The sequence below is a fragment of the Eptesicus fuscus genome, chromosome 14 (genome assembly GCF_027574615.1).
Source record: "Eptesicus fuscus isolate TK198812 chromosome 14, DD_ASM_mEF_20220401, whole genome shotgun sequence".
NCBI classification, from domain to species: Eukaryota; Metazoa; Chordata; class Mammalia; order Chiroptera; family Vespertilionidae; genus Eptesicus; species Eptesicus fuscus.
Genome location: NC_072486.1, coordinates 15,579,359 through 15,651,447, shown reverse-complemented (window position 1 = coordinate 15,651,447; position 72,089 = coordinate 15,579,359). Strand labels below are relative to the sequence as shown.

At 39.3% G+C, this 72,089-nt stretch overlaps 2 protein-coding genes and 1 long non-coding RNA gene across 5 annotated transcripts in view; 1 reads left to right on the top strand and 2 right to left on the bottom strand.

Annotated features, from left to right (window-relative positions):
• POLR1F (RNA polymerase I subunit F) overlaps positions 1-2,808 on the bottom strand; it is a 12,653-nt gene extending 9,845 nt beyond the window's left edge. Inside the window, exon 1 of the mRNA XM_028156011.2 lies at positions 2,509-2,808. Coding sequence (XP_028011812.2) covers positions 2,509-2,762 — 254 coding nt within the window. The 5' untranslated portion in view covers positions 2,763-2,808. The remainder of the gene's footprint in view (positions 1-2,508) is intronic.
• Positions 2,809-19,863: 17,055 nt separating this feature from the next.
• On the bottom strand, positions 19,864-65,937 carry TMEM196 (transmembrane protein 196). Of its 3 annotated transcripts, XM_028155979.2 has the most exons (5): positions 65,791-65,937; positions 27,669-27,725; positions 23,938-24,192; positions 22,723-22,796; positions 20,026-20,062 (listed from the first exon to the last, which is right to left on the bottom strand). In XM_028155979.2, exons 1-5 carry the CDS (start codon positions 65,935-65,937, stop codon positions 20,056-20,058), a joined length of 540 nt encoding a protein of 179 aa, XP_028011780.1. In that variant the 3' UTR covers positions 20,026-20,055. The 3 variants fall into 3 exon arrangements, with proteins under 3 accessions (XP_028011788.1, XP_008146536.1, XP_028011780.1); XM_028155987.2 differs by lacking the exon at positions 22,723-22,796 and having other exon boundaries at positions 19,864-20,062; positions 65,773-65,937; XM_008148314.3 differs by lacking the exon at positions 22,723-22,796 and having other exon boundaries at positions 19,864-20,062.
• LOC114234082 (uncharacterized) lies at positions 25,282-30,685 on the top strand. Its single transcript, XR_003620276.2, has 3 exons — positions 25,282-25,383; positions 28,060-28,124; positions 30,481-30,685. It is a non-coding gene; the product is annotated as an uncharacterized LOC114234082 (long non-coding RNA).
• Positions 65,938-72,089: the final 6,152 nt, after the last annotated feature.

Here is a 72,089-nt window from a genome sequence, read left to right as displayed (position 1 = left end):
GTTGCCTCCAGCATGTGCTCTGATTAGGGCAGGAATCGAACCTGCAACCTAGGTAGGTGCACGGACTGAAAATTGACTGGAAATTGAACCCGTAACCCTTTGGTATGAGGGCTAACACTAACCACTGTACACACCAGTCAGGGCAAGATTTTTTTCCTTAATGGCCTCTCAAAGATATAATTTAGAAATTATGTGATTTAGAAAACTACTTTCTCTAACCAAAATTTTCAAAATTGATATGAAATAGCTTTAAAAAAATTCTGTCACTGGGGAAAAAGAGTGCAAAGTCTGTCAAATGGAGGATGCTGTTGAGATAACTTGGACGCTACTGAGAGCCATTCTCAATTCCTTCCTTTTCCTCATTTGCTAAACAAAGAGAAGCAAGTCCTCTTGCCTCTCCAGGATGGCCCCATCTGCAGACAAACAACTACACCTGGTATATGGTTGATTGCTGTAACAACTTCCTGCGGGTTCAACGTTTTGCCCCATTAGTAATGCACAGTTAAACGTGTGGTGCCTGGCTGCACTGAATACACTGGAGTCTGGAGCACATCCCACAAGTACGGTGTGTGCATGGCAGGGTGAGGAGTGGGTGAGGGAGGGTGGGTGGGGAGCTGTCCAGATATATTCAGAGTGCAACCTGCTCTATAAACTGACATGGCAACACTGTCCAATTCACTTAAAGGAATTATCATCCAATCAGTTCCTAGTCTCTCTGGTGGAATGGCTCCTATTGGAGACAGGTGGGTGAGTTTGCCCGCCTGTCAAGTTGAGGCATTAATTGGTTTCAGAAAGTTGTAAAATACATCAAACAGCTGCCTATGTGTCCACATTTTCTGACCACCTTGTATATCCATCCTCTCTGAACTGGTCTTTTGTCTAATGTATCACCTCCCTTAACATCATCTACTACTAACTACCAAATCGTAACCAAATTTGCAGTTTTAAGAAATTTCCCGTGTCGATTTTCTTTATGCCCCAAAGATCAGGGATATGTACTACTCTCTCAACAGTGTGCCAACCTTCAGAGTTAAGAGGATATTGTGCTAATCCTGGTTAAGAAAAAGTAGAAACACACACACACACACACACACAACACACACACACACACACAAAAAACAACTGGCAAAGGCAAGAAAGAAGAGCAAAATGGCCATCCTCTCTGGGTTGTCCCTACCCTGTCTCTGACCCACTGCCCTCCTCCAACTGTACCCATCGTCTTTCCCGACATAAACCTCACTCCAGTTATTTAATACGTACAATTCTCTGGTCAAAGCATCCTATTTCACATCTACCATCCATTTGTTTATGCCACTCTCTTTGCCTGTAACGCTACCATCTCCTCCGCCTCCTCCTAGCAAGTTGTTCTCAAAGGTCCTACGAAGGAATTCACCACTCATTATAAATAGACTTCTGCCAAATTTTAACACTTCATTGCATTTGGCTTGCCTGTATACCTCTAAGAGGGCTTCAAGTTCCTTACAACACAGATCTTGTTTTTTCTTTGTTTTTACACCCCAACTCCCTCCTATACAAAACAGACCCATAGGGTGTGCTGGTGCTTGGAGGAAGCTGTATATTCTATTTGATTCTTAACCTGTGTGAGGTTCAGGGTTCTTTGAGAAAGGGGAGACACGTCTCGATACTTTGATGAAGAAAATCGACATGGAAAATCCCTGCAATTTCCAGAGGCTCACTAAATTCCTTGAAGGGTAGCGAGCAATCGCTAGAGAAGCCGCTCGGCCTGGTTTTGGAACCCTTGCCTTGGAGCCCGAGCAGCCGAGCAGAGTGTTAAGATACAGCTACCCACCCCCTCCCCCTGACCTCTACCCTAGCAACTCAGCGTTTTCAGGCTCCTCTTCAAGGTCTTAATTCAAATGCACCAGCAGGTGTTGTTGTTTTGTGTTCCTCTCAAGAGCAATAGGCGGGACAGTTAGACGAAATAAACTGCTCTTCAAAATAAAACTTAACAGTATTTCTCTCATCCCCGATCAGATCCAAGAGACGAGGGAAAGTGCCGCGGCCAAGACAACGAAACCGCCCTTCGCCCACCGTTTACAAATAAACATCGTACTAAGGCTTCCACTTTCTACAGAATGAGCGAGAATCAACTGACGTGCCACATTCCAAACTTTCACTGTCCATTTAAAAAAAAAACCCACCTACAGACCTGGGCCTAACGGGTCTCCAGACCCCGCTCTCTTCTTAGCCCTACACCCAGCTTCTGGAGCGAGATGCCCCCCCAAACCCCCCCCACCCACCCCCCTCGCCGACACAAGCCACGCCACCTTCTTGCTGGGACAGGGGCCCTGCACGGGTCCCGACCCGGGACGCACCCGCCTTCCCCGACGGCAGGGCGCCTGGGGGCTGAGCGCATGAGGCCGGCGCGCTTCCCCCCCCCCCCCCGCCCCCGAGCGCCCCTTTCTCCCGCGCCATCAGCACCCCCACCCGCGGACCCCTCCCGTGCCCCAGAGAAAGAAGGGGCCGCGAAGGAGAAGGCCAAGCTACCTTTCGGAATAGCGCAGCAGCTCCGCATCCAGCTGCTCCCGGATCCCCGTGCGTTTCCGGTGAAGGTAGCGCGGCGACAGCGCGATGTGCCGGCGGTGCGGGCCCGCCACCAGGCAGGAGTAGCGGCTGCTCAGCAGCGCGCACGCGGCGGCGTAGGTCGGCAGCTCCAGGCAGGGCAGGGCACCCGCGGGCCCCGCCACCGGCCCCTCCGAGGCCGCTTGGGCCCGCGGAGGCTCCGGACAACCGGCGGCCATGCGGCTGGTCAGGTTTCCCACGGCGCGCGCCGCTGACGCACACGTTGCCTCCTACTTCCGGTCGCCGGTTTGACGCAACCCGCCAGCCGCCACGCCCCTGGTAAAGGGCTTTCCTTGAGCTGCAGTACCGAGTGCTGGCCAGCAGGGGGCACCCGCTTTCGCTTCGTTGGACAATTCCTGGAGCTGTGTATTGAGCATGCTAGAAGGCTAACAACCACCAGGATTCTTAAGGGCTGGCAAACGTGTGTTTTTGCTAAGTTTCTCTTTGGATTTAGTATGTAGATTTAATAAGAGTTCACACGTGGGTCATTTCCAATAGCGAGGTGGCTTGGTAGATTTTGCAAGCATATGGAGTACATCTGTAGGCAGCCTCAATGCCTCAAAGGAAACAATCTGTAAAGGAACCCCCTCTCTCCCTCTTCAGTCCCTCATTCTGTAATTGCTAATTCAGGAAATCTTACCGCTGGCTTTCCAAAGGGCTTATCCAGCTGTCCTCCCTGGGGGGCCTCTCTTGTTCTGTTGTGGGCAGCAGAAGGGCACTAGGGGTGAGGCCAGTGAGGTAAGAGGGCATCTGGGTTCAGCAACTTCGATACTTGAGTTCTGGCTAGGAGAGAATTCAGAGCCAAGACCCCAACTATAAGAGAACATGTATTTGGGAAAATCACAGTTAGAAGTAACTGACAGAAGAAATGGACGAGGGAATAAGTTATAGAGGTAAAGGAAGGACCTTGAAGCTTGGGAGTGAGGCAGCGAATGGTAATGCCCTGAATAAGGGGAGAGAAAGGCCCAGGCCGTGGGCCAGGTCCTTTATCCTAAGGGTTTTAAGGGTGGAGATTTTAGGGGAGGTCCCAGGGGAAGAGCCCAATAGAATATTCAGCAGCATTCCAGGTGTGTCCTTTCAGGGTCTAGGTCTCCACTGATTGACTGCTCAGCGCCAGGGCTGCGGGTCATTATTCAATGCAGCTGGTCCTGAGGTCATCTGTGGCTGATTGTGCTGCTTTTCTGGGCCAGCAGCTGACCTACAACTGAGGCCTAGATGTTATCTCTAGGGAGGAAAGGTCAGGGGGGTCCAAACCGATGGACCAGCGATATTCTAGGGCAGTGGTCGGCAAACTCATTAGTCAACAGAGCCAAATATCAACAGTACAACGATTGAAATTTCTTTTGAGAGCCAATATTTTTAAACTTAAACTTCTTCTAACGCCACTTCTTCAAAATAGACTCTCCCAGGCCGTGGTATTTTGTGGAAGAGCCACACTCAAGGGGCCAAAGAGCCGCATGTGGCTCGTGAGCCACAGTTTGCTGACCACGGTTCTAGGGGAAGAAAGGTCACCCTGGGGGCCCGGCCCCACCCTACAATGTCCATTCCTAGGTATCTGGGGCTTTCCACTAACTGCCTACCACAGTCCTCCCAAACATCAAATCTGCCCCAAGGCCTTTGGGGACAAAACCAAAACATGGCTCTCTTGGGACACTTCTCTCCATTCTAGCTCTAAAACTACAGAACTGCATGTGGAAATTTAGCCTCATGGTCAAGAGAGCACTTTGGAGTAGCCAGATTTTCTCTGAAACAGATATGAACATGACTTTCCCTGTTTAAAGCCCCACATAGGTGCCCCATTTTCTTTAGCATAGTACACACTCCTCAAGTGTGTATTATATGGCTCTTCTGTCACGGGGCCATTGTACAATCCACCTCCAGCAGTTTCATTTATCACACTTCATCTGCTAGCCAGCACCCATGCTCCTTCATCCGCTTGCAACGCTCTCTCCTCTCTCTCCCCCCAGTCTTATTCTAATCCTATTTCCTTCAGGGAATATGGACACTTCTCTCATAAGGGGAAATTCTACTCCTGCATCAAATTTTAGCTTAAAATATTATAAATATATATTTTATTTCAGAGAAGAAGGGAGAGGGATAAAGAGATTGAAACATCAATGGTGAGAGAGAATCATCAGTTGGCTCCCTCCTGTATGCCCCCTACTGGGGTTTGAACCCAAACCCAGGCATGTGCCCTCACTGAGAATTGAACTGTGACCTTCTGGTTCATAGGGTCCATGCTCAACCTGGTTCATAGGGTCCATGAGCAACACTGGCTGGGCTAGCTTAAATTTTACATTCTTCTCTGCAGAGTTTACGACCACACCATCCTCTTCTCCCATTAAGAATTGGGTAGCCCTGGCCGGTTTGGCTCGGTGGATAGAGCGTCGGCCTGCGGACTGAAGGGTCCCAGGTTCGATTCTGGTCAAGAGCACATGCCCAGGTGGCGGGCTCGATCCCCAGTGGGGGGCGTGCAGGAGGCAGCCCATCAATGATTCTCTCTCATCATTGATGTTTCTATCTCTCTCTCCCTCTTCCTTCCTCTCTGAAATCAATAAAAAAAATTAAGAATTGGGTAGTTCCCCATCTTTGTAAATTACCACCATCAAGAACTTGTTTTATGTTAATTTTATATTAATTGCCTGTTTGCCAGTTCCTTCACAAGACTCCAAGTTAAGGGACCGTATCTGTGTCCTTCACCACTGCAATCCCTTGTATGACTAAAAAAAGAACAAAAACAAAACACACACCACCAAAAAAAAAAACAAAAAAAAAATCTCTGTAAAGAGGTCACAGTCTAAGTGAGGAAATAGAAACTAAACTAAACATAAACATAGAACACAGATTATACTGTATAAGTGCCAAGAAAATTGTACAGCAATCAGTGGTGTGAGCACTAGCACACTTGTGCCTCCCATAGCTCCTGTAAAAAGGCTCTCACCTCTCTAAACCTGTTTTCACACTTGTAAAACAGGGACAAGGATGCGGGTTCTCAGTTCTTGACTTCTTGCAGGAAAGATCTCACAACATGAGTGCAGGTGATTTTGAGAGTATGTTCATTAAAGTTTAACAAGGGAAGGGCTTAGGTAGATGAGGCAAGACATAGCCACAGCAGCGAGCCTAGGTGGAGCTGCCTTGGCCCTTTAGAAAGTCATAGAGGCAGAAGAAGTGAGCCATCTGGGCTGTGTGGACTCAGGAAACAAGTTACTGAGGCAAAAGAAGGGTCCTTGGAGAAAGAAAACAAAGATCCGCGCCTTAGGAAAGAAGGGGGGAAGGCGAATAGTGGTCCAGAGAGAGAGAGAGAGAGAGAGAGAGAGAGAGAGAGAGAGAGAGAGCTGGAACTGAGTCCATTGCTTTAAGAGTTTTTATCTGTTTTCCAAAGGCAGGAATTTTAGGTGAGGTCTCAGGGAGGATCTCACCAGAATAGTCATCAGCTTTCCAGGTGTGCCTGTGGTAGGCAGACAGGAGCAGAGCAAGGACAATGGGCCAGATCAGGTCACCAGGGTGGAAAGCCCTGGGTGCCTAGCAAACGACAATTGTAGGGCAGAACCTCGCGCTCAGGGTGACGTTTGCTCCCCTAGGATTTTGCTGGACATGAGGTTTGGATCCCCCTGACCTTTCCTCCCTGGAGATAACATCTAGGCCTCAGTTGTATTTCAGCTGCAAAACCAGGCACAGAGGACCTCAGGACCAGCTGCATTGAATAGTGACGCTCTGGTGCCAGCCAATCAATGAGTGGAGACCACCACCCTGAAAGGACACACCTGGAAAACTGCTGAATATTCTATTAGGATCTTCCCCTGGGACCGACCCTAAAATCTCCACCCTTAAAACCCTTAGGACCAAGATGCAGAGAGCTCTCACTCTTGGGAGCATCCCCTCCTTTTTTCCTTCCCCTTCCCCTTCCCTTCCTCCACCTCCTCCTCTCCCCAGGTGTGTTACCACTAGCTTCCTCACTCCCAAGTTCCAAGGGCCCCTCCTTTACCTTTATAACTTGCTTCCTAAGCCTATTTCTTCCAGGAATTACTTCTACCTGTAGGATTTTATAAATAAATGTTCTCTTGTTGTTTGAGGCTTGGTTCTGAATTCTTTCCTAGCCAGAACTCAAGTACCGAGGTTGCTGAACCCAGGTCTAGTGTGACCCCACGGGTCTAACACCCAATGTCCTTTCAGGGTGGTGGCCTCTACTGATTGGTCAGTGCTAGGTCAGGGGTCATTAATCCACGGAGCTGGCGTCGCTTGGTCTGGTTTTGCCACATTTCTGGGCCTGGAGCTGAAACACAACGGAGGCCTAGACATTATCTCTAGTTCAACCAAAACTCTGTGTCTGTGGTCACCAGACCTGAGGCTCTGTTCCTCATATTTTTTGACGCTGATCAGAGCCTCCTTGTCCTGAGGACTTAATGTTTGAAGGAATGGCAGTGCCAGGGAGGAGATGGCAGGTGAGTCAGGGTGCTGATGGGGCCAGTTTGAATGGACCGCTGTCTCACTTTCCCCATTCCACTTGCCAAGGAACTTCCCTAGGTTTTTACTCTCCTGCCTCAGTAATACTTGCCCTGGCTCCTATAGAGAGGATAAGAGGCTCAAATAAGGTAAGTAAAAAGCATTTTCGGTGATATTCTTTAACTCCAAATTCAGCACGAGATGGTAATGGGATGAAACGGCACCCACAGCCCGGTGAGAAACATGTTAAGTTCATAAATGGGAAATGTATAAGCCTTTACCTTGATTTTGTTGCAAGGTCCTGCAAAAACCCTGTTGGAACTTTAAAACCAGAGGAACTTTAAAATCTCCTGATGCCTTGATGGCGCCCAAACCAACTAAATCTAAACCTCTTCTTGAGTCAAGATGCCTCTAGAATGCCTGTGAGTAATTTGAAATAAAACAATTTGTCCAAAAGCAATTAAGCAAAAACAACAATAACAACACAAACAAACAAAAACCCAAGCTGGAAACCAGGATAATTCAGTCAAAACAAAACTTACCTGAAATAGCCCGGTTGGTATGGCTCAGTGATTGAGCTTTGACCTATGAACCGGAAGGTCACGGTAGGATTCCCAGCATGGGGCATGCAGGAGGCAGCAGGTCGATAATTCTCTCTCATCATTAATATTTCTGTCTCTCTCCTCTCCTTTCCTCTCTGAGATCAATTTTTAAAAAAATCTTAGCTGAAATCGATGATCCCAGTAATGATTTTCTGCAAATTTTAAATACGAAGTAGTTTTGTAACCGTTTCTGTGTTCATAAGCAATTTAGAAATTTGCCTGTTTTATTTTGAAAACTGTGTTTTAGTTTTCTTAATTCTGGTCTGATTGCTAGCCACCATCCACACTCAGCATGATTTGGAAATTAAAAGGTAATTCAGCCTGCATGTACATAGTCACCATTATGAACTTACTTTACCAAATTAACCGTTTCTACCTATCACCCAGGGAAGAAGATGGCAGAAGAACCATGAGATCCCTCCTACTAATCTCCCATTTCACATACATACACAAAGTTTATTTGATCAAGGACCTATCGTTGGACGGCACCATTCTCTTTTCTCCTAAAATTTAGTCTAAGTGCCACAGAAAGTCAGGCATTGGCGGTCCTGTCTCAGGAAAAACCTGTGGAGCCAAAGGTAAGTATATATGAGGAAAATCTCCTTTCTCCAAGGTGAGGAGAGAAGGTTCAAAACGACTTTGACCCCATGTCCACTGACCCCTGAGAACATGTTTCTGGAATATTCTGTATAATTATCTTTTAACCATTGACTTCTCCCTCTCTAACATGCACATATTATGTTAGCATGTTTCTATTCCTCACAACCAAAGAATCTCTGGAATAACTAAATGTGCAATGGTTAGTTTGCTGAACTAAATTATTACATGCTCCAATTTTTACAGGTAATGCACACACTCATATAATTAAAAAAGAATCTGGATGTATAAATCCAATGTATTCAACTTCCTAATCTGTAGTGTAGAGGTATGGTGATAGGGAGAAGTTGTGAGGATTAAAGAAATAATGACAGTGCAATACTAAGCGTAATGACTGGCCACCATTAAATGATCAATATAAATGATCATATATAAATAAATGATCAATAGTATATCCCTTTTTGAGTCTGTGATCAGCACTTCAGTTATCATATGCGTGATTCAGCGTAATTAAGACTGTAAAAGCTAACCTTGGAAGCAGGAGCATACGGCCTCCTTGAATAAATAGCAAGGTGGAACCCTGGACTTAGGAGGAAATTTTTGGAAGAGAGTATGAATAAAAACTGCAGAATGCCTTGGCCGCATCTTTGGGAATGATGTTTTGTTTTGGTATTATTAGCATGATTAACTTCAACTCCGCTTTAAGGTACCGTTATTATAAGCAATTGACACATATAAACATTTGATTCAGCTTAAAACACAGATTTCAATATAGTATCCTCTTAAAATATTTTATTGATAAAACTCCCTGTATATATGCACTAGGTATACTGAGATACAAGTGTGCAATTTTACTTTTCAGTAGCAAGACTTAAAGCAGGTTCAACACAAACTGGTTGTTTGAAGTAATTTGTAAAAGAGAGTGCTTCTGGGGGAGACACATGTTTAAAATTTGCCTAATGGGTTTTGGAAATGAAACAAACAAACAGATATCTGAACACAACACATATCAGTATCCACCAGCTATTGGTTGGTGCAGACCCCTTGTAACTCACAAATGTGTCAGCAGATGGCAAACGTGAGCTTTAAATGGGTAAAGTCTCACTTTACCGGAAGTACTGCAGGAAAGGCAAAAACCACGGCAAGTACTTGCTGAGGACTTGTTTTTAACTACAACCCTTCAAAAGAGGACTTGGGATCAACTTTTGACTCTGAAAGCCCTTCTCACTTCCCCATAAGGTTATTGAACTTAGAGATGCACGCCATGCTCACAAACGTAGAAAAGAAGTGTTACATTTTATTAAATAGGCTGTTACTGAAAATACACAGAAATGAAATAATTCACATGTATCTGTCTGTAAGATAAGACCCAACTCCTTTCATACGGTTACGTTTTCTTGGTGGTCCTCAAAGTCAGGTCCCCGACTGGGGACCTGGGTATCGCCAGGAAAGTGGTTAGAAATGCACACTCACAGGCCCCACCCCGGCTTAATGACCCAGCAGCTGGGTTGGGGCCCAGCACTCTGTTCACCAAGCCCTCCAGGCAATTGTACTACCTGCTGAAGTGCGAGAACCAGCACCTACAGAGTCCTGACTGACTCACCAGACAGGGGCTCTGAATTGATCCTTTTTATTCAGATTGATGTAAAGGCAGTGATAATTAACAATGTAGTTGATTATTTCTTTCATATAGTTCAGTGTTCCAACTCAGTAAAATTTGCAAAATAAGAAACATAAAATACTGCACAATTTACACTGAATGGCCAGATTATTATGATCTCTGAACGCATAATAATCTGGCCACTCAGTGTATATCCTATATAATAAAAGGCTAATATGCAAATTGTCCCCTCGACCAGGATTTCAACCAGCAGGCAGGCCGGCCATGTCCCCTCACCCTGGCCAGGCTGGCCGGACCCCACCCATGCATGAATTCATGCACCGGGCCTCTAATATATATATTATATATTATATATATATATATATATATATATATATATATATATGATATTATATTATATATACACACTCACACATACATATATATATATATGATATTATATTATATATACACACTCACACATACATATACATACACTGAGTGGCCAAATTATTATGCGTTCAGAGGTCATAATAATCTGGCCACTCAGTGTATACAGACTCAGAAAGGTAGAATGCCATTACTCAATTTCCATACATTTCTTATGCTGAATGAAGAATTTTACTTTGTATTCCCCTTTGGATTACACAAAAAGGGACCACATTATAGTAAATTTTGCATTAAAACTTAACTAATGAAACAAGTAAAACTAAGAAAAAAATATGATTCTTTCCAAAGAGTATAGAACAATCATCAGGAAGGAAAATAATTCTCTATAAAACATGTGTTATTCTCATTTGTACTTGCACACATGTATGCTCCACTCTCTCTTAGGTGTAGCCAAATCCTCCTGTTCTTCTTCTGTCACTGAAATAAGACCAACGACTGTTTTCAATGAACAGAAAATGCTCAGGCCACATTCCATTTGTAAATAAGAGAAGGTATACAACAACTGTTTACCTATGTGGTAACTTTATCCTAAACACTACTTTTTTTTTGCCTCAATTATCTTATTATTTGAAATTACCTTCTTATTAATTCAGAATTTCTCAAGGAACACACAAACTACCAGTTCCCATCAAAGTGTTTATTCTTCAATCCAGAAGCAACCTTTTCTCTTGTCCATAATGTATAAATACAGTTTTTACACAGTTTTAATAAACAGGTTATTTGTATATCACATTAGGTTCTTACGAGGGTAATAATAAGAGCAAAAAACATAAGTTAATCATTGTATTCTTACTCTCTGAATATGTAATTATGTGTGTCTTCCTCACTTTTGTAGTAACCAGATATGATATTGAAAACTCTGATTATCTACAAAAATACGCGTGTGTGTACATACACAATACATATAAGTTTTAAATCTGAACTTTAAGACATGGACTTTGATAAAACCATACCCATGTTTTAGCTTCACCTGAAGTTGCAAGTATCTGTCTAGATATCTATCAGTCAAGGAGGCAACTACATAGCCCTTTTGGATGAAAGACTTAGTTGAAAAGGATTGGCTTAAGTGATAAAATCAATTTGGATGTTTGGTTGTGTATGTGCACGCGTACACTAGTTGTGAGAATTAATGGCAGCTGGGAAGGGGTAAAGAAGGTATCAGAAGTGGGTGGGCCATTTCTGAGGTTATGATGCATCTTTGTTGTTAATCCTCACCTGAGGATATTTTTCCATTGATTTTTAGCGAGAGTGGAAGGGAGGGGGAGAGCCAGAGAGAGAGAAACAATGATGTGAGAGAGACAAATCAATTGGTTGCCTCCCACACAGGAGCCCCAACCAAGGTCAGGATCGAGCCTGCCACTGAGGTATGTGCTCTTGACTGGAATCAAACGTGGAACCCTTCAGTCCGCAGGCTGACGCTCTATCCACTGAGCAAAACCAGCTAAGGCTATGATGTCATCTTTATGTAATTTATACTGACCTTTTTAAAAAATATATATTTTTATTGATTTCAGAGAGATGAAGGAAGAGGGAGAGAGAGATGTAGACATTAATGATGAGAGAAAATCATTCATCAGCTGCCTGCACCCCCCGCCCCGCCCCACTAGGGATCCAGGCTGCAACCTGGGCATGTGAGCCTGATCAGAATCAAACCCAGGACCCTTCAGTCTACAGGCCAACGCTCTATCCACTGAGCCAAACCAGCTAGGGCCTATACTGTCCTTTTATGAAAACTGGGGTCAGCATTTCTCATCAGGCGCTATTTCTTTCCCAATTAACTCTTACTGCAATGGAGTTTCAACACCCCTCTTTCAAGGTTTTCAAACTCCAGGAATCTGGCCAATAAAATTAACCATGGTGCTTTCAAGGGTGTCCATGAAAATTCTCATTTACTTCCATGTCTTTAGCTCAGTGCAACACAAAAATAGAAAACCATTTTATTTTTTATTTTTGGAATATTACTTTAAAGCTGGAGTTTAATAAGCCACCTGCTGGCTGCAGAGTTTGTGTAGGTGTGAGCTCACAGGTCCTTGACATTAAATGTATTCCGAAGAACATGGTATGGAAAATGTGAGGGTGAAAAGTAGATATGAAATTTAGACACAGTGCATTCGGATATATAATTCATTCTCAAGTCATTAGACAAAATGCAAATTAATGGATCATATTCTAGACTCCCTCGTAAGAGTCCACAGGGTTTTCTTAATACTTCTGTGCTTTGGAAATTATTACAATAATGCATTTATCTTTATCCAGTAGCAAAGAGTGGACCTTCCCAGTCACAAAGAATGCAACAGCCCTGGCTGTGTGGCCCGTTGGTTGGACATAGTTCTGCACACAGAAAGGATGCCGGTTCAATTCAAGTCCAGGCACATGCCCAGGTTGCAGGCTCTATCCCAGGTTTGAGGTGTGCAGGCATCAGCCAGTTGATGTTTCTCTCTCTCATGGATGTTTCTCTCTCTCTCTCCAAATCAGTTTAAATTTTTTTTTAAAAAAAGAATGCAACAGCATGCAGAACTTGACCCGGGAAGACTAGATGAAAGCCACATTTGTCAGTAAAATAAAGATCTGGATCTCCAAGAATCACACTGAAAAGGGTATTCTGGGTGAGGAGGAGCACTAATTAATGAGAGCAACTCTCACTTTCCCTTGACATTTCTCATTGGGATCCCTGCTGACTTGTACCATATCCATTTAGTGTGGTACTGAGAGTGTTAATTCTGCTTGAATAAAACCTCTTCTTTTGATGTCTTTTATGCAGGTAGGAAGACTAAACTAGGCATTTCAGTAAAGAGAGACAGATGTTACAAGAAGTAATCATATCTCCCATACAAAGGAAGAATTTTGTTCATGACACAATTAGTTCTTTCTATAGCTTACTGACCCAATTCCCTTCTGAAGCCCAGGGTAAAATGGTCTTGCCCCAGCTTCTGACAGCTCCTGCCTGTCACCAACGATCTCCTAGATTTTCCAACCTTTTTCTTTTTACACTCGGGGGATAGGAAGCTCAAGTTTCCTCTTTAGTTATCTGAGATCCTTCCTTGGAGTTCCTATTTCTGATTTGAGTTCATGCCCGTTTGCAGGTGACCAGCTTTGCTGAAGCTGATTCTGTCACTGGGTGCTGCTGGCTCGGTGGCCAAGGCCGGACCTCCCTGGCTGATGCAGGTGGAAGGCATCTGTGAAATAGTCCTGAGTGCCTGGAGTGAAGGGAGTCGGTGCAGTGGTCAAAGCTTGGCAACTAGAGAGAGAAAGTCTCAGGTTCAAGTTCCGGAGGCCAGAAACTGAAATCAAGACATCACCATAGAACCAGAAACTTGGATCTGAGGTCAGAAGAAGCAGAACAAGCAAAGGGTTGTGGCTCATACGGGATGGATTTGTGGTTTGTTTCTTTGGACCTAAGTGTATACAAGGTGCATGGTTCGGTTGAATGGCTTTAAAATACATGCCTACAGCCAGACATTATTTCACCTTTTAGGTGAAATATTGATGTCTTCCCACATTTTCCTTATTTCATATTAAATAAGTGATATTAATATCATAAAGGGATATCTACACTTATAGACAATGTATGTTAAAATAGCACCTGATAAATCCTTATGCTTTGTCTGCTGCACCACCATCTTTTTTTACTATTAGATAACAATAGGCTAAAAAAAATAAAATAAAAAGGATAACAATAAGCTAAAATTACCACTATTCACGCTCCCCTCATCTGGAAACTTGACATTCTCTCCAAAAGTTTGCTTTATTAAAGAGAACATAGAGCCTTTATTTTATTCCATTCTTCTCTGAGGTTGATGTAAAAGTATAACTATACTTAGAAGGCAGAAAAGACAGAAAAGCTCAGATCTCAAAAGACTTTGAATTGTAATGAGGGCCGTGGACATCTAGACAGCATAGGGCCTTTAGAGTATGTTTATTCGATAAGGTTGAATGTTACTTCTTTGCTTGGCTGATTTATTATGAAGGACAGAGTGAGGGCTAGTATTGGTTGGTAAAGCTGCCCACAAAGAAAAATGTAGCTTTTTTAAAATCTGGGCAGTGACCTTGGAGGGCCCAAGACATGCATTTCTTCCAGCCCTCCTTACCTCTGAGTAAGGTGGGGACCAATAGATTAATAGCAAGGAACAGTCATGAGTCCTGATTCCTTGTGGTTAAAGAAAGGGTTTTTTTTTGTTTGTTTGTTTTTTTGGGGGGGGGGTGCAAATTTGACAAGATTTTAGCTTTTTCTGTAAAGCTTCAGCCAAATCTAGAGGCAATTTTCAGTAATATTTTGAATTGTTGGGGTAGGGCTTGCAATATATTGTATGGCAAAGAAGCAGAACTTTTGGGTGTTAATGAAGAAAAAAATTTGAAATCAATAGTTTGTAGTTGATGTGAAAGAAATAAATATGGATCCTGGTTCTTAAAGATTTCCAATTAAATAAGGGCTATCTGACTATAATTAGTTGATATAGATAATATTTAACTGTTAAAATACCAAACATTTTTTTTATTAGATCTGGAGTTTGACTTTTCAAAATATATTGCTTGGGAAAGACATTCTTGATAAAAAGACTCATATTCAGTAAGTAATTTTGCTGGCAAAAAGATTTTAAAAAATCCTTCTGTGTAATTTTATGAGGCATCTACATTTCCAAGCAATTTCTGAATTGGTTTCCTCTGCTATCACTAACAGACAACCTGTGATTTATGGATTTGGAATAATTGAATTTCTTGGCTGTCATATACTTTGAGTAAGAAATATTACATATGTTTCCAGAAGAATGATTTAAGGAAGAAAAGATTGAAGAGACGCCAAGTTCTGAAACTGTATTTGGAAACTGTGTTCTTAAACAAATGGTACTTAAGATGCTCTCTCTGACTTTCTGAAACATGTTTGCTAAATAATCTTTGAATAATTTTTGAAAGTAGGTTTGAACATAAGGTTTGTAAGCATGCTACTTTTGAGCTAAAACAAAGAGCAGAGAGCAGCATATTGTTCTCACCTTCCCCGGCGCAACAAATGTAGATTTTTTTTCATTGGCGCTTGGAAATAGGCTGAATAAATTTCTTCAGAAATTGGAGCTACACATCTCTTTTTTTCCTGTCAAACAGAAAATATTTAGTGAAAGCTTGCCATGAATAGAATTAAAAAAAAACAAAACAAAACATGAACCCTCTAATGCAACTTCTCTACTTTATTGTGATTTGGTCTACACGGTACTTTTGTGAGTTCAGTCCATGGGTTGAACTGGTCCATCGACTTCAAATTCCATGGAGTATCTTTTCATACGTTCTACTATAAAAGTCATTGGTTGACAGCAGCACAACCTAAGTAGTGAAGGTTAGGAAGCAGGTCCCCTCTAGTGTTTTTGGCTAGCATTGTCCCATAGGACTTTCTGAGATGATGGAAATATGCTGTATCTGTTGTCCATATGTGGCCATTCAGCCCTAAAAATGTGGCTAGTTCAAATGAGAAACTGAATATTTGCTTTTGTTTCAATTACTTTATATTCAAATAACCACATGAGATAAGATAGGGACTATTGTGTCAGATAACATAGGCCGACCTTAGGACAGTGAGTTTATGACCCTGAGCAGTTCAAGTCTACATTTATGGGTAGCATTCACATTGGCTGCTCTGGGTAATGTTCAGAGGTTTCCCTGGGTGATTCTAAATTAGGGGGCAATGGTTCCCTATCAAAGAGACAGGTAAAAATTTGCTAGGACATTTTTTGGTTGTTACAACTGGAGAATTTTCCTGGCATTAGAGGGTGGGGCCCAGAGGTGATTAATGGCCTGAAATGTATAGGACAGTCTGCCGATGGATTATTGTCCACCTCAAATGCCAGTAGCAACCAATTTGACAAACCCAAATAGATTAGCAGAGTCCTCTAAATACAGACATTCCTTGACTTAATGTTGGAGTTACATCACAATAAACCCATTATACGTTGAAAATACCATGTGAGAAATGCATTTAATATACCTAACCTGCTGATTATCAGAGCCCTTAACCTAACCTAACTTAACTGTCCTCAGAATACTTAGATTATCAGGACATAATCCCACCTTAAATCAAGGAGCAACTGTAATTGCCTTCCTCTTTCTTCTCACCAGAAGCAAGAGACACATTGGGCATTTTGTAAACATGATGGGATGAAAAACACAAAGCATGATATCCAAAAACACTGGCAATTTAGTCTTACACTGTAGAGTATCGGTTGTTTACCTTCAGAATCACGTGGCTGACTGGGAGATGAGGGTCACCGCTGCTGCCCAGAATCTCCAGAGAGTATCTCACTGCAGGAGAAGGGCAAAATTCAAACCTAGAAGTACAGTTTCTACTGAAAGCCTATAGCTTTTGCACCATCGGAAAGTTGAAAAATCCAACGTCCAACCATTGAAAGTCAGGGACCATCTGTATTGTGGTTTCATTTGTGAGCTCTCCTGTGGTCTCAGTCCTATCTATAGGTAATACCGCCTCTTGTGATCCCATCTGGTTTTCTTCTGCCTCCTCAGGGACCTCACTTTCTAATTATGCTCATTTTGTCTTGTGTCAACCACTCCCTCTCTATATCTACCACATTCTAATCTATCCTATCTCAAATAATGTCTTTTCCTAATTCCATATACTCAAGCTGGGACCATCTCTGCCTTCTGTCCTCTGCCAGTCTCAGAAGAGAACTTTTATTCACCTAGCTATCTGGGGAAATTACTCTTTTGTTGTTGTTGTTAATCCTCACCAGAGGCTATTTTTTCCATTGACTTTTTGAGAGAGAGAGGAAGGGAAGGAGGGAGGAAGAGAAAGAAACATGTATGTGAGAGAGACGCATTGATTGGTGCCTCCTGTACACTCGCCCCGATCAGAGTAGGGAACGAACCTGCAGCCCAGGTATGTTCCCTTGACTGAAAATTAAACCCAGGACCCTTCTGTGAGCAGGCTAACGCGTTAGCCACTGAGATAAACCAGCCAGTGGTAGGAAATTAGTTTTTGTATCATGATGAAAAGAAAGCTCACACCATATGTAGTTTCAAAAGACACCATTTTTATTACATAGACATATCAATAGTCATCATACCATGTTCTACTTTTAAACAATTGTATATATTTGTGTGTAGGTGTATACACATACACACACATATATGGTTAAAAAATTTCAAGATGAGTCCACTTTTAATCTTCTCTGCTTATAATAACTGCACCTTTTGTAGCTAGTCTCTACACCACCACACTAGTTTCACTTACTTTTTTCTATTTTAGGATCACATTACTTTTTCCCAAGGGTAGGCTCATACTAAAGCTGTAATACAGTCACTTAAAAATACTCTAGTTCATAGTTCATTGTTTTGTGAAAATTAAATATTCAAGTACTGCAACAATGTCTCCTTAATTCCCCCTGTCTATCTCAAAAAGAATTACTACACATCCCAAATATATCACTCTAAGTAACTGAGCCCTGAAAATGGTGGGTTAAAATAACTTACACTTAAAGATATAGCTCTACTTTGTTAAATACACCGTAGACTATTCAGAAAATTGTGATGATTGTATTTCTTCTTAATTCTATGTCAAAGCAGTGGGATGCCTACTTTTGTCCTTTAAGTGTGATTTCATAAATTATTTCAAAGGCAATAAAAGATCTTACTGATGCATTATAACTGTGTATTGTGCAAACATGTCTATGAAGAAATGTAACCTAAAGTTAGAGTTGGTGATTATTCTTTCAGTGCATCCTTGGATAAATTCAGTAGGACCACATACACACAAAATATCTGCATTGTACAGTTTAGATTTCCAGAAACAAAGATCATGCCTGCTTGTGGCATCCAATGAACAGTGCTAATGTCGATTCAACCATCGGAGGTTGCATTTATGGCAATTTCTATAATCTACTGGATAATGAAGTTATCCAAATGAGTTGGGAGACTTCAAAAACGACACTACACAACCATAGTCCAGTTATTTCTTTTGACTGGATACAGCCAGAAATTTTTAATGAACTTATTTAAATATGGTAGATGATAACTATGTTGCTCTAAAACTAAAAAACCCTCAGATTTCCATTGGGTGGAATTATTATTTTCTTAGCACAATTAATACCCATATTTTGCTTCTAAGTTATAATATGTTCTCATACTAGATATTAAAGGTGTTAATTTACCTAGGGTTCAGTAGGCAAGTCATAGAAAATCAGTTGAAAATTTATTAGCTTTGGGAAAAAAATAAAAGTATGCAATACAGTGAGAGTTACATATTTTAAAATATGAGTTCTTTATCTGCTGCCAGAGGTTATGTTCTTAGAAATATTTTCAAAAACCATGCTATTTTCTTGCCTATACATCTTGTCTCAGGTTGCTATTTTAACATTCCATCATGGAAGTATTGAATCTTGCTATGTAAATGTGAGCCTATCCTTTTATTTTCTTCTACAGAGAAGTCTTTCAGTTCTTTGGATATATGCATTCTTAAAAATGGTTTGTCTGTGTTATTCTGGAATTATAAAGCAAGCAAAACACTAAATTAAATTATAGCAAAGCTAATTATAACTTCATCATTTGGGCATACTTCTCCCATCCTTTTATATAATTTAATTGGACTGCAAAATGTTTAAAATGTAAATACCATTAATAATCAAAAGTAATTTTGTGGAAGTATATAATTTAAAGTTATGTTTATAAATCAATATTAGTAATTGTCATCACATAAATACCATAATAATAATAAAATAGCCAAATGACTAAGTAATTTATCTTTATATTACACTGTTCAGATCACTCAACCCTATAAATCTCAACTGCAATAATTTTTACAACAGACATAATAAAAAGAATGAAAATGAACAAATTAAGTAGAAATTAAAATGTGATTTGGGGGTATAGAAAAGCCTTGAACAATTGCTTTCCCATCTCTGTAGGAATGGAATCTTGATAACACCCCACGATATCACAATTTCTTTTCTACTACCTACTTACATTCATGATGCTATACATATGTGCTGTATATATTTTCAATATTTACAGTATATATACACACATACACACATAGTTTGTTTTATTCTTAGGCTCATTCATGAACATGCAGATCAATCTGCACAGTATGATCAATACATGTTTATTTGCCTTAAATGATATTCATTTACAACTTTTCACTCTTGTGCAAAAATGCAAAAATATCATACAGATTAGTGTTCTCTCTCTAAAAAAATCTTTTTTTATGGTTTACGTTGTTTTGTCATTTACAAATAAATTATGAAATATAGTTCATTCACAAGTTGAAAATAATTACAATGTTTTTACAACAAGGCATTGCTGAGGTTTTGAATCATGGCTTTCTTGAAGCCACTGTCTTTCAAAACAAAGACATCAACAAGTTATTGTTATTTTTGATACTTGCACTTTTTGAATACTTATATGAAATAGGCGATAACAAATCTAACACTCATGCTAGTCAAATAATGTTTGTATAGAAGAGGAATCTTTCAGTTTTATCTTTTCTTCTTTTTTGCCCCCTGAAAAGTCTTTTTTAGAACCATCTGTACTAGAACATTTCTGGAAAGTTTTCCCCTAATAAAAAAAAAAGCTGAAGACACAAGTGAGGCAAAATAGAGAAAGAATAATTTTAGTGGGTGCTCGGGAGAGATAACAGCAAATGCAAGAACTGTTTCAGTTTTATCTCCTAGTCCTTTGGTATTTCCTTGCCTCGTGAAAATCCTAAAAAATGTTCAGTCCTTTAAAACATTAGTTATACTCTTCCATTAAATATCAGGTGTGGTCCTCCATTGCTCATGTTGTCTGTCATTTCCTGTTAGGAAAATAACACGAATTAATTAACATTTCTTTCAGAGTAAGACATTGATTTGGTTAATGGGTTTGCAAAACAGACATTTCAAGCCATTGAAAAACTTGCTGAGTTTTGGGGAAGGTCAAGGATTGATACTGCTGTTGCGTTTGAGGAAATGAAATTTCATGGCTTCTCGGGCACATGAAAATGCTGAAGTGACAGTCTCTGAGACCAAAGTCTTCTGCCCTCACAAACAGTTCATTCTCTCCCCAGTCCCGATTCCCCGTTCGTTCCTTAACTCTCTTTTGGGAAGACCTACCTAGAAAGAAGAAGACGGTTATATGCCCAAGTTTCTCCAGTGCAGGCTCCTTTGCTGAGCATGTCAACCAAGGGCCAACGAGGGGTTACCTTCATTCTACAGAAAAGTGTGTGGCCTTTTTGCTAAGAACTGAAAAAGGCCCCCGAGGGGACTGCTGCTTACTTGTAACTATAAATCACAGTGGAAAGAGTAGTTTTCACAACACTGTTACTCATACAGTTAAAAAAAAAATTCTTAATAGGTTTTTTAAGGGATCAGTTATTAAATTAATAAGGAAAACTACATGGGAAGGCAATAAAACTTAAATATAAAAGATAACCCAACATAATAAGTTCCATTTGCAGTGATAGGAAATATATTAATTTAAGAAAAATTTAGAAGCTTTCCATTTGTGTTTTATTCAACATTAAACTCTTCCCTACACAATGAAAGGTAGCGAGGAGATGTGCGGCCCATTCACATTTATAATGGTTAGTGCACCAGATTATAAATAATGTTTTGGCAAAACTATGTAAAAGTAGATGACAACATCTTCCCTCACCTGAACAAGACTATTTAATAATTCAAATGGAGTTTATTTTCTCAATGATTTCATGCCTATCAGTTTATATTGACTTTCGGTTTGGATGAATGAACAATTACGAAGTAAAGCGTTTGCTGTTATAAACTTTAGAAACTCTTCCAAATATTTATTTGAAAATGAGAAGTCATCCATACCTCATTTTTAGCCTTTATCTCTTTGAAAATTCAATACAGAAGGTAAAAGAGTGAACAGGCTTGCTTTTTTTGGATTGGGTGGTTTTGAAAGTTGCTTAGGAGGAGCAATGAGGGACTTGAAGTTAGGAATCGGTCTGGTGTTTGAGTCTTACTTTTGAAAACTTTGGTCTTTTAGAGGATGGGTAGAGTTTCTTCCAAGAAGATTGTGGGAAAGGAGACACTAGGCACTGGAGACCTTTCCTCTCACCTCAAGACCTGTCTTTGCACGCAACATGCCCCATCCTCTTCCAAGCTCTAGGGGGTTGGTTCCTGGGCAGCCAGTATGTCTCCTCTAGTAAGATGGCAAGAAATTACTAGGGAAAAAAAAGCCTAAAAACTCAAACCCCTTTAGGATAAGGCTCTGATAGGAAGTGGAGAACATCCCTTGAGCCAGCAGCTAGCCTCAGTGGTCTGGTGATGGTTCAGCTAATTGAGGGGCTGGCTCTGTTAGTGATATATGAGGTGGAAGTAGGTCTAAAAATACACTGAGATTATTGAGCTGTGGTTAAGTTAGTAGATAAGAAACCTGATTTGAGGCTTCATTCAAGAACTCAGTGTTGGTGGCAAGATAAGTAGAACTAATCCCTCCAAAACAAAACAATCTTAAACAAAATTTACTCATACACCTTTTTCTGCTTTTCCTACTAGAACAAAAATACAATTTCCTAATGAATTTATAAGAAATAAGTTCCTTAGATTTCTTTTCTCCTCCTAAAATGACTTTGCATTAAAAATATAGCTTCAAAACTATTTTAAAAATTAATCTAATGTATAATCTTTTATTGCAGGATTTTAAAAAATCCAGTTTTCAGAAATATTACCAAAAAAAAAAAAAAAAGAATTTCCTTAACTAAATTCATCCTAATACAGATACAATAAAATTATTGATAAAAAAATAACAGTGAAAATCAGTTTTTAACTGGATGAGTATCTTTAGGTTATTTGCAAGTAGGCACATGCAACTTAACGAGATTATACCCTAACTTTGGGCCTGACCAAATGGGAGTATTTGCAAATGGACGTACTGTCTGCAGTTGGACCACGGTATCTGTGTGACCGTCTGTAGTTTCAATTCTATTGTTTAACCAAACCAAGAATGGTGACTACTTTCAGCAATCCAAATTAAGGGAGCTAAATTTGAAATGCATCACATCAGATAATTTTACCAGAAGAAAGTTTCCCTACAGAATTGTTTCTGTCTTAGTGCCAGACTTATCTGCTCATGCAACGTTGGCATGAGGCAGATGCAGTTTGTCTTTATCAGCTCCATCTATGATTAAAAACAAAACTCTGGTCTGTGAAGGATGAGACTGAGTTGGAATCATGATGTAGCAGAGAATAAAGGAGTCAGGAATCATCCAAGCAGAAAGGTGTTTGGATGCTTAGAGGAGGCTGAATATTTTAAATACTCAACCAAGTTTCAAGCTGCAAAACTCGGACATGTAGGTTATGGCAGGTCCTCAAAGTCGCTCTCATGAAAGCAGGACTTTGAGGAACCACATCCAGCATCAGTCAAGGCTGATCTGCTGACACCATGGCTTCCTGGAAGAGGCAGCACTTTGGGCAGTGACATTACAACATGGTAACTCCCTAGAAATTCGCGTACCTTGTAGGTAACTCTGGTGTCGGGGGCACCACCGGGCAGCTGGGCAAGTCGGTTATTTCAATAGCCCTCAATCTCTAATATAAATATAACAATTATACAGTAAATATTGCACACACATATACACAAAAAACTACATCACACTAGCATATAAAATAGAGCATGATATAGCCACTATCTAAACATATAATAATAATCTACTTTGAACAACTCATTTCTGTAAATGACCAGTCTTACTATTAACTCTTTTTTCAAGGACATGTAAATCTGTTTAAAATTGCTTTCTTGAAACAACTTAAGAGTATTTATTCTGTTTATTGGGATGTATACAAAATAGAAACACATAAAACCACAGAATAAATACTTTTTCTTCAAAACAACATTCTATAGAAATACCCAGCACTAATTCTTGCTATTCTTTCCTCCATTCTGTGGTCATGCAGTTTTATTTCCCTGATCTCAAGTAAAATATGATGTAGCTATTATCTTAGTGAGTTTATGTCACAGATACTTGACTTTTCCTTAATAAATCCAGTAGCAGGAAGTAAATTTTAAAACATATGCAAATATAGTAGAAACACAGACAGCTCACTATATCATTTGTCCTTTTCTGTGGTAAATGTAACTTCCTGTTTGAATGGGTTTCATGAAACAATTATGCAAGGGACACTGTTTAAAATACAGGCAAAGCTACCCAAATATGCATGACGTGTAGACGAGAATTAAGTGAAAGCTTTATGTGAATTGCAATTTCTGCACTGGTAGGCAAGGCTTTTTGTTGCCTTATTAAAAGGCCCTTTTATGCTGGAAAATCTAATTTACATAATCAAATGCATCTCCTTACAAGCACAAGGGTGGGCTAGAAAGGCGAATTCATCCGATTTCTAAAACTGGGGTTATTGAGTTGAGAGTGTACTTAGTGTTTTTCCTCAGCACAATACATAAAAATCCATCTTTATTAGGCATTGGATATTTTATGAACTCTTATTTTAGGAGCTGTGCTTTTGTATAGAGAGGCTACAAAATTATGCTGAAAATAAGTATACCCAGAACTGCAGAGAAAAAAAGTAATAAATTCCTATCCTTAGTCCAATGGGACCTTCATCTCACAAAATCTAATTTCTCACTTTCTCATCTAAAGCAACGCGTTGGTTCACCTAGATTTGCCTGCGGTCTTCATCACATACCGGCCACCAGAGGAAAAGGGACGAGACTCACTTTCTCAGCCATCTCATGGGAGTGGTGCAGGGAATGCTCCCTCTCCGAGAACATCCTCCTCTGTTCATAGCTGGCCAGTCGGCAAGTGAGCCAGGAAGAGAGGGTGCAGCCCCCGATCCCAATGCACGCCAGGGACATGGAGGCCAGGTGCAGCGGGTAGAGGGAAGAGGTCCTCCTTGTCACGGCCCGAAGGAACTGAAAGTTCAGGATGCCCCCGATGAGGCCGCAGATGCAGCAGGCGGAAAAGAGGATCATCTGGTAAGAAGAAAGGAGCGTTAACGTCGAGAAAGGACGGTTGAACTGCAATCAAGATGCTTTTGGTGCTTCCTACAGGACAGGAGCTGTGCTTTCACCAAGATTCTTTGTCATCGGACTGAATGGAGAGGGCATAGACCACAGTGTTCCCAGAATGAAGCGCTGACTATACAGAAGCCAGGGACACATCTTAAGAAAACTCTGAAGTGAGCAGAATTTGTCTCCTAGGTAGATTCAGATTTAACTAATATTGATTTAGTATCTACTATGTGCTACTATGCTAGGAACTTGAACAGATATCTCAATGAACCCATCCAGCAATCCTCTGAGAGAGGCAGGTAACAATCTTACTCAGGGACTGAGCCCATATTTTCTGACTCCAATCCAGTTTCACTATGTGAAACCCCCTCGCCCCCAAAATACCTAAATACCTTTTCATTGAACTGCCATTAGTTCCACAGGCTTCAGATATTTATACTTCTTTAGCTTTGTGATGTGAGGGAATTTAGTTGACTAATTTATAAAATTTTTATTGTGTGTGTATTTATTTCCCCAAAGGAGCTTCAGGGACTCCCCGTGAACTGACCCTTCATCTTGCAAATCTTGTGTTACCATGTGACACCAAGTGAAGCATACACAGTAGGTATTCCCACAATGCACTTGGACTGGCTGCTTTAGAGAAACTCCGTGGCTTTGCTTTTGATCCTCCTATTGGCTTGATGTGGGTCTCTATTAATAGAACCAAAGTGTTTTTTTATTCAAAGTAAATATCACAGGGTCTCTGGTAGAACTAAGTATAATGCCTGCTGTGTAGCAAATGTTTTGTGAATATTTAATAAATTTAATAGAATATTCTAATAGCTTTAATAATTTTATCTAGGGTTTTCATGATACCTTACAGTGTGATGCTAATTTAATTATCTAAACTTATTTCCATCATTCTCCTGGCACAGCATCTGTTCCAGTCACCTCTCTTATCCATCGATATAGCTTGTACATTCCTACCTCAACAATATGTTCATTTCCTGAAAATAACTTTGCTTTTTTCTTTGGACTCTTAGATGGAAGGCCCAAATCCTGTCCTAACTTTCTCAGAACGTTTCCATGATTTTACTGATCTCCTCCTTTGGCATAAATCTTCAGGGCAAACAGCTATACAACTGACCTGAGCATTTAATTCTACAATATCAGGTATTTTGGCTGTTGACAGTTGAATCTAGCAAGCACGTATTGAGCACCTAGCATCTGTTAGGTCTTGAGTGAGGTAGCAGTTGGCATTACAAAAAAGAACAGCTCATAGTTATTCCCCTTGAGTACATTGCAGTCTTGGAGAAGATCCAACATTTCAAAAAGCACATGTGAAGAGAGGTGAATGGGTTGCCCTCAGAATAGGGAGCAGGGGAATTTAGCCCAACCGGTGGTTTCAGACAAGACTTCCTTGACCATATGTCATCTAAGCTAAGTGCATGCAGTTCCCAGTAAAGGGTAAGGCCATGGATGCAAGAACTAGCACAATAAAATAGCATGATAGACAGAAAGAACTACAAGTAGTTCCTTTTATTTCTCTAACTTAATTCAGCACTCCTTATGGTCTGTCTCGTGGTACTTATCACCAAGGCTAAAAATCCAGTGATGGATAAGTAAATATTTTTTATAGCGATTAAATGTAATACTAAGTATCAATTACCAAATAATTGAATCATCCCAAGTGGGAACCTGTAGCTCCCAATTCTGGTAGAATCAACCAGTTATATTCCATTTCAAAGTATATTCAGGAAATGTAGTTTCTTGATAATATATTTTGGTGTTTAGTCATTCTCAGAAAATATGAAAAGATATTAAATGTTAGCTTTTTATTAAGTCATTACTGTTAATTAAGAAAAATGGCCAATTCAATTGACTATTAGAGGAAAATATATTTCTTCTGATGTTTTTCTTAGTAATTCTTTAAAGGCACCAGACTTTATTAACAGGTGCAGATAGAGCATTCTCACCTAGGAATTAAAATGTAAAATCTATACCCAAATGTATGCATATTTGCATATAAATTATTTGGTTAATCTCATCCTGTGCCCTGGCCCCGGTTCCTCTGAGATTCAACAGTCTGTTCCATGGATCTATTTTGTTCGTCAGTATATTTTGTTCAGAGTAGGGAGCAGGGAATTTAGCCCAACCAGGGGTTTCAGACAAGACTTCCTTGACATGAGTGAGATCATGTGACACTTGTCTTTCTCTGACTGGCTTATTTTACTTAGCATAATACCACTCTTCAGGTCCCACATGTCTAAGCAATGGGGCCTTCATCCTTTTTGTCACAATAGATATTTTCACAGAGAAAGATGTGATTAGAAAAGGAGATAAATAAAATAGCTGCACTACTCCCCATTCCCTGCTCTCCTCAGATAATTGGTCTCCGCTTGGAAACTCTTTTTAGGCTCAAAGATCACTTCCTAGGGTCCATGTATATTATTCATTTTGCCAAGCTTTAAAGGTGTATTTTCCTATTGTACTCAATAAAGTAAACCATGCCTTTTCCTTCTTTCCAAACGCTCATAAAATGCCGTGGAAGGCAGCAGGGAAGCCACATTCGAGCACTCAGAGGCTGTCCTCCAGCCAACATCGGAGTTAACTGGGAGCATGTTGCATACCCCGAAGCCCAGGATAGCACCATAAAGCATCTGAAAACACTTACATTTGCATTCACAGTAATAAAAAAATAAAATAAAACATCTTTGTGAATTAACTGTCACTATAACAACACAGCTGTTTCGCTGCTTTGTAAAATTAACTTGACAGTCAAACAAAGCCAGCAATCCGTAGGCCCAGTTCCATATTTAAACAGTTAAATCTCCCATGAACTCAAGTTATGTCTTTTTCAGTTTACTGAAGGATTCATGCGAATGTTTAGGAGTCTATAAATTGGAAAAGTGGATACTGTCATCCACAGAAGTCATAAAAGCTGCATATTCATGGATTTACAGAGTATATCAAAGCCTTTCTTTCTCTCTCTTTCTTGCCTTCTTTCTTGCTTATAATCTGTAATAATCTTTTTTTAATCCTTACCTAAAAATATTTTTCCATTGATCCCTAGATAGAGTGGAAGAGAGTGGGAAAGACAGAGAGAAATATCGATGTGAGAGAAACACCTCGATTGGTTACCTCCTGCATGAGCCCCAACCAGGGCCTGGGCCTGGGGAGGAGCCTGCAACTGAACTACGTGCTCCCAACCGGAATCAAACCCGGGACCCTTCGGTCCACAGGCCGATGCTCTATCCACTGAGCAACTGGTTGGGGCTCTAATAAGCTTGATGGTTTTCTTCTTTGAAGATAAAAAAGCCAAGATTTATTTGTCAGTCTTTTTTCTACCCTAAATGAGTCACATTCAACATATGAAAGTTGACTAGTCACCATTTCCATTTCTGAGTTCTGACATTTCAAATACTTCAATGCACAATGCAAACAAGGCAGAAACTTACGATAAGTCCAGACTTTTTTTTGGCGCACAATATTCCACATATGCCACAAAGAAGAAACTGAAAAGGAAAAGAACAACAATCATTTCACATCCAAAGATAAAAGAATGCCTAGTTTTTAGCTTGTAGTTCACTCATGACATTTGCTCCAGGGAAGCTGGAAAAATTTATGCTCTCATTAAGCTGAAAGGAACATCCTCCATTCCAGAATAGGAAGGGATAAAAGTGTAAGCGCTAATGAAAGTTTGTTTTTGCCAGGTTGATATGGGTAACTGCGGGATCTAAGCAAAACTTGAATCAGTTTTACCACCAGGCAAAATTAGGAAGTAAATGAATGTAGATTTGTTCCTCCTATGTCCATGCATCGTCTTCTTGTCCTTTCCCACTTTCTCAGGGAGAACACTGGTGTGATACAATCATTCCTACTAAGCAATCAGAAACCAATGGGCTATCTTACAGGTAAGGAATCTAGCACTAATGAAAAGATAAGGCATCAGACAGGGACATGTTTTTCTACAGAGACATTCTTTATACCTCTCAGGTAAAATGGCTACCCCCTCCTTCTGCCAGAAATACTGTCCTTGGAGATACGTCAGAAGAACACAGGGGATGATGTTACAATAGTTCCCCCATCCACTGGGGACACATTCCAAGACCCCCATGGATGCCTGAAACCGCAGAGTACCAAACCCTAATATACACTTCATTTTGTCCTATTCATACATACCCATGATAAAGTTTCACTTATAAATCAGGCACCGTAATTTATAACTAATAATAAAAGAAACAATTATAATAATACTAGAGGCCCAGTGCACGAATTAGTGCACTGGTGGGGTCTGGGGCCTGCCCTAATCAGGGCCAATTAGGTCAGGCTGGCCAGGGAGAGAGGCCACGGGCAGTTGGCCAGCTGGCCTCACCCCCTGGTTGAACTCCCAGTTGAGGGGACAATTTGCATATTAGCGTTTTATTATATAGGACTAGTGTCCCGGTGCATGAAATTCGTGCATGGGGGGGGGATGTCTCTTAGCCCAGCCTGCACCCTCTCCAATCTGGGACCCCTCGGGGGATGTCTGGGACTGCTGGCTCCTAACCGCTCACCTGCCTGCCAACCTGCTTGCCCCCAACTACCCCCTCTGCCAGCCTGCTCACCCCCAACTGCCCCTCCCCCGCTGGCCTGATGGCCGCCAACTGCCCCCCTCCTGCTGGCCTGATCGCCCCTAACCGCCTCTGCCTCGGCCCAGCCTCCATGGCTTTGTCCGGAAGGTCTCCTGGAAGGTCTCTCAGTCTAATTAGCATATTACCTTTTTATTAGTATAGATACTGTAAAAATTATGCAAATGAAGTCTCTTTCTCACTCTCAAAATATTTTATTGTACTGTACTCACCTTTTCACTTAAAGGAAGCACTTTATGGCTTCTCTTTGGCATATCCAAATTGCCAGCATCACTACTCTGGTGCTTTGGGGCCATTATTAAGTAAAAGAAGGGTTACTTGAACCCAAGCCTTTGATATCACAACAGTTAATGTTATTTCATCACATTACTCAGAATAAGGTGTAGATTAAACTTATAATCTTTTTATTTTTGGAATTTTCCATTTAATATTTTCAGACAACAGTTTTCTACAGGTAACTGAAAGAGCAAAAAGCAAAACCATGGGTAAGGGGGAAATATTATATTGATGGCATCTAATTTCTTGTAAGAAAATACATGGGTCACCTATTTGCTTTGCAAAATTAACTGCATCAATTTACCTATCAATGATAGTTGTCAAAAAACAGTAAATTGTTCAAGTTATATAGAAACAGGGCCATTTAAATGCACATTTATACATAATTCTGGTTGAGAGAAACCCATGTAATAAAAAAATCATTCATTAATAAATAGTAAGCTTACTAAGGGCTTTCAAATTAGCAAAGAAAACTTTGAGTTGTTTTAAGACAGCTTATTGAATTTTTTCCCCACATATCATTTACCCACCTCAGATGAAATAATTTTCACTGGACTTTATTTCTACAGAAATACACTCATTGGTAAATAGAAACAGGCTTACTTTTTCCTCCTCAAGATAATGAACTGAATCTCAAAATGAGCTTTAATACATTGATAACCTTTAAAGATTTTTATATGATTTTATCAAAACCAGTCAATTTTTTTAAAAAAAGAAGCATTATGCTAAGCGAAATAAGCCAGTCAGAGAAAGATAAATATCACATGATCTCACTCATTTGTGGAATATAATGAACAACATAAACTGATAAACAAAAACAGATCCAGAGACAGAGAAGCATTAATCAGACTGTCAAACCTCAGAGGGAAGGTAGAGGAGGGTGGGGGGTAAGGGTGAGAGATCAACCAAAGGACTTGTATGCATGCATATAAGCCTAACCAATGGACACAGACACCAGGGGGGTGAGGGCATGAGTGGGGGGGGCAATGGGAGGATAAGGACACATATGTAATACCTTAATCAATAAAGGGGGGAAAAAAGGTGTAGAAAAAATAATAGGAAAACACAGACAAATGTTAAATGTTGACTGATATGGGAGAAATCTTTCTCTGGTTCAAAAGTGCATTTTCCTTGTGTCTGGATTAAAAGTTTGGTGATTTGCTTTGCTACCACCAATTCTTGAATGTTTTTATTCTACTTCAGTCACCGGTTAAAGAATGATAACTGGACTCTTTTAAAAGTGTTATTTTGTAGTTTAGTTCACAAAATGCCAGTGTGCTGAGCAATTCCTTTTTTTTGGGGGGGGGGGGGTGGGGGGGGCGGGGCAGGATACTGTGCTGATAGGATTGTGATTTTCTTACAGGACACCCTGGCTAGACATCTAAGGCTGTCTTCTATGCCATCGGCTTCCTTCCATTTGGGATCCCATGTCTCTAGTGATTCCAGTATAAATTACCTGTGTAAAATGGGGAAAGTTTATTAAGTTGGAAAGCCTGCCTGATGGCAGTGATTCTTGGCTGCGTATTAGCTTTTAAAATTCCTGATACCTTGACCAATTAAAAAACCAGAATTTCCAGGTTGGGACTCAGGCATCAGTATTTTTAAATCTCTCCAGTATTTTAAAACCTTCAGTGTGTTCTCAACGTCCAGAACTGCATGCAGGGTGCCCGCCAGTGCTTTATCAGCAGAACTGCTCACTTTAGAGCTCACCGCTGAGGCACCGATGTTCCCCTTAATTACTCTCAGGGAGATAGGGAGGAACACGAAGCTACGTAAAGTGCTCTTCAAGGGAGAAACATCAAGTGCTTGTTTATGACGTAAGGTCAGAGTGTCAGAACTGTTTGGTCTCTAATGGATCTTAAAAATAGAGATCCTTATTTCATTATCTTTTAACTTATTCTACCCAGTGCCTTTCTTTCATCATTGCAAACATGTTTTCTCCCTAAGCCCCTAATCGTTTCGAAATTTTCTTCAATTTTTAGTTAACTAGACCTAAAATTGGGCAGGGCACACTATTATCTGGAAGAATCTGACTAAATTTATATTGGGAATTGAGAAAATAGGCATAAAAAGTCACATATACAAATAATCATCATTGTAAAAAGTATTGGAAAGTAATAGATTGAAATCAAACAAGACCAACGACAAGGAAATAACAATTGAATTAAAATATGGGCAAAAGGTCTGAACAGACCTGACTAAAGAAGATCTGCCAATGTCAAGTAAAAGTAGGAAAAAGCATCCAGCATCATTTGTCATGAAAAATTATGGATTTAAACAACAATGAAGTGGCACCACACGCCTATTAAATGGCTAGAATACAATAAAACAACAACAAACAAACTGGTGATATCAATTGCTGGTGGTGTAGAGTGACAGGAATTTTCATTTCTTGCTTGTACGAATGGAAAATGGTACAGTTATTTTGGAAGTCAGTATGGCAGTTTCTTACAAAGCCAAACACAGACTTTCCATATGATCCAACAATTGTGCTTTTCGGTATTTACTCAACTAACTTGAAATGTTATAGCAGTGTTAGCCATCATTGACAAATACTGAAAGCAGCCAAGATGTCTTTCAGTAGGTCAGTGGATAAACTGTGGTATATCCATACAATAAAATACTATTCAGTGATATAAAGAAATGACTTCTCAAACTACTCAGAGACATAGATGAAATTAACGTATATTGCATACATGCAATATTCATATGTTGCTAAATGAAAAAACAGCAGTCTTTAAAGGCTGCATAATGTATATGATTCCAATTATATGGCATTCTGAAAAAAAGTGAACAATAGGGATAGTGAAAAGAGCAGTAGTTTCTAGGGTTTGGGAAAGGTAGAAAGAGTTGAATAGATAAATAGAGGACATTTTTAAGACAGCAGAACTATTCTATATTACACTGTAATTGTGGGTACATGATACTATTGTTAACAAAGAATAAATCCTAATGTATGCACATTTAAAAATTATTTAGGGGATCAGGGGAATCCCACGATAGAAAGCAGAATGTGATGACAAATCTAACTGTGTAACAAATGTATAAAGTACTTTCACTGAAGGAGATGGGAGAAAAGATACTGGTCTAAGTAACTTTGGAAATGAGTGGATTCTGTAAGACTAAAGGCAAAAGAACATGTACATAAGCACTAATCTCTATTTAACACAGAGTTACTGGTTAATAATTCTTATACTACTATACATGTACTGAAATTGAACAAGTAAATTCAATGGGTAGTGGGTGGTGGGAGCAGGTTCTCGCTGTTGGAGAGAGTTTATAGATAAGCAAGGGGACAAGCTAAAATGATCCATCTGGTAATGGATTAGAGTTGTAGATATCAGCATGAACTGATTTTTAGCTTAACCTTTGTAAATATACTTATAGATCTGTTCAACTTCATGTGTAATGAGAGAAATGCAATTTCAAACTAACTCAGATATACTTCTTTTCACCTATCAGATTGGTAGTAATTCTAAAGTTTGGTAATAAATTAGATAATCTTGGCAAAAATATGGGGAACTAGATGGTCATACATTGCTTGTAGGCACGCAAAGTGGTAGAACCTCTACTGAGAGGAACTTAGCAATAATTATAAAAAATTAAATATATATATGCATATATACAGTTATAATGTATATGTATATCTCCTTTGCTTCAGCAATCCTGGACTTGACAATTTATCCAAAAGATATAGCTGCATATCTGCAAAATTATCTGTGTCAGATTATTTATTTTAGCGTTGTTAGCAACAATGCAAGGGGAGCAATCCCAAATGTCAATCAATAGATAATTGATTAAATTCAATGGATTTCTTTGAATCTATTAAAAAATGTGAGAAAGCTCTCTATACACTAATCTGGAAAGTTCTCCAACCTATCTGGTTAAGTGAAAAAAATAAGCTGTAGAACTGTGTGCGTAGCAAGTGACTTTTTGTGTAAAAATGCAAGAAAGATGTAATAATTTACATACATATTTGCTCTTACATGTATAAAGTAATTCCAGGAAAATGTAAGAAACAAAGAGCTGTGATTACCTTGTTTGGAGAAGTGCTGAAAGCTGAATGAACGTGGCTAAATTCTCATTGAATACTTTTGGTAATTTATGTTTGAGCCATGTATAAGTAAGTGTTACTATTCAGTAATTCAATGAGTAGCCTTCTATTTGTTCAAGACAAAACTATTTTTGAGGTATTAGGAAACAATTGCCTGTCATGACTAGTAAATGACTCCCAGCCTTGTGTATAGGCAGGCAAGATAATGGTACAGGCTGCCGTTGTCTGGACACATTCTGAAAACGTATAGATTGGTGAATGACTCAAAGTTCTATACTCCTTTATGGGTATTTACAAAGAAAAAAATGAATGAAAATTCTCTAATCTATATGTATTTATTTATTTTTTTAAATATATTTTTATGGATTTTAGAGAGGAAGGGAGAGGGAAAGGAAGATATAAACATCAACAATGAGAGATAATAATTGATCGGCTACCTCCTGCACGTCTCCCCACTGGGGATCGAGCCCGCAACCCAGGCATGTGCCCTGACTGGGAATGGAACCGTGTCCTCTTGGTTCATAGGTCAATGCTCAACCACTGAGCAACACTGGCTGGATATCTGTTTTTATTTTTATTTTTATTTTTTATTTTATTTTTTTTTAAACAGTTGACCTGGCATATTATGCATCAGACTAGCCATGGCAGCCTTTTTTTTTTTTTTTATTGATTTTTTACAGAGAGGAAGAGAGAGGGATAGAGAGTCAGAAACATCGATGAGAGAGAAACATCGATCAGCTGCCTCTTGCACACCCCCTATTGGGGATGTGCCCGCAACCAAGGTACATGCCCTTGGCCGGAATCGAACCTGGGACCCTTCAGTCCGCAGGCCGACGCTCTATCCACTGAGCCAAACCGGTTTTGGCTGGATATCTGTTTTTAGAATGTGTCTTTGGAAAGGAGGTTGGCTGGCCATATTTTGGGGTTTAGGAGCTCTGCTTAGATTTCTTCAATCTTAACATGTAAGGCCATCACCTTGTCTGCTTTTACACAGGTTGGTTTTGCATATTTGATGGAATCGAATTTGGAACCTGCGAGGGGCAGAACTTTCAGGCACAAATCCAAAAGTGCCAGAGTAATTTACAAGAATTGAGGTCATCCTTCTGAAATAAACAGAACTTATCATGGTGAATTGAGATTGAAAGCTAAATGTGGTTTATTCTGAGTTAAATATGACAAATCATAAACCACTACATATTAAAGTAGATGTGCCTTCATCTTCCATGACCAACATACTTCATCTTTATTCAGAAGAGATTTTGTAGTTCTACACATTCATGATAGTAGTGGAAATAAAACTGTTCTTGTCCAAAGCATTTTAAGTCCCTCAACTCTCTAGAAAAAATAAGTGGATTGAAAAAGGAAATTTTACTCCATGATGAGCAAGTCAATGAAGAAAATAAATTTTGGAGCAAAGAAACAGTTTTGAACCTCATATTACACAAAAATACAATTGAATGTATTATTTCATTTGCCGTTATTGGTACGGTTATGGTGGGAGAACTTTTATTTTTATATCTAACTTTGCAACAGCTACTCAGACAAAGCTGTGCTGTTGAAATAAAGTTTCTAGATGACATAATGGAATTTGAAACTGAATGAATGAGTTAGTAAATGGATGGATGAATGTGTTTACAATATACATGGGAGGAAAAGAAATTAATCAAATTTAGCCAATTTCAAGATACATAACTGGCTGTAATTAGTCTTTTCACTGAATAAAATCCAATTAACTTCTTTTTTGTTTTTCTGAAATGGTTGATCAGATTAAGCTAATTCTCTTCTCAATGGTAGCATTTTAAAATAATTTGAATGGTATTGACCTTTTAAATGTCACAATCATAGCTTTACGGGTTTCAAAATTTCCTTCTCAAACCTCAGATGCTCTTTATATGTCAGCATTAGACCTTTCGACACAAAAATCACTGAAAAAGATCTTACCTTGGCACTGAGTGATAATTGCCACATTCTTTTTGAAGGTGAGAAGTCACTTCCCAAACTAGAAAAGGTTATGATCTTTTAAAAAAATTTTTAAAAATTTTTATTGAGGTATAATTGATATACAACATTATGTTAGCTTGTGTTCTTAATTATGTGAAACAAGATGACTTGGGAAAGTAACCTATGAGTACATTTCCCAGCTGTCGATTCATTTTCTCTGAGAACACCAGGATTGGCTTCAGAATAGACACAAAATAGCCTTTTCCACTTCCTGAAACTAGAAACTGGGCAGCGTCTCCGCAGCACTCTCCTCTGAATGCTACTGCCTCGCGTTGGCTGTTCTGCAGTAAACTAACTGTGCTTAGTGATTATAGTTCAATCTCCCCTATCATCACCCTTTAACCTTGATGCACACGTTATATCCCAATCCCATGCAGAAATTTGATCCTGGAAGAAATCCAGATACTTTTTATTCAGTCAAGATCAAATAGTGTAAAAACAATCACTAAAAGCTTTAGGACGTTAAAATATCAGAATACAAATTTTTAAAAATTGGTTTGTTACTTTGTGGTTTTTTGGTGTGTTTTTTTTTTAAGCCATTAGGTACTATACCTGGCAAATCAAACCTGTCTGAAAGCATGGGACTGATGCACTTTTCTAGTTTGGCTTAATGAGCTGGACCCCGCCATAAGCTGGCTGGAGGTGGGACCCACCACGGGAGCAGCAATGGACATCTGCTATCAGACCTGAACACTAGGCTTAGCTGATGAACCCCGTGTTTTCTCTTTCCTGGAGGGTTTAAACTCTCTTAGAGAACACTTATTTCTCCATTCCCAGGGGCTAAGCCAGTTAACAGAAGCACCCTAGCAGAAGTAAGAGTGTTTTGTTCATGCATATTTCCATCAACCATAGGAGAGGAAGTTGGTGTTAATTTTTCTGGATCCTACTGTAAACATTTTATGCCTTTGCCTGGCCAGTTTTACGTGATTTATCTTTGACAGGTTCATTTTCCCATTAAGAACTAGGGGTATATTTGGACTTTTAAGATCCTTTAAGCTTTTTTCCCCCCCTTTGATTCCCATGAGGGTGAATCATTTTTGGTGATCCGAACATCAATATTTAAGTGAAGGTGGGACCACCAGCATTCCATATGGAGCCTCCAAGGAATGAGAGAATTGCTTCTCTAAAGGGTGTTAACAAACAGGAAGTTTTCTTTCCCAAATGTTTCTTATTCATCTCTTTCTCTCTCTGCCTCCCTCTATCTTGTAAGAAAGTCTGGACCAGTTGATTGAGTCTTGCAAAATAAACACAGAAAATTTTTAATTGCACGGTGTGATTCAGCATTATAATTTATATTATTTAGCTAGGCTTCCTCTGTTCCCAACAGTTCTTATAATAAATATTTTGGATCAGGTGGAAAATTATAGTTTTCTTTTTGACTATATTTATGCCAGAGCCTGTCAGTAAACATAAATGGAGTGTGAAAACCAAGAGGTTGGAAAGAGTCAACCAGAATAAGGTGTTTCCAAACACCAGGGGTAACCAAAGAGTTGCAAAGCATTATTTATAACTCACCTGAAATGTCCTTAGGGAAAAGTGTCCCTTCTCTCCACAAAGCTATTTAGTTAAGTTCAAACTGGTTTTAAACAAGGGCAAACATGTATTGCATCTTTCCCGTACCTGGTTCAGGTAGATTGCCTAACACCTTGACAAGGCAAATAGAGAGACTTGTAAGTCAAATCTCAAAAAAGGTCATTGGAAAACTTATAAAATTGAACTGATCATAAATTTCTCATTGCCTTAATAATTTGAAAATATCTTACAAGAACATGAATCAGGCTGTTAAAACAGGCATATTCCGGGAAATGTTTCTGAAGAGAGGTTTTTGAGGCCTAAGTTTTGGAAGCAATCATTGTAATTGAAGTGCCATAATGGTGTGGAAGATTTATAAACGTAACCTAATATAGGATCCAGGGGAGATGCTGAGTTTTTGAATTGTTCAGCATACCTCTAAACGGTGGTTTCTGAGCCTCATTGATTTGTGTTCTTCACACGATGGCTTTCAGCTTTCTCTGGACAAAGAGGACCATCATAAACAATTGGAACCCACCTGCCAGGCTTCTACTGATTCATTTCTTCATTACTCAGCAACTTTATTATGCCAGTGTAGTTGTATAGTCACGTATATGATTTGGTAGTATTATGAGATGATACTACAGCGTATAAAAAATAACATCTACACACAAAAGAGCCAGACAATCTGTTCTGGCACTTAAAGGAGCAAAAAGATTTAACCTGACAGATTTCCTATTTCCTGGAGGTAAGGTGTGCTTTTACTGAAAACTGCACAAAGATTGCAGGAAGAAATAATCACGTGGCAAAAAGGGAATTTCGGAGCATAAACATACACTTCGGATATAGTCCTTGAAAAAAATATGAAATGCTGCACTCTCCATCAATATACTTCAGCAGAAAGAATATTTGCCTTACTGGAAGAACATGCGCAGAAGGTCTTAGCAGATGGGCCTCTCCTTTCACCAGCCAGTCCCTTTTTTGATTCTTATTTATTGTAAAAATGTGACTCTCTGCAATTTATCTCTGATGAAACAGAAGACATTTTAATTTTAGGCTCCTCGGTGTCCGGCGCTATTTTTCCAAACGGAAACACTTTCTTACGTATTCTGTTGAGATCAATTCTCAAATTTCCGCAGTTTACTTTTGCAATAGTTTGTAACACTTATTATTTGGGTTATGCCTCTAAGTATTTCTGGGAAGGCTGGAAAAAAACACCCTCTTTAATATTTCCATTTTGTGGATATAGGAATTAATATGCCAAAAATCACACAGCACGTCAGTGGCATAAGTTCCATGAGAACTGAAGATTGGGGTTCCCAAATTATTGCTTGTTTTGTGCTACACCCTGTTTCACAACAGCTCTCCGTATATTAGAGACATCTCACCAAAAATATTCTTTTGATAGAGAAGTTACAAAATGTTCCCAAGGAAATGCTTTGAGAGAAACCTTTCTGGAGAGAAGAGCAGATATACAAGTGTGCCTGTCACCTTAGTTTTAAACTTCCCCTTGAAATTCTGTTCCGTCTTTCCTCCCAGTCACTCTCCTATTCAGCCTCAGGTTATGGGCTGTATCTCCAGTTCCACTGTGGATAAAGACTAACATTAAATAAATCCTTTCCTATTTATCTCCTCAAGACAACTAAGATAAGCTGATACTGTAAAAACAAAAAAGAAAAAGCTTGGTAAGAAAACAAAGGGGTATGACAGCAAAATTAACAAAGAACATGTAAGATGCAGGGCCATGATCCCCTCCCTGCTGCACAACTCACCCAATATGCAGGCTGTGTTCTTACCACGTCCTGTCTGAAGGACCCAGGACTGATGATTTCAAGAGGGTATCAAAGCTGAGGAGACAAAGGCCAGAGGCCTCCTCCATGATCACCTGCTTCCAACTAAAATCATCCTTTGGAGTATTCCGTGAGTTGATTTAATGAAAATGGTGACCTCTTTGCTTTTCACTCTGATCTCTATCCAGATTTTTAAAAATTGAGTACCTCCAGGTTCTTTATTGATTTTAAAGTGCTGAGAACATAAAAATACCTGTCCACTTGGTCACATGATTGGTCAAAGATAAGCTATGCAGAACAGGTACCTTTTGCGCTGTAGCATGTACCAATTCATAGGATGAAGGTAATAGTACCAAAAGTTTGGTTCTTTGGACTATCTGGGACATGGGGGTAGTTTAGGATATTGACTATTATTCTTGGATTTATATTCTAGAACTAAGAATAATGCATATGAATTACATGGAGGGATTTTTTCACTCATTACCAGGAAAATTTTTCTAATGAATAGACCTGTCCACAAAGTAGCTTGGGGGAGCCCCATAAAATTAATGAGGTCCCTTTGGAGGTGTTCAGGGAGTGACTGAATGACCACCCCTTGGGGTTCAGAGGACAAGTTGGTATAATTCTGACAAGGGGCTGAAGTAGGATTCTGTGAACTATACTGACATTCCGGTTGAGAGTAATTTACCGCATGGCTAGATGATCAATTTTCAAAGAACTGGAGTTTAGTGACAAACATGTGACCCTATGCAATCTATCTCTGATGAAACAGAAGACATTTTCATTTTAGGCTCCTCAGGGTCCTGGGCTATTTATTTTTCTGACCATAAATTAGTCAAGACAATATATAAATGTATGGATGTACTACTTAATTGAGGCTGCTAAAAATAGAATGTCAGATAACAGTTTACTATAACTGCAAAAGTAGCCTTGCTATTTTTACCTTTCTTTTTATTTAAGGTTAATAATAGATGACACTTTATGGTTCCTAGTGTATAAAATTATAGTTGGCATCCATATATGGGTTTTATCTTGCAGGCAACTTTCCAGAGAATTAATTAATTCATATTCTTTAGAGCACAGTGTGAGTTAGGGGAACTAAAAGGGGACTTAATCGCCTTGCCCAGAACCTCAGCAGGAAGTAACTACTGCCAGATCTGATTTAGAATGTAGAGGATTTTTTTGTTCCTGCCTTCTCTCCTTAGTTCTTCTCTCTTTGGAATTAGAGAAATCATATAACATCCTTCTCACGGTTGGCAAAGTTTGCTGTTGCGTTTATTTTACCTTCTTAGCTTCTACCTCTTTAGGGTTGGGTTGGATTGTATTAAAAATTATTGTATTGACAATAAATATTTAGGTTTAGGGAATGTAAATGTAGTGTATAGGCATAGTAATAAGAATGGGCTAGCCTGGCGGGTGTGGCTCAGTGGTTGAGCGTCAACCTACCAATCAGGAAATCACAGTTCAATTCCCAGTCAGGCACATGCCTGAGTTGTGGGCTTGATCCCTAGTAGGGGGCGTGCAGGCGGCAGTTGATGAATGATTCTCATCATTGATGTTTCTCTCTCTCTCCCTATCCCTTCCTCTCTGAAATTAATAAAACTATATTAAAGAAAAAAGAATGGCCTAACATTTATTGAGCACTTGCTGGAGACCAGGCCCTGGGCTAAACATTGTACAAACATCATCTAATTAAATCCCCATATTCTACTTAGAAAATGGATCCTGAGACCAATCATTTCACATCCTGCAGCTGATAAGTGGCAGACCAAGTATCCAAGCATTGGCCTTTCCAACTCTAGAGACTGAACTAAATTAGGAGTTTCCAATCATTGTTTCACGCCAATTCTCTCAGCATTCATTGCAGTCATGTTGCTTTTTCCTTTCTGTACTAGAGGAAGCTCCTGAGACAAAGATCAAAATAAGCCTTAGATTTTTCTTTTGAAAGGAGGATATTTTGGCAGCGTGGTAACAGAAACCAAAGACGGCTTTCGACTTAATGAAGATCACAGCTTGGGAGGATGTGACGTAATGGGAAGAAATGGAATAAGTGCGGGTCCACCATGTAATCACTAAGTTGTGACAAGGGAACTTCCCCCCACAAAGGCTATGGATTCCAGTCTCTAAAGAAACATTTTCCTACCACTTGGTGGCAGTAATTACTAATTAATATACAGGATTGTTTTTCAATTTACCACTAGAATACGGTCTTTACCTCCAGCTGGGAGAGATTTTTAAAAAGATTTCTCCCTTCAATTAATCAACCTTTTAATGAACCACATTTACTTCTATGAGTTCCTCTCCCATGTATATTTATAATGCCCTCCTGCCTCTCCTAAGTTAAAATCCTCTGCTTTCTCTTTAGAATAAAGACCATACATAATTACAATAGAAAAGTTTCTGCCATTCAACCATTATAGCTTTAGAGGTGTTCATTGTATGGCTGACCAAAACATGGTGATGAAAGAACTTGGGAAAAAGGGATAGGAGAGCTTATCAAGGTATAAATAGAAGGGAATTTATATTCATTGAGTATTAACTTATTACTATTGGTTTATAATAACCAAGGAACTTCAAGCATGTTGTCTCAATCGATAAAACCAGTTCATTTTACAGAAGAGGAACTAAGGTTTAGAGAAAGGTAAATGATCTTGTCCAATATATACTCGGATGGTGTTAATAAATGGCAGAATCAGAATTTAAATTCAGATCTGTCTGACTCTACAGCATGTGCACTCCCTGCTGTCTCATGCTGACTCTAATAATGGTATTATCATGTCGAAGGAAAGAAGCAGTTAGGAAAGACATCTAATTTTCAAGCTTGAAAGGGAATATCAACATTCTAAGGATGCTCAACTCTCTAATGTAGAGATAAGAAGAGATGAGTTTATCTTGATAAAGAATACATTTTGTTTAGCTTTGAGGTAAGGTAGGAAGTTGGAGAGGTCTACTAAAATGAGAAAAAGCAAATATTTTTTAGGAGGTATAGATTGTATGGAAGTATCTGGAAGAAGAAGACTGGGCTAAATAACTAAAATGTAGTCTTTAAAATCATGTTTTCTTAGAATGTGTTGGGCTATGATAAAATGCTTATAACACTTATGTTATTAACACATTTTAATGCTTATAAGACTTATGAGCACATTTTAATTTTAACATAACAGAATATAAAATATTGTGTACTTTTTATATTGCAAAAATTATTATTTTCATACTAACAAAGCTAAGGCAATATATCACAATATAAACAGTGATTATCTCTGAGTAGTGGGGTGATTGCTGACTTTAATGTTACTTTTGCTCTTTTTTATTTTCCCAATTCTCTATAGTGAACTATATAAAATAACAGAATATTTCATTTACTATTTCTAGAACTTTGTTCTGGTTACATTATATAAATCAATGATTATGGCTTTAGCCTTTAGAGGAGTTAATGAACATGAACAAGATGGAAAATAAGCCAGCAGAGACAACCCTTCTTAAAAACACAGAAGGACATAAAGTGTAATATGGAAAAAACTAATCAAAATATTTCCCTCTCTGGTTTTAAGTTCCCACCATGTGAATATATATTTGAATTAAGTCACAGAATCCCCCAAGGGCATTCATTTAAATTCCAACATATCACTTGGGTGGGTTCTACACACACAAAAATTAGTATCCACACGGGGGAAACATCATTTTCTTGCTTATGTGTACGTCAGAACCTGGGTAGTAACCCAGGGCAGTGCTAAATGTCCTAGAGAGTTCTGTTTTCAATGAAAGAGAAGGTCAAGGGATTGGGGAGTTGGCCTTGTATTCATTAACGGCTCCTCCAGATTCCTCTCTTCCATGTATCTTCCTTCCTTTGTCCTACTCCCTGTTCCTGCATCCAAACAAACAACATTCACAAACAATTCTCCTACTTAGTAAGCTAGGATGTCAATGACTCATCATGTGACCAACATCACTATATTATTTGCATATACTTGACAAGAGTCTGCAGTTTGGATCGATCCTGTCCATTAAGAAAGGCAGTCCTTTTCATCTTTAAGTAACTCTGATCGTCAGAAAGTTCTTTCTTCTATTAAGCCTGAAGCCTTTGTCCCTGTATCTACCCATTGCCCACATTTTAAGACAAGTACGCCTTAACCTGTGTTTTCTCTGGGGCAAACATGCCCTGGTTTCTTGGCTAGCTTCATGATCACTCCTGAATGTTCTGTTGTCTTTCTCCTTAAGAAAAAATAACTGTCTGGAAAGCAAATAAATAAATTGGCAGAACTTCTTTCAACAAGAGAAGATTTTTTTTAGGCAAATTTCCAGATCATTGAGGTCCCTAATGATCACCATGTCTAGTCCATAATATTTACCCTCCTTACGGATATTTGTAGAATTAATACGTGTCCTAAACTAGTGGAAATTTGCTGTTGGCTGACAGATATATTTTTAAAAATATATTTTATTGATTTTTTTATAGAGAGGAAGGGAGAGGGATAGAGAGTCAGAAACATCGATCAGCTGCCTCCTGCACACCCCCTACTGGGGATGTGCTGGCAACCAAGGTACATGCCCTTGACCGGAATCGAACCCGGGACCCTTCAGTCCACAGGCCGATGCTCTATCCACTGAGCCAAACTGGTTTCAGCGGCTGACAGATATTTTTAAGCAGTGGCCTTCTGTTGTTAGCTATTCCAGTCTACTTTCTACTCCCAAATAGGACAACAGAGGTTAAAATATATGAGATCTACAATGTTTAGACCTTTATAAACAAATATCATCCATTATCCAATTCCCTTCCTTTACAGTTTGTTCTATACTTCACAGAACTCAATCAAATTAATGTCATTCCCTCGGAAATAAAGTGAGGCTTGTGCAATTTACACCCAAAATACAGCTTCAGAATCTCCAAAGGAGGAAACATCGTGTATTATGTCATTTTAAATATTTGTTTTAAAGGTTCCAGTTTCCCCAAAGCTCATTTCCTTGAATAATGTTTTGTTTTCAAAGGTGTCTGAGAGAAGTAACTCTAATACTTAGAACAAGGTGAGGAGAATGGATAAACGTGCAACACAATTTTAAGTTTTACACTCATTTCTTGGGGAAAAATAAAGAGGCATCTGAGTAGAGAAAAAACACACATCACTGTTATTCTGGGGTTTAGGGTAGAACTAGGAAGAAGCAGGTTGAGCATCTGATAGATCAGGTGAAGAGGAAACATAAATATTGGAAGGAAACATATAGCAGACAGATAGCACGGTGGCTGTGCATTGACTAGCAGCTGAGATTGCAAGGGAGAGAAGGGGACCCTTGGCTTTTCAGGCGGAGCTGCTGGCTACTCAGAAGCCTTAGAGGAGCCATATTTATGCTTCAGGTCACTTCTCACTCTCAATAAAGGTCAATCTATGGGTACTGTCCACTAAGTCCTGGGTTGTTGAGCCAGCACTGCTCTTTATAGCCAGGGCTTAAAAGAAATGGATCCCTATTAAAATACCAACAGCATATTTCACAGATCTAGAACAAATACTCCAAACATTTATATGGAACCAAAAGAGACCCTAAATAGCCGCAGCAATCTTGAGAAAGAAAAACAAAGTTGGAGGGATCACAATACCAGATAGCAAGTTATACTACAAAGCCACTGTAATCAAAACAGCCTGGTACTGGTACAAGAAGAAGCATATACATTGAGTGGCCAGATTATTATGATCTCTGAACATATAATAATCTGGCCACTCAGTGTATATCCTATATAATAAAAGGCTAATATGCAAATTGTCCCCTCGACCAGGAGTTCGACCAGCAGGCAGGCTAGACAACCGCCCATGTCCCCTCCCACTGGCCAGGCTGGCTGGACCCCACCCATGCACGAATTCATGCAGCACCACCATCCCGCCCCCTCTCTCTATACACACACACACACACACACACACACACACACACACACACACACTGAGTGGCCAGATTATTATGCATTCAGAGATCATAATAATCTGGTCACTCAGTGTAGATCAATAGAACAGAACAGAGACCTCAGAAATTGACCCAAGCCATTATGCTCAATTAATATTTGACAAAGGAGACAAGAGCATATATTGGAGTAAAGACAGTCTCTTCAATAAATGGCATTGGAAAAATAGGACAGATACGTGCAAAATAATGAAACTAGACCACCAACTTTACACCATACACAAGAATAAACTCAAAGTGGATAAAAGACTCAAATGTAAGTCATGAAACCATAAAAATCCTAGGAGAAAACATAGTCAGCAAAATGTCAGACACCTCTTGTATCAATATGTTTGCCGATACATCCCCTAGGGCCGTGGGCGGCAAACTGTGGCTCGTGAGCCACATGCAGCTCTTTGGCCCCTTGAGTGTGGCTCTTCTACAAAATACCACGGCCTGGTCGAGTCTATTTTGAAGAAATGGCGTTAGAAGAAGTTTAGGTTTAAAAAATTTGGCTCTCAAAAGAAATTTCAATCGTTGTACTGTTGATATTTGGCTCTGTTGACTAATGAGTTTGCTGACCACTGCCATAGGGCAAGGGAAACAAAGGAGAAAATAAACAAATGGGACCACATCTAAATAAAAAGCTTCTGCACAGCAAAAGAAACCATCAACAAAATGAACAAAATGAAAAGGGAGCCCACTGTATGGGAGAACATATTTGCCAATGATACATTTCATAAGGAGTTAGTATCCAAAATATATAATGAACTCATATAACTGAATCAAAGGAAGACAAACAATCTAATTAAAAAATGGGCAAAGGGCCTAAATAGACAATTCTCCAAAGTGGATGGCCTAGAGACATATGAAAAAATGCTCAAAGTTACTAATCATCAGAGAGATGCAAATTAAAACGACAATGAGGTATCAACTCACACCTGTCAGAATGGCTATCATCAAATCAACAAATGAGAAGTGCTGGCAAGGATGTGGAGAAAAGGGAACCCTAGTACTTGCTGATGGGAATGCAGACTGATGCAGCCATTACGGAAAGCAGTATGGACTTTCCTCAAAAAATTAAATATGGAACTCTCATTTGACCCAGTGATCCCACTTCTAGGAATATATCCTAAGAAACCCTAAACACCAATCAGAAAGTATATATATGCACTCCTATGTTCATAGCAGCATTATTTATAATAGCTAAGATCTGGAAACAGCCCAAGTGACCATCAGATGAGTAGGTAAAAAAGCTGTGGTACAGTTACACAATGGAATACTATGCAGCAGTGGCAGCAAAAAAAAAAAAGGACCTCTTACACTTTGAGACAGCATAGAGAGACCTGAAGAGTATTATGCTAAGTGAAATAAACCAGTCAGAGAGAGACAAGTATAACATGATCTCACTCACATGTGGAATCTCAAGAACAAAATAAACTGATGAACAAAATAGATCCAGAGACATAGAAGCATGGAACAAAGTAAGGAATCTCAGAGGGAAGTCAGGGTGGGTGGGTGGGTGGGTGGGAAGGGATTAACCAAAGATTGTATATGCATATATACACTGAGTGGCCAGATTATTATGATCTCTGAACGTATAATAATCTGGCCACTCAGTGTGTGTATGTGTGTGTGTGTGTGTGTGTGTGTGTGTGTGTGTGTGTATTAGAGGCCTGGTGCATGAATTTGTGCATGGGTTGGGTCTGGCCAGCCTGGCCAGGGGTAGGGGACATGGGTGGTTTGCTGCCTGCTGGTCGAACTCCTGGTCAAGGGGACAATTTGCATATTAGCCTTTTATTATATAGGATATACACTGAGTGGCCAGATTATTATGCATTTAGAGATCATAATAATCTGGCCACTCAGTGCACATAACCCATGGACACAGAAAATAGTGTGGGGAAGGCCTGGGATGGGGGGCAGGTGCAGGCTAGAAGGGGTCAAGGGAGAAAGAGGGGACATCTGTAATGCTTTCAACAATAAAGATAAATTAAAAAAAAAGAAATGGGTGGAGGACAGAATAACTGTAAAGAGTACAGACTTTGGAGTCAGGAAGGCATGGGCTTTAAATTTGGCCATGCTACATATTAGTGGGACTTCAAGCAGCTATTTAAACTTCCCCATCGATAAAATTATACACTACAGGTATCCTAATACTTATAGTTCTATTAGAAGGCTTGAGATAATGCTCATGTTAAACTTATGATTTCCAACTACCCAATAGAGCATACATAAATGAGTTACTCATAATTATAAAAATTGTATAATATTTTTGAGCATCTGATAGATACAGACCAGTGTCTGAATTACTGAAAAATTAAAAAATGTATTTTATACATTCTTTTTTTTTCTTATTTATAGAATCTTGCCTTATGCCAACCCGTGTGTATATTTGATTACATAGCCTCCTTCATGGAAGTGGGTTGTCTGACATCAAATCAATATGTATCCAGGGATTTGGGTATTATAATTCCCTCCAGCTTCTTCTGGCCCTGCTATGCTGAGCTGCAATGATCAAGACTTTAAGGCTTATAAGTGGACTACATTCTAGAAAGTAATAATCAAATGTACTAATTTCTACTTGATACAAGGGAAGTCTTTCAAGTGTCACTGATATTACTTGCCTCTGAATGTGATATTTCAAAGCAAAATGTCATGTGTAAAGTGGGTTCATGTTACAAGAGACCAGAGAATGACACAGGATGTTGGTCGTCATGAAAGCTTCGTCTATTTTTAGCTCAGCCTACAATCAGGCTGCAATTCAGTGTGCTCGCCGCCAGAAGCTCAGGGATACTGTCAGTTCCAAACACTCAGAAAATACCTCTCAAATCTGCTTCTACTCACGACTTCCCCACTGTTTATTACCCTTACTACTATTCTCTCAAAAACTCAGAGGCACTTTTGATTCCGCCCCCCTTTCCATAGCATTCCCATCGAATCCATCACTGTGTGCCATTAATTATATATCCACAGTGACCCTCTTATTTCATTCAAGCCCTCACCAGCCCTGGATTATTTTAGAGAGTCTCCCTGGCCTCAGATGCCCCTTTGTCATTCTAAGTTCATTCTAAGCATGATTTTCCCTCTGTTCATTCTTTTCAATGGCTGTACACACTTCTTGGCCTGTAATCAGGGCCCAGATGGCCGGGTCATAAACATTTGCCCTTTTTATCTCCATTCCCACTGGGGTTGCCCTTCATTCTGATTCTACATTTTAATTTGAAAGATGCACATAAACCCCCTGGCTCTAATTCTCTGCACTGCTGACTAGGCAATTATTCCTAAAATACTCATGTTACTCCTTATCCTCAAAACCTTTAAAACATGTTTAGTACCTGTCTATTTCTTTAAAAAAGTATATAATTCAAATTTCATAGCATAGTACTCAGGCTCCTCACAGGTCAAGCCTACCTCTCCCGGCGGCTCTCCTCCTCCTGCACATTCTGTGCTCAGAAACCGACATTCTCTTTACCATTCTCAAGCTTCCCCCGGATCAGGCCTCCACCCACCTGGAACGCCTTTCTCTCCTCACCTCCCATCAGTCCCTCTACTTCATTTTCCCAAGTTTGCTCCCAGAGAGGCAGCCCCCATGAAGCCATCTGTCCCCCTCTTCCCTTTCCTTTGTGCATCCATGGAATTAGCATACATTGCATCCTATATGTATTTGTTTTTAGTTTCTTTAAGTTAGCGATTAAGGGAGACTGATCTGGAGTCAAAGCGGCTGGGTTTGAGTCATGGCTCCATCATTTTCCAGCTGTGTTACTTTGAGAACATTCTCAACTTATGGTATCATGGTGTTCTCTTTAATTAGGTGCATGAGAGTACATCCCTCATAGGATTGCTGTAAATATTGGATAAAACAACAGATGTAAAGCACTTAGAAGAATTTACATGCTTAATATGCAAGATCATTTCCCCCACCGGCTATAAAGACCTCAGAGTCAAATTCCGGTGTATTATCTATCTCCACATTCTTAGCAAAGTGCTTCATTTAAAGTTAGACTAGTAATTATTTGCCAAATTGATATATTGGGACGCTCTAGGATCCTGTAGCTTCTGAGGCTTTGTATTGCCATCAATCAGATCAGTCCTGCTAAAGGAGCAACTAGGTAGGAAAACAATGAAAAAAGAGGGAAAAGCAGCGGAATTTTAAAAAGGGGAGATGATGTGATAAAAGTGTTAATAATATTATAATTGCGACTCTAAATAGCAGAACACAGAAAGGAATCTTGTACAAACCAGCTGACAGCTTGCAGGAGGCTGCAGCTACATACTACTGAGGAAAAAGTTCTGCACTTTAGAGCAGAACCCCCAGGCTCCCATTCAGCCTTCCTTTGCCATTTACTTACATTAGGGCCAGTCAATGGGCTTTATCCTTAAAAGGAGGGAGTTGGAGTGGATGGGGTTTGTGAGATCCCCCCAGCCCTGACATTCTCTGATCACTGATCTCAATGGTCCTGTTTTTCTCCTACTCATTTTTAGCAGACATTTCTCTAGTAACTCCCCTGACATATATCATAGCGCTGTGACACTGAATATATATTGATTCCTTTTATACAAATGAGGCGATTAATTCAAATACCACATGATTATGAATTTAAAAGAGGCAACCACGTGAAAGAGCTTAGCTTGGGCTGTGGGACATAGCAGCCGCCAATAAATGTTTACTTTTTCATTCCACTTGAAAATTCTTTTTTTTTTCCTATTTTGAAAATTCTTTCTTAAACATCAAGATCCAGTGTAATATTAACTTTTTTTTTTTTTTGTGAAGCACTTTCAACTTTGCTATGCATTCCTAGTCAAAACCTAACAAAGTATATGATACTCATGTCTTGCAACACTGATCATATTTTATGGTAATTATTCACTATATATTTGTCACCCCATAAGGTGTTTTTTAAATCTTTAATTCTTTAGCACTAACACAGGACCTTGCATATATAAGAAGTTCAAATGAATATTTGTTGATAAACAGATAAATGAATGAATGAAGTTCAGGTTAGTAGGAGAAGTGGGGGAAAAAAACCTCTCCTCTCCCAAATACTTTTGGTACTTGCCAAAGGACAACTGAAATCCCGTTTTAAAAAGTCAAGCAAAGGCCCTAGCCAGTTTGGTTCAGTGGATAGAGTGTCGGCCTGCAGACTGAAGGGTCCCAGGTTCGATTCCAGTCAAGGGCACATGCTTGGGTTGTATGCTTGATCCCGGTGTGCAGGAGGCATCTGATCAATGATTCTCTCTCATCACTGATGTTTCAATCTTTCTCTCCCTCTCCCTTCCTCTCTGAAATCAATAAAAATATATTTTTTTAAAAGTCAAGCAAAGTGCAAATATCATATGATCTCACTTGTGGAATCTAATGAACAAAATGAGTTGACCAATATAATAAGACCCGAAGCAGGGAGGCATGGAATAGACTGACTTACTTCGATGTGGGGGTGGGGGGAAGGACTTATATACCTACTAGAGGCCCAGTGCACGAAATGCGTGCACTGGTAGGGTCCCTAGCGGCTGCTGGCTGCCGGCCAGGTACTCCCTTCCTTCCTCCAGCCACCTGCCCTCACTGCCGCTGCCCCCTAGTTAAACTCCTGGACGACCTCCCGGTCGAGGTCGAGGGGACAATTTGCATACTACACTTTTATAATATAGGATATGCATAGCCCATGGACACAGGCAATAAAGTGGTGAAGACCTGGGGGTGAGTGGGTAGGGACTGGGTTGGGGGGAGTAAAGGAGGGGTTAATGTGAGACAGCTGTAATACTACCAACAATAAAAAATATACCCCCCCCCAAAAAAAAAGAATCTATTTTTAAAGCCTTCCTGAAGGAAATTCAGGAAGGTTTCAAAACCTAAGTTGATCACCAGTTCTTGTGGGTTTGGAAACATTAGCTAACTTTTAAAAAATAGCTTCAATTTCTTTGGAAAAGCACCATGGAGAACACACGACTATTTTTGTAGAAAGTCGTTTCCTTGAAACTCCAACTGGAAGGAAACCCCTCAAATCTGTTAAAATGCTTATTATATCTGTGTGATGGTTTAGCAGTGCCAGTAATTTGAGATCATCCTTATTCACTTTGGGGCAGCAGCCAAATAACTGCATTTTCCTTTTGGTTGAGCACTTATTTTAAGGATCTGTAATATTTTGAGGCATCTGTGGAAATCGTGTTGGACCAGGATTTGGACTCGTCCCGGTTCTGTATCAGCTGTGCTAGTTTTCTGAGCTCCAGTTTGCTTATCTGTGAAGTGATGAATTCAGAATACATTATTCCTAGGTCACTATCCAGATTCATTGTGCAAATTCTAATTCTCAACCTAACAGGGAAAGAAACATTTTAATGATATTCTCCTCAAACCCAACTTCTGTTTCTTCTTTTCCCTAGCTATCAGATCTCTGATTAGACAGAAAACACAGGAGCCATCCGAAAGACCTCTCACCACTCACCCTTAAGTGTGAAAAACACATCTTTACTCATATTCATCTTGCTCTCTTTTTTTTACAATAGAAAAAGATAAAACTTATCAACATGAAACCGCCACTTCAGCTCTAAATTCAATCACACTTCACCTACTCAGAGTTCCTTGCTCGTTATATTTTCACTTTCTACTCCATTATTCACCAGCATTCAAAAGTGTTCCAAAATCTCCCTTAAGTAAAAACCTTTCTAGATTCCAAGTCTTTTTACATCTGTTGCTCTATTTCTCTGCACAGACCCATCTTTCCTTCACCAGGAGGTGTCTACACTGAGCTATTTCCATGTTCTTATTCCCATTCTCCCTCTAGCAGACTTCAGGCTGCTTACACGCCTATTGTTTTATTGTAAGGACTTCTGCTAAGGTAGGCCATGACTTCCCCCTTTCAGTCCTCATTTTACATGGAAGCCCTCTCCTTTTGGCTTCTCGGCCACCATACTCTCTTGGTCTTCAACGTATTTCTCTGGTCAAAAATTCCCAGTCTCTTTTCTCTATCTTCTCATCAAAACTTTTAAATATTATAGCAACTAAAGGCTTTGTCTTGGGTGGTTCAATCAGTGGGTTCTAAATACATTTACATGGCCTGGCTTGTGTGGCTCAGTGGTTGAGCATCAACTCATGAACCAAAAGGTCACTGGTTTTATTCCCAGTCAGGGCACATGCCCAGGTTGCGAGCTCAATTCTCAGTGGGAGCTTGCAGGAGGTAGCAAATCAATGATATCTCTATCTTTCCCTCTCTCTCTAAATATCAAGAAAAACATTAAAAAATACATTTACATGTATTTAATGTATTTATACACTACTCCCATGTTCCTATTTCCAGCATAGTCCTGATTTCTGAACTCTGGACCCATCTAACAGTCCACAGCATCTCTCCATTTGGATATCTCACAGACACCTTTAACATAACAGATCACAAATAGATCCTTGATATTTCCTCCCCTTATACAGTTACTTGCCCCCCCCAACACACACACACACATACACACATAAGAGTTTTACCTTTTCTAAGCATCTAATTTTCAAAAGCGTAAATGGGATCCTATCAGTTGCTGGGTCCCAAAATCTGAGACTCATTCTTTCTACTTTACAATGGCATCTAATCAAACAGAGTCTTGTCAACTCTATGTCTCAAATATCTGTGTTTTCTCTATTTTTATCTTATTCTTTCACTCTTATCCATGTAACCATTATACCATACATCCTAGTAGCCTCCTAACTAGACTTGTGACTTCTTAACTTGTCTGACTCTAAAATGTTTTCTAATCTGCAGCCCCAAGTGGCTTCTATTATAATTAAGGGGAAAATGAAAGCATGGTAGCATGTGTCTTATTTGAGTGTTTCCCATTGGCCTCCCCACCTCCACTAGGGCCTTCTATATTTTCCTGCTTACTTGCCATATTCTAGTCACCCTAGCCTTCTTTCAGGCTCTCAAACACATCAAGATTTTCCTATCTCAGAGTCTTGACCCATGCTGTTCCCTTTGGTTTAGAACAATGCTCTTCCTCCTCTTCATCTGGGTAATGCCTCATTCTCCTTCAGAAAATATTGTTTTCTTAGAGATTCTTCCCCTGATTCTCTTATTATTAATACAGTTATATTCTTCATAAGCCTACATTTCTCGTGTTTAACAAGTTACAACCTGTAATTATTAATTTGTGCATTATTTGTTCATTGTCTATATTCTTTCTTAAATTAAGCTTTAGAAGATCAGGGATCATGATTATTGTATTCACTGCCAAATCTAACCCAGAGCACAGATTATATGCTCTGAGGAATAGTATTTGTTGAACGTATTTTGCCTTTAGTCTTAGCCCTGGGAGTCCTGGGCTCTGAGCTGTACTATCTCACAACTCAGCTCTTTGGACTTGTTCTGCCTTTGTTAGATTTATTGATCTCCTCAGTGGCTTCTGCTCTCTCCTATCCCAATTCTTCTGTATTTTTAGCTTAGTGTTTATGTTAAAATGAAGTAACTTTTTTCTAAGTAGGCACTTCTCCAAAGAGGACATACTGATGGCCAAGATATATATTTCATATATATATGAAAAAATGCTCAACACCACTAATCATCAGAGAGATGAAAATTAAAATGGCAATGAGGTATCACCTCATACCTGTCAGAATGGTTACCATCAATAGATCAACAAACAACCAGTGCTGGTGAGAATGTGGAGAAAGGGGAACCAAAGTACACTGCTGGAGAGAATACAAACTGGTACAACCACTGTGGAAAACAGTATGGAGTTTCCTCAAAAAATTAAATATGGAACTGCCATTTGACCCAGTGATCCCACTTTTAGGAATATATCCTAAGAAACCAGAAACACTAATCAGAAAGAATATATGCACCCCTATGTTCATAGCAGCATTATTTATAACAGCTAAGATCTGGAAGCAGCCCAAGTGCCCATCAGTACATGAATGGATAAAAAAAAAACTGTGGTACATTTTCACAATGGAATACTGTAGAGAGCACCTGGGAAAGGCCCCTGAGCTGATTGTCCTCTGAATCCAGTGGCGCTTGGCAGAGCCATGCCCTGGAAACATACCTTTCTAGAGGCAGGTGTGTTGTCAGTCTGATCTTTAGCTCAAGTGCCAGGGCGTGAATTTTATTATCTATATCCAGCCAGGCACCAGGAACACACACAATTATCCGGGCCCACCCAGAAGTGATGATCACAAAGAAGTCAAAAGAATGCACATATTTTCTCTATCTTAAATTTTAGTAAAACTTCCTGGTATCTTACTCTATAAATAAATGCACTGCATCAGCTCTGGTCCTTGTCTCTCCATCAGAGGACAGCTGTCCCACCCAGTCCCAGCTTTCCCTACTGTCTTTGTGCTTGTCTCTTTCATTTTCTCAATCCCCCGTCTCTCCTACTCAGGACTCCTGTCCACTCTCTAGCCGTGCTGGTTGCGGAAAAGAGAGAAATATTTATAGAATACTATGTAGCTATAAAAAAGAAGGAATTCTTGCCAATTTAGGCAGAATGAAAAGACCTGGAGAGTATTATGCTAAGTGAAATTAAGCTAGTAAAAGAAAGACAAATTTCACATAATTTCACTTATCTGTGGAATCTAATGAATAAAATTAACTGATGAACAAAATAGATCCAGAGACATGGAAGCCTGGAGCTCAGAGGGAAGGGGGGAGGACTGGTAGGTAGAAATTAACTAAAGGTCATATATGCATATCTGCATAACCCAAGGACACAGACAATAGTGTAGTGGGGTGGGGCAGGAGTCAGGTGGAGGGGATTATTGGGGGGCAAATGAGGAGCATCGGTAATACTCTCAATAATAAAGATAAATTTTTTAAAAAGTCACTTTTCTATTTATATTTCTCTCTTTCCTTAGTCCATGGAAAACCCTGCTAATTATGCATTGTTCATTTTTCCTCTTAAGCTAGAACAATTTCTTGTTTTCTACCCCCAAAAAGAACACTTAAGTAAAGCAAGGCACATAGATCCATATACCATGTTTCTGTCACTCCAGAGAATTTTGAAAATTTCCAAAGTTCAACTGCAAAAGGGTAAATGTACATGTTTATCAATAGAGCCACAACATCTCACAAATATAATCACCTTCACAGAAAAATAAAATATCAAGAGGATAATATGTACAACAGATAAGTTGGTGTGATAAGCAGTCCTCCATTACCACCAGGCCATCTTGGTGGTATAGCAGATAGCATGGGCTCAAAGGCAACCACAGCAAACAAAGAAATTAAACCAAAAGTACTCAAGGGAGAGAAGGAAATAAAAACCCCACAGTGGTAAACAGGTCACAGCAGGTACTAAGAGAAACCTTTTTAGAGACTGTAAAGTAACTGAACGAAACCAGCAACACACAAGAATGAATTTTAGAAGAAATTGTCAAACATAGCATGTAGCTGATTGGCATGCCAAGCTCTTCTAAATGAATCCAAGTTCAAAAATCTCAGGACTTTTTCCCTGGCTTAAGACCCAGATCTTTCATTGCACAGAGAAAATTAGCCTCTATCCTCAGAATGCCTTTCCTTCACATGTCCCCCTCAATGTTCATGTAACCCAACCTTTCTGTAGTTAATTCATTATGCATTGTGTCCAGTCCAATTCTGGGTTATGATAGTTTTTCTTTTTAAAAAATAATCTGTTGAATATTTTGAGTATGCTCACTAACTAGGTTGTTTGCTGTGAGAGCTGTGTCTGCTCCAACAGTAGCAAGGAAAATTACAACTAAACTTATGAATTTGGGTCAGTGGGAGTTTGAATTTGCAGTATGTTTAAGTGTCAGTTGTCCAAATAAATCTTAGGTATAGTCATTGTTCATGTTAGTCCTTAAAACAAAACAAAATAAATGTCTCCTAGATAGCAGTAACAGAATCTGAAGAGTTTATCTCCTGAATCCCAATTTTTGTTATTTTGTTATTTTAATTATTGCTAAATTTAAAAATTCAAACTTATATAAAAATTTAAGGTAATGCTTTGTACTTTGAAAGAAAGTAAAAAAGGATGCAACCACTATGGAGACTCCAGGTATAGATAATGTTGTCAATTACATTCTTTTTACTAGAGTAACTTAAACATTTATTATACATTATACTCAGGACCTGTGTATGATATATTTCATAATCACAATTCAATATAAAATAGTTCTATATACCTTAAGGTAATTTCACAAATTAGGTTTTCCCAGTTTGCATGATTTTGTTTGTATTTTTATGTTTAAGATTCCTTCATGTCATAAATGAGTAAAATTAACTTAGGTTTGTCATATATTTGGGTAACATTCAAAAATAATGCTGGCAGCTTGATACATGTGGAAAATATAACCAAGTTTACAATGTGGAAGATGGATTTGGTGAAGAGGATAGAAAAAAAAAATAACCTTTGGACACGTGCTAACTATGAGTGTATGACTTGTGACTGGTCCTCCCAGAGTTGAAGATGGCCAGGGACTCCAGGGGACTAGAGGACAGAGCTTCTGCTTTTCCCAGGAATTGTCAACACCACAAATGAATGTCCATCCAACATGCCTGGCCATTTCAGAAAGCAGGCCAGTTATGGAAATGAGCTGCAGTTGATAGAGGGGCATGGCATTGTGAACACATCCCCAAATCAGGGCACTAGCAACCTGAAGGCAGCTTATATTGCATATGAATGACAATTGTGAACTTCCTCCAACGAATCGCCTATCTCTTCATCTCCCCCTCACATACACACATTCTTTCTTCCAGTGGTTTAGGTTCTTATTCTACTCCTCTTAGCTTTATCACTTTCAGATCTTAAGTCACTAAATACTAAATCCTTTAGGTTCTCATCCACCAGTGAAGAACCTCATCTGCTGAAATAACATGGTATAATGAAAGCAGATGAAATTCATAGGCAATGTACTATACCATTAACATAAGATGCCATTGCTGTTATTATTGATGTCATAATTATCACTATTATTTTAATTCTTCAGAGTGATCCATGCAGGAAGATACTTGGCAGGAAACAAGTTAGAGAGAGAACTAAGATATCCAACAGCCCAGCCAAAAATAAAGAGAAAATCAAGCACAAATCTCTATTTAGTAAACAATAATTATTCTTTTTTATCCCAATATTGACCTGGAAAATATCCCTGGAACGCTAAATCGCAATTAACTATTAATTCCCCAAATTGGTTATGAAAAGTACATATTTTCTAAGAGAGAGTACATGACCTAAATGTTATCAAACCTTGAGTTTAAGGTCAATTTCATCAATGGTCTTGCAATAAGTTCCCTTTCAGATATGTATACAAATAAAATGTCTATAATACATAAATAGAAACCACATTCAGAAAATGGATTTTCTAGAAGTATGGCAAAAGCATGCAGCCATTGTTGTGGGCCACTCGTAGTTATTGAATACCTAACATATACTGTATAAAGCCCACATAAGTATTATACTTGATTTTTATTTTTTAAAATATTATATTTTATTGATTTTTTACAGAGAGGAAGGAGCGGGATAGAAAGTTAGAAAAATCAATAAGAGAGAAACATCAATCAGCTGCCTACTGCACACTCCCTACTGGGTATGTGCCCACAACCACAACATGCCCTTGACCAGAATCGAACCCGGGACCCTTGAGTCTGCAGGCTGATGATCTATCCACTGAGCCAAACTGGTTAGGGCTACACTTGATTTTTAGAACAACTCTGTGAGATAGTGAGTAGTATTGCTATCTTACAGATGAGTTAGCTAATTGCTCAGTGAGATAATGTAACTCATTTAAACTTAAAAAACTAGGAAATGCTAGAGTTAGAATTTGAACCCAAGTCTTCATACCTCCGCAACCTATTTTCATTTCTTTGTGTCATGCTGACACCTTCAGTGAAATAAATGTCTCTTATTTTTATACTAGAGGCCTGGTGCATGAATTCGGGGCTGTCTCTCCCAGTCCTGATCTGGGCCGATCGGGGCTGGCCAGGGAGGGACCATGCGAGGTTGCTGGCTGCGGGAGGTTGGCTGTGGGAGCGCACTGACCACCAGGGGGCAGCTCCTGCATTGAGCATCTGCCTCCTGGTGGTCAGTGCGTGTCATAGCTACTGGCTCTTCATCCAGTCATAACAGTTGCTTAGGCTTTTTTATATATAGATGTCAGGCAGCTGTAAGAGTAACTGAACAAAAGGAACTTCTGACCTTACAAATCCATTGTCAAACAAGGAAGTCTCTTGAAGTTGGAGTTTGGTTTGTGATGGTAGATTTACGCTTCCCTTAAGTTTCATGATTTCCTTCAAGTAGTTCTTTTGATCCAGGATATACATCTTGGAACCAAAGGCTGGTGTTTTGCCTTAAAACTGTGAAGCAGTGCCTTGTTTAACTACCTTCCCCTCATGATTATCAAGTTCTACCCAACAGAGCTCACCAAGCTTAGTAGAGAATCAAGAGCAGACTTTTGTTGTTATTGTTAATTCTCATCTGAGGATATTTTTCCATTGATGTTTTTAGAGAGAGTGGAAAGGAGGGGGAGAGACAGAGAGAGAGAAACATCAATGTGAAAGAGACACATAGATTGGTTGCCTTCCACCAGCACCCCAACCAGGGCTGGAGCCTGCAACTAAGGCACATGCCCCTGACTGGAATCGAACCCCAGACACTTCAGTCTGCAGGCTGATGCTCTATCCATTGAGCTAAACTGGCTAGGGCTTTCTGGACACTTTTCAAGCTGGTCCTATTCTATTTAAATGAAGTAGATCTTTACTCAACAGTTTTTATATAAACATGGATTTGCCCTAACAAGTCCCATCTCCTCAATTCCCCAGGGGGGTCAAAGATGACTTCCTCCTGCAGGGAGAACTTCTTCCAGGCATTGGAGATTGGGCAGGTTTCCAGTGGGAAGAGAACATAAGATGCACTACGATTGCTTTCACCATCTGTAAGATCATGGAAGGGACAACAAAGCAGTTTGTGGGGAATTGAGGAGATGGGACTTGTTAGGGCAAATCCATGTTCATTTTGAATGAACTATGTTTAAACATGTTGTTTTGTGTCTTCCTGACTTTTCCTCATAATATTTAACCATCAGTTGAGATGTATACGTTAGTCTTGTTTTTAAAGTTAAAGCTTAAGCTTCAAAGGTAGGAACAACTTAGTTGAATATCTCACTCTCCTCTAAGAACAGGGGTTTGAGTTTGTTGACCAGTTGACTATGCCATTCTCTTCTGGAAAATGGATACAAACACTGATCAAGACCTGGCCTTTATGCCATCCTGCCTGACTCAGACACTCAGGAGTGGGAGGAAATAATGAGAATAATAACTCCATTTCCCAGGCCTCAGTGAATGACTTTTCCTTAAAATATTTCCACACAATGCAACAGTAAAAGTACTTATTTTGAAATAAGATGGCCAGGCTTTAAATACTAACTCAGCTGATAAAATAACAATGGGTACTAGATAATTTCTTTTTTCTACATAGACTTTATAAAATACTAGCTTCTTCACAAAGTGGGTAAGATTAGAAATAATAATGTATATCAAAGCATCTGAACTGTCGTTAACTATTAATAAATCATGCCTACTATTATTTCTACAGGATAAATAGCTCAAGCCACTCTGTCTCCCAAGGTGATCTACTGAATCACTAATATTTTTCTTTTATCCTTGACCACATAACTTTGTCCAATATTTTATGGACAAATGGAACTTAGAATTGCTTCTCAGGAATCTTAATACTGGAGCTAAAGATCATGGACACTAATTAACATTATAAGAATCATTATTGAAATACAGATACTTCATTGATGTATCTGTTAATAATATAACATAGAGTAAACACTGCTTCAAAAGCTACATGGGTAGTTCAAGCAAAACTATACAAGCCTCTAAGATATTAAGTATCATTATTAGAAGTATTAATTTGTACATTTATTTTAACATTATGAGGACTTTGACTTATGACCTAAATAGTAGTTATGATATCCTCAAGTTGGAGTTGCCTAACTTAGATAATTTGGCTCATTTATCCAATTACAGAATGTTTTTATGATAGAATTTCTATCACCCTCTCCACTTCCAAAAGAAAGCAGCTATTTCTCCATTCAGTTTTATCTGATGCAGATATTTTGGTACATTTTTGAAGTTGCTAATGTATTTACCTGAATTAAATTAAAAGTTAACTAGCCAAATACCATACATAAAAAAAAAAAAGGATGAGTCAAACTAGAGTTGACTCAGGGGCTTGGGGAAGTGTTGAGAAGCAGTGTACCACTGGTGTGCTGTGGGTTCCAGACAGTCACGGATCACATGAGGACAGGAGACAAAAAGAGCAGCTGATGCTCCCTCAGCACTTGCTCTGTGCCATCGTGGTCCTGCCCGCTTTGTAAGCATTGCCTCAGCTTCACTGCAACTTCACAGCAGCCCATGAAATAGTGCTGGCAATGCTCTCCTTGACTTAGTGAACATACATGAATTACCTAGTGCCACAGTGACACCGAGAGAGATGTCTGAATCCAAACTATCATTCAATTTGAATAAAGTATTTGTACATTAGATCTGTATGCATGAGGGCCGTGTGGCTTTGAACATCACAGATGAAAGTGGTCACATAGTTTCTTCTCCCTGTCTTTCTCTTTCTCCCAGAAAGATGATCAATCAGAGACCTTATATACTATCATCTAATTATTCTGGCTTTGTCTATTTGGTGTGTTGAAATACACATCTATCTGCAGAGTGACCATCTGGTAATTTGACTAAATTACTAAGAAAATGAAGTATTTTGAACAACTCTGAACTTAGTTATCTCTATATATAAAAGCCTAAGTGACCATTATGATCAAACTACCAGCGCGACCAGATGACCGTCCGGTAGCTATGACGTGCACTGACTCAGACCTTGCTGCTGGGGCCCTGACAGCCCCGAATCTGGTTCACCCACACCCTGGACCCACACAGGAGGGAAGAGGGAGCCTGATTCCTCGCGGAGTCAGCCATTGGTTAGCTTGCTGCTGGGGTCAACCTCCTGTGGTCCCTCCTCCGGCCAGCTGCCCCACCCCCCCAATTGGCCCTGATTGCCAGCCAGGCCCAGGGGCCCCACCCATGCACAAATTCAAGCACCGGGCCTCTAGTTTAGGTATAAAATGCTATTTGAATGAATACCATTTCTATGCCATATATATAGCATATAGTAAAATAAAAGTTTGTTCACTTCAGAAGTGAATGACCCAACATTATTTGAACATAACCTAGATGTTTTTTTCCTCCTTTGGTGGGCGTATTCTAGTTTTTACTGAATTTTCAAAACAAGCACTTCAGCAGGGATGGCTGGGCTATGCTCTTACCTACCAATCAAGTTAAGTATTATCTCAGGGCAAAGTACATGTACAAAAAGTCACATTGCTTGGCCATATTCAAGGCACATAATGGATGATCTGACCGATAATTAAGTCACTGCAGAGAGCCAGCTTGAACATTTTAGGCAAAACCATCCAAATGAAAGACTGGCTTTATTTAGGTTGTTTGTATCAAACCAATTGTCAACAAGTAGATGACTGAAGGTGACCAGGGTTCCTTGAATAATAACCACATTTCCCAGGAGTTTGGCTTGGCTAACTTATTTAACTGCCTATTCTCTAATTTCCCTAACCTAACCCCAGCAGATAACAAGTAGCACTTGAGAATAAGGGTGTATACCAGATGAGAAAGAGATTCTTTACCTGGGCCTCTACAGAGTTTATAAATAGGCTTTATTATATCCAGAAAATTGATCAAATTGGTCCATACGTTCAAACAATACTACTTATGCATGGAGAAATATCTATGAAATTACACACTAAATTTACAAGTGTGGCTAATTTAGATAATATGACAGGAGAAAGAACTTCAGTTTTAATTCATTCTAATCCTTTGAAATGAGAATTTAGTTGTTAATTAGTTGCATAGCTAAAATTAATTTAAAACGAGGTATTAACATACATTGTAATTTTTTCTTAGGATGCGATAGTGTTTTTATAAATATTTTGACTCTGACAAATAATGATATATTATCTGGTCAGAGACACACTAGCTTCAAATTTTGTACATTTGAAGTAACTGAGGGATTCCTTTCACTTGATTGTTTCATTTTGTTTTGGGCAGATTTAAATATTAAAAATTAGACTTTGGAGCAGCTATAATTCATATATAGCACATCATTTGTATTGCTATGGTATGGATCAGAATGTACAGTAGGTGAATTTTATCACAATCTTAAAATTGGTTGAGTTGTTGCCATGGTGAATCGGGCGTCCACACAACAGGTATGGGCCTTGATTATGTTATACATTTCATTCACCTAAATTATCAGATTTATTAAGCAGATAAAGTTATGATACACAAAGCAAGTATGCTCCAGAAAAATAATCAATAAAAAGTACTTAAACTTTATACGACTTAAATAAAACATTTTGAATATTATAAAAGACCATGTTTATATGTGGGGTGAACAGGGTTTAGAAAGTTCTTTTAATATACTTAGTTTATAGAATGATTATCAGCTATACATAATGGAATTTACCATGGGATATATCAACTACAACTCAGAATCCTGACAGGTTGTTCTGGGCATGGCCCTCTGAATCTCTAGATGTCCAATTGTCAACCTAGAGCAACAAAATAAAATTCTCTTGGACCCATGAATCTGTGTACCAGTAAATACAGTCCATTCCCATTATAGATAATGCACTGGAGACTGAGAAAAGTACCTATCACACAGCAACGTTGAAACATAGCCTTATCTAATTAATGCCCCACTAATACATCTTACACATCCATTATATTTCCCATGACAACGTCTTTTCCAAAGCAGTTTACTCAATGGTTCATTCATTGTTATCTGACAGTTATATCTTCTTTTATGCTTTTAATGAGGTGACAATATATTGGCTATAAAAAAGAATCAAGAAGAAGCGACATACTACAAAGGCATTTATAGCTTTCTTTCTCTAAGTCTAAATGATTTTTTTCCCCTTCTAAATGCCCACATCTTTTAAACTGATTGCAGACGCATCCTTTGCCTGATTATAAAAATAGCGACTGAAAATAGTCTGTATAAGTATCAGTTTCATTGATTTTACTAGTAAGTCCTTGATCTTGGTACTATTGTATTTTTAAGCCATCTTTTATTTATATATTTACATTTTAGGGCCATATAATCAAAATAGGTATCCAAATTCTTAGTGCATTTGACCTAGACATAAAGCTTATGATGTTGGGTTCTCTGCTAGTAAGAAGCAATCTTTTCATAGTACAGTTTTTATTTTCATTGACTTCTAAAATTTAAGTCAGAAGTCTTGAAATAATGATATTAATGTGTGGGAAAAAAAACTTCATGGCACCAATCAAAAAACACACTCTGATTATAGACTATGGTTATCCTGACAGGTTGTTATAAAATATCATCCTGTGTTCATAAATAATACAGACTTTTAATTCATAAAATACCAGAGAGATTCGTAAGTTTCTGTCTAGTTTTCCTTTGCCTCTCCCTGGAGTCTTTTTAGAAAGTAAGAATTGCTATTATTAATTTTTTAAACTATTAAGAAATAAATCCATTGCCTTGAACTGGCGAACAACCTCCCTTGATCTGGCCCCAATCACTCTTCCCAACCTTATCTCTCCCTCACAAACCTACGCCCCAGAACAACAGAGGGGCCTGTTCCTCCTGGGACATAACTCACCCCGTCCCAGGTTTTTGCCTTCATTCATGCTGCCTGAAAGGTTTTCCTTCCTCATGCTCTCCTCTGCCGGTTTGTGCACCCAGTATTAGCTGCTCACATTTATTCAGTGCTTCCTCCATGCTGTGCTTTTTACTAAGAGCCTTATTTCATTTGTGCCTTCAAACAGCATGGTTTTACAATGTATGAGGAAACGTTGGCTAGTCAACCAGATAGTATATGGCAGATCTGGGATCTGTACCCACGTAGATTCCAGATTTCACACTGTGCTACATTACTCAACACAGTGATACATTAATTTCCCAGTAAACTTGTAAGATCAAGAGAAAAATAATCATTCTCCCATGGATGTTTCATTGGCCATCCCCACCTCTCTTCCCTTTACCTGCCCCTGTATCTCTCTGAGGCCAAACTCTAATGTGTCACTGATAAAGTTAGTGATGTATCTACCCATCATCTTTCCTTTACTAGGCATTCTGATTCATCTCAATAGTCTTTGAGTTATATAGTAAAATGCCTTGCACACGGCAATCCCTCTATAAATGTTGGTTATATTAATTCATCATTGGCAGAATGAAGAGATAATTCAGACTGTATCAGAAATGACCTCTGCAAAATGATTTTAAAAATCAATTTAGCAAGCATATAATCTGATAAACAAGGATCACAACTTGCTATTGATTCTTTCACAAATTTGCTTTTTTAATATGAGTTCATAAAAGTGACCAACTGTTTGGGCATTCTAGTTTCAAATCCATTCATTCAATCACATGTAGTTTTTTAAAATTTTCTACTGAGTCAAAACTATTGTTCTAGGATCATAGGTGAATTTTGGCTACTCTAAAGAACCAGTTAAACATGGAAGTAGTTCTTTATGATAATGACTATAGATAACTGTTTTATTTGCTTTTCACTAATCCGATTCAAATTTTCATTTTCTGTATATACACATATATCAACTCATCTAGATAATAGTAAATAGTTTGGGAAGAGGGATACAAATAATTTAATTATTTTTCTTACATGATGTCAAGTAAATGTAACTTTTTAAATTCTTAAATAAAAACAGGATACTTCAATACTATTTAGAGACAAGTTTGTTCACTCAATCTCTTACATGTCAGAGGGGAAGTGTTTTGAAAAATATTTGAGGCTTTTCCCTCATAAGAAATATATCCATTGCCTTGAACTGGCGAACAATCTCCCATGATCTGGACCCCAAAGTCACATTTTCTTCCTTTTGCTTTAAATGTTGACATTACATTACATTTCATTTTGATAATCGTCTGATAGAAGTTTTCGAGTATGACTATTTCTGTTAATTATAATAACTATAACTCTAAAATAATCACTACTACATATAAGATATAATGTCAGATTTAAGATTTGCCTTTAGACTTTCATACTTAAAATATTCATTGATAAAATTGTATAATAAAGAAAAAGGTAATTATTCAGAGGTTGGTAGTAAGTTATTATTGAATTTAGATAGAACAAGGATTCTTGGAAGAATTCACCATTAGAATTGAACACCATTTTTCTTTTAACATCTGCAATTTTAAAACATCCACTTCACTTTGAAAAATTATAATATTAAAACAAGTTTTCTAAAGCAGAATGCTTTAAGAATGCTAGAATCTTAAGTATGCTAGAATTTCCCTCAAAAAATGAGTTACTTTGTAAAAACTTATTTGAACTCATACATGATCATCTTTTTCTCAGTAACTTATAGCACAAGTACCTAAGCCATGATTGCTAATTATGCCCACTGATTACCAGGGATAGAATAACATCCCATAAATTATGTAAGTAAGATGGAGCTAGAGACCCCAAAGAATAGAACAGCTTTATACATTAAAGGAGAGGAAAAGCTGATTTTCAAAATTAGGGCCATACTAGGACTAGTGCTAAGTTACTTTATTGGTTCTTGGTGGAAGGGATGGGTCTCCCAGGCTTTCCTGGAGACTCACCCAAAGTAAATAACAAGAAGCTCCTTGGGTCAGCCATCTGACCTAGAAAAGATGATGATGGCATTTTCTCTGAGCCTTAGGCACTCTTTGAGCTAAGTTATTCTCCAAGTAGAATGTTGTTAAATACCATACCATTTGTTGTTCAACTTATTGCCTAGAACTTGCAAGAGAGTTTTTAGAAATGAAGTACAGAAGGCTAGCATGGGAAAATTCAGAGCAGTGGGTTTTTTTGGTGTTTTTTTTTTGGGGGGGGGAGGGGAAAGGGAGGGGGCGGATAAAATGCTCCTTTTACTCACACCACATTTCTCTTTTTGTCAAACTGGTGTTGCCTTTAGTGTACTCAGACATAAATGCACAAAGTCTACCCTTGCTTGTTCCTGGTACACCACAATGATGTAACACTCTCATTTCGATTTCCCTTGTAAAAGAAACAGTCTGCCCCTGACAGGTGTGACCCCGAATCAGCACTACCGGGCAGTCCCCTGCAGATTCAGCTGGTGACAAGGGCCCCCTCCCCAACTTTAAACAAAGGCATTTAATTTGGTCTTGAGCCAAGGTAAGGAAGAAAAAAAAAAAAGAAAAAGAAAACAATTGCTGGGCAAAAAAAAAAAAAAAAAAAAACAACGTCAAGAGGCATAGCCCGTCAACATGAACCTACATGCAAGCCCTGGAGCTTTATGGTTTTCTTCCCCGGGGGGAGGTGACTAACGCACGCACACGGACCATCGCCTTAAGGAGGTAAAGAGAGTGAAATGGCTCAACGTACACACACCCCGCTCCATACCGGGGACGAGTCTCCGAGCTGCGGCTTGTGCTGTCGGAGGGCCAGGCTGAAGCTGACCGCCCCCACGGCCACGCTGGACACCCCCAGCCCTATCTCCAGCACGGAGAGCACCAGGAGGCTCCCAATGATCTGGCCGCTGGTGCACATCCTTCCTCGGTCATCATTCCTTCCAGATCAGAGTGGGAAACCGACCATCCGCCTTCTTTCTTCCGCTCTCCTCCTCCCCGCTTCCTCCCCCTCCCCGACCCCAAAACTTTTCCTTCTTCACCAGCGGAGCACTATCCACAAGGACTGCATTTCCAGGACCGGAGACCCGCTTCCTGGACCGGGCCAGAGACAAGAGAGCCGCTCCACGCCGGGGCCCGTTCAGACAGGGAGGGTGGAAGGAAGGATCGGTGGGTCGGAGTCCAAGAGGGGAGAGGAAACAGGTCGCCGGGGTTCCAAAAAGGAGCCGGGAACCTAGAGCAGCTGGGAGCTCCGAGTGCCGCTCCGCGAGGCGCTGTCCAGAGTTCTGCCGCGTCCTGGTCTCCGCAGGGAAACCCGCTCCCTCCTTGGCCTCCCAGACGGCCGGGCTCCCCTTCCCTTTCTTGCCAAAGGAGATGATGAGCTTTGCTTGCCGGAGATGCAGAGCCGAACTGCTCAGAGCCTCTCTCTCTCTCTCCCTTGCACGCCCGCCCCTCTCCTCGCCTTTGTTTTCGCGGTAACACCAAGCGCTCCTGCCAGTCCCCCCGTTCCCCAGGCTGAGCGGGCGGAGGAGACTCAGCACCACGTGCCTCGCAGTTGCTGTGTGGCCAGAAAAAGCAACCTTGTCTGATGGCCTTTTCCAGTCTGGGTTTCTTCGCCCTCCTCCTCGTCCTCTTCTTCCCCCTCTCTCTTGATCTGCTTCTCTGTCATCGCGGTGACCTCATTGGGATGGAAGGGGGTTGGTGGAGGAGGGAAATGCTAGGTCTGTTTGTGGGTCCAGAGCCAATACTCTTGGCTGGCCCTTCATTGGTCTCGCTTTGGGACCCTAAACTCAGAGACAGGAGGGATCCCCACCTCCGCATCTCACCCCACTCGCTCCCTTCTGGGCTTCTATCCAGGTGGGAGGGGAAGGGATGCATACGTCAATGGGGCTCCTTCAGTGTAAAACACTTCTACGTGTATGTGTATGCGAGGGTAGGGTGGGGGTGCAGTGGGCAAAGAGAGAGCGCAGGGGATGGAGAAAGGCCAGACCCCCTAAATTCAGTAGGACTGAAGGACCCTCGCCATAAAACTCCTCTCTCTGGAAGATCTAGACTCAAGGAGCATCCACGCCCCAGTCACCTTTCTTGTCTGGGGGTGAGGGACATGCAAATGGCCGGGGCCACACTCGGGTGGGGATGTGGCCAGCAGACCCTTGCTGTCCCTGTCCCTGTCCCCTGTGCGCACTGCTACAGCTTCTAGGGTGTGTTCCCTGATGGAGCAGGGCTGGGACCCTATGTGCTCACTGGAATTTGGGAGATGTGTACATTTAAGTACTAACTATACTGGAAAGGATGCTGTTAAGAACAGGTATCTGGCTAAATGCACAACTGTTTGACAGTCTGCCCTCGAGAGAAACATATGGGCAGGGGCTAACCTGCACTTGGGGATTTTTCTGATGCAGTCTGATGCATAGGGGACTCTAGAAGCCTGCACATCGCTGGGTCAGGACCCTGTTTCCATGTATCTGATTTTACCCCATGAAAATCACATGGTATTTCATCAAGGAGACACAGGACACGGAGGAATGAGAAGGTGTTTTGGGGTGTGGATCATCTTTCTCAAAAAGTGGGTGCCCCAGTTGGAAATGGATTGAAGGAAAATAGAAGAAAGGAGGATTGATTTGGACACATTAGCAAGACCAGGGTAACGTGACCTCTGAATACATGCAGACCTGTGCAATGCAGGTACCTTTCTCTTTAGAAGCTTCTTTTTTTAAAGCCCCTTTGATGAGAACACCAAAGCTGAGTTATATACAGTCTATAGCATAAGCAGCAGCTTCTGTTTTCTTCAATTTGAATGAATTGGTGCTTCTTTCATATTTTAATTCAATTTTACACTATAATTTACTTTTCTAATGTGATGTTTATATTCTACATTTAAAAAAATTGAGTTTTCTTCCCTTACAAATAAAATAGAGAGGATGGGAGAATTATGTTACTAGGCCTTAAAGAGTCTTCAGTTATTGTGATATTTGGAGAACAACTAATACATTGATGTTGACTAATTAGTGGATTCACTTTTTACTTAACAACTAAATCCACCAAGCAGTCAATTGCTAGAATCCTTCAAGTAGTTTGTGACTTCAATGAAGCATATATTATTTTATTTAAATCTTGTAGAAGTCATCTAAATGATCCAATTTATATGTGGAAATCATGAAGCATCTCACTACCTAACTTTGCTTTGTTTTAAATCATTGCTGTTCTTCTTTTTAAAAAAAATATATTTTTTTATTGATTTCAGAGAGGAAGGGAGAGGGATAGAGATATAGAAACATCAATGATGAAAGAATCACTGATCGGCTGCCTCCTGCAGGCCCCCTACTGGGGACCCAGCCCACAACCTAGGCATGTGCCTTTGATCAGAATGGAACCTGAAACCCTTCAGTCCTCAGGCCGGTGCTCTGTTCATTGAGCCAAACCAGCTAGGGCTTCTTCTTCTTCTTCTTCTTCTTCCTTCTTCCTTCTTCCTTCTTCTTCCTTCTTCTTCCTTCTTCTTCCTTCTTCCTTCTTCCTTCTTCTTCCTTCTTCTTCCTTCTTCTTCCTTCTTCTTCTTCTTCTTCTTCTTCTTCTTCTTCTTCTTCTTCTTCTTCTTCTTCTTCTTCTTCTTTTTTTTTCCTGTCTTCCCCATTAGGAAGAGAATAATAAGCTATACTTATTGTTAAAATAGAACACAGACATATAGAAAGAAATATAACATATAAAGGGAAATGAATTTTGTAGAGAACGTAGAGCTAGTGTTAACAATAGATGAATTTCACAGAGAGAAAGAAATGAGCAAATCATGTATTGTGGTTGAATTTTTGTCTCTGAATGTGATAGAGAGAATATATTTATTTAAATACCCCAAAGTCTAGTCATATGCCTCAATATAATCAATCTTGATTGACCCTTTATTATTGGTACAGAACGTAAACCTTTTGAAAATTGAATGTACATGAAAGAAATTAAATTCATCTTCATGTATTACTTACTACCAATAAGTGACTCTAAAATTGAAATATTCGTAGGAATAAAATAAAAAAAAACTATCACCCATAGAAGAAATTACTGTTTTGTGTTTAAAAACCATGAGGATCAATGTTGTTAAAACTTTCAAAAGAATATGACATTGCCTGTTCTGGGAGACAAAGTATATGTTGTATGGTCTCTTAAACGATGTAAAGATTTTCCCTCCCATAGTAAATGCAAGAGCAGCTAAATTTATCTCTTAATGATGAAAATCACAGCAAAAATAGGTTCAAACTGGCATCATACATGTCTCAAAACTATCTGTTAGAGAAAGAATTATAGGATAAAATAGTAACTCAAGAAAAAACTAAATAAGTACATTTTTATCCAAATACCAGTGGCTCTACAATTAGAGGTTTTAATTTTTCTTATGTTATGGTACACTGAAAGAGCTAATCATTAGATTCATTGACACAGTGTTTATTACATCTTCAACAAGAGCAATAGTACAAAAAATCTCAAGTTTGCCACCTGCTGGTTTATATATAACACAATGAATACAAATGTGTGGATAACCTCAAAGTAATTCTTATTAAACATAGCAGTTAATCAGAATAAAATCCTTCACAATTGCTCTCTTTAAGGACCTAAATTCTGCCAATAAGTACTTAAGAATTCTGAGATCCTTTTGTACCCATTTTATCCAAATAAGATTTATAGACATTTTAACATATGAGTAAAGGAAAATCTAAGATTTGATAAACAAATACCACCTGTCTTAATATAGTTAAGTAAATTGATGAAATAATTCAATCACTAATATAGGGTTAGTGACTGAAAAGGTCAACATTTGAAACTGATTAATTTTGAAATCTGAATTAGTGTTATAGTTATTATAAACTAAATTTGTACGGTGACCATAAGCACTGGACTGAATGACCAAAGTAGTATTGACGATTAAGGAAAAGAAAAATCACAAAATTGTTACAAACCATTTAGCTGTTTTAGGTGCTACAAATATATTTAATATTATAATACTATTGTCACTGTGGTTAAAAATGATTGTATCCAAAGACTTAGCTATGCCTTGATAAAGTGATTCAACCAAAAAGGGGAAAAAAGAAAACAAATTATTGAGGATTTTTTTCTTACTTAAAGATCAAGAAGCAGAGATAACAAAATATGAATTTAGCTTTTTTGTCTTATAGTAATAATGGAGTTTAGAAGTTACTATCCTATCTAATAAAACGCTAATATGCAAATGGACCTAATGGCAGAAGGACCGGTGGCTATGACCCTATGACATGCACTGATCACCAGGGGACAGATGCTCAACAGAGGAGCTGCCCCCTGGTGGTCAGTGCGCTCCCAAAGAGGGGGCAGCTCAGCCAGAAGCCGGGCTCACAGCTGGTGAGGGCTCACAACTGGGGAGCGCAGCGGCAGTGGTGGCAGCGCTAAGGATGTCCGACTGCCCACTGGGAGCCCCAGACTGCGAGAGGGTGCAGGCTGGGCTGAGGGGACCTCCCCCCCAGCCCAGTGCACAAATCTCATGCACTGGGCCTCTAGTCTAATAATAATATCAGTACTTATGAAAATAAGAGAAAGTATAGTACTTGGTACTATATTCATTATTAATTTTCCGTTTATGTCTAAATATCTATTTTTATTATTAATAAATTTTAAACACGGAGAAAAATCAAATAATTTTAAAGTTATTTATGTTCTTTAATGAAGAGTGTGGGTATTTCTATTCCTGGCCATTCTGGAGTAATTAGGATTGGATTTACTCTCCTACTATATACAATGCTAGTATACTTAAATAAACAGAGTTAAGAGTCCTTGTTGGACACTCAGCCTTCAGTGGAGAACACAGGTAGGGCACACACAAGTAGCCGGACTAAACCACATCTGGAGTAAAGACAACTCTGTATCTTACCTTCAAATGCTATAAAACAGATCCCTTAAGTATCAATCTTTCTTTAAGTAACTTATAAAGTCTAACAAATACATACTGAATACGAGATACACACTTTTTTTTTTTTTATTGATTTTTTACAGAGAGGAAGGGAGAGGGATAGAGAGTTAGAAACATTGATGAGAGAGAAACATCGATCAGCTGCCTCCTGCACACCCCCCACTGGGGATGTGCCCGCAACCAAGGTACATGCCCTTGACCGGAATCGAACCCGGGACCCTTGAGTCCGCAGGCCGACGCTCTATCCACTGAGCCAAACCGGTCTCGGCTATGAGATACACACTTTAAATAAAAATGCAGATAGACTAAAAACAAATGGAAGGAAATAATATTTTATGCAAACAGTAGCTATATTAATAAAGGATACAATATACGTCAAAACAGAAAGAAATGGACATAAAAGGATAAAAGGGTTAATTCAACAACTAGATTGTGGTAGTTAGCTTCTGACCACAATGATTCCTGCCTCCTGGTTTTCAAATCCTTGTATAACATCCTCCCCTTGACTTTGGTAAAAGTGATGGATGTCACCTCTTTGATTAGGTGACAAAAGACTGACTGCCATCTTAAGCTCCTCTCGATTGCCGCCTCTGATTGCGTGTTTTAAGAAAGCATGTTGATATGCTGTGAGGCCCACAAGACAAGGAACTGAGGGCAGCTTCAGACTAATAGTCGATGAGGAATTGACACCCTCTGTCCAACAACGGGACGAGAAACTGAATCCTGCCGATCATCACACGAGTTTGGAAGCAAATCTTTGACCAGACATGCCTTGAGATGACTGCCAATCTAGCCAATATCTGACTGCCAGAGAAGACCCACCTAAGCTGCACTTGGGTTCTTGACCCCCAGAAACAGAGATAATAAATGATGTCTCAAGCTATTAAGTTTTGACATGATATGTTACAGACCAACAGACTAATTAATACAAAGACATAACAATCATAAATGTGGAAACTCCCAACAACTATGTCAAAACATGAGGCAAAAATTAATAGACTTCAAAAGAGAACTGGAAAATTTCATAATCATACTTGGAGATGTTTAATACCCAACTGATAGACCAAATAGAGAAAAAATTGGCAAAGGTATAGAAGAAATAATCAACCCTACTAACCAACTGTTCTAATCCATAAACCAGGGATAAT

Coding starts and splice junctions, on each gene's coding strand:
- TMEM196 (XM_028155979.2), bottom strand. CDS start 65,937: ATGTGCACCAGCGGCCAGATCATTGGGAGCCTCCTGGTGCTCTCCGTG. Junction 24,193..27,668: donor AAAAAAAGTCTGGACTTATC/GTAAGTTTCTGC, acceptor TCTTCTTACCAG/ATGATCCTCTTTTCCGCCTG. Junction 22,797..23,937: donor CCCATGAGATGGCTGAGAAA/GTGAGTCTCGTC, acceptor TATTTATATTAG/AGATTGAGGGCTATTGAAAT.